We start from the raw sequence: 71,351 nt of genomic DNA, 5'->3' as shown, positions 1-71,351 counted from the left end.
ATGTGCCTTCCAGCAGGGCGTGCCCTGTAATTCTGCAGGTCCTGGTGGAGAGACGGCAGTCCCCAGCCAGAGGTCATCAGCTCCTGGCCCCTGCAACCCCATGGTGGGTCTCCTGCCTTTTCACAGGAGTAGAGTCGACCTGAGGGGAGGCTGGTGGAGGTTGATGGGTGCACTGTGAACACAGAGCAAGAGCCCATGGGGCTGCCTCCAGCCCCTGCCGCCAAGCGTTCTGTGCAAAATGTCAGCCCACTGAAGGACTCTCAAAAGACGCAACCTCTCAGAAATTGCGCAGCCGGTCTTCCCCCTAAGTTAAAGCCCTGCCTCCATCCCACCACAGCCCCCACTGGAGACAAGGCTTCGGCCCTGTCCTTCCCTGCACCTCCTCCCCCACTCCCCAGATGAGCTCGGCTGCCCCTCACCTATGTGGCCTCCTAAAAGAGCAGATCACACCGTGACTCCTGCCAGGGGCTGAAAACATTCAAATGTTCCCCCATGTGGGAGAAGACCCCCACCTGACCCCACTCCGCCCTATTTTGGGAAGTTCAGGCGAGTGTGAGAGCTGCGGGTTAGGGAGCAGTGGTTCTCAGACTTAAGAGTCACAGGGAGCTTGTAAAATGCCGACTTCTGGGCTCTGCCTCCTCCCTGGCAAGTGGGCACCTGGCGAGTGGAACCCCGACGTCCAACCGGGCTTGACGCCCCAGCCGTAGCCACTGCTCTGAGGGTCCTCAGCCCTGGTTGGGCATTGAAGTCACCTGCTCACACCCGGGTGCCACCCTCTGAGATCATGACTCTGTTGGCCAGAGGCGGGGTCCCAGACTAGAATTTTGCAAACTCCCAGGTGACCCTAACATATGACCAGGCTGAGAACCCGCTGCTCTGGGCCAGTGGTTCTCAATTCGAGCTGCAGACCCCCCGGGGGCTTGGCCCGACCACAGTTTGTGGCCCAGGGGCCTGGGTGGGCCAAGGGTCTGCACTGCTAACAAGCCCCTGTGATGCTGGGCCTCGGGCTGCACTGTGAGAGCCGCTGCCCAGACCTCGCTCTAACTTGACCTTCTCAGAAAGACCTGGCCTTGGCTGCAGCACCCTCTGCACCCCACCTCCCTCTATCGCCTGTTCTATTTCAATGGTCCTATTTTCAGTGCGTTCAAGGGCACAGGAGGGGCAGAGCCTAGAGCAGGAGGGCCGTGGGGAAAGGAGGAGACGGGGTTCCTACAGCCCTACCCAGCACAGGTGAGACCACGTGAGACAGATGAGACCAAGAAGGCACCAGCCAGGGGAGGATGACTTCCGGAGGAGAGGAGGAGTGTGCCAGGGAGAGGCACACAGACTCCCAGGGACTGGGAACTCGATTTCCTAACACGGTGCACGTGGCTTTGTGTGTGAGTGCTCCTCTTCAGGGTGGACATACATTTTATGTGCTTCAAAATCCTCTTTCGGATGCAGGAGCCAGCTTGCAGTGTGGTTCTCGGGGGCCCTGAGAGAATGGCCCCACCCCACGCCCCGTTTTTAAAGGGCTCCCATGAACCCAGCCTTGCAGATGAAGGTTCAGCCTCTGTGCCACCCTGCCCTGTCCCTCCTGGGGGGAGGGGGCACCACCAGGGGGTGTGTTTCCCACAAATGAACCGTGACTGAACAGACACGAAAATCAGGAGGGCTTCGAGTCACCCTCTCAGGAGTGTCTGCCAGCACCACACCCCTACTCTGACCACGGGGAAGCCCATGTGCCCGCAGAGACCCACCCAGGACCCCTAGCCCCCCTCCCTTGGTCTGTCTCAGCCATGTACAATGTAATGTCTTAATTGGGATCAGACCACCTCTGCCGCACTCAAAGACCATCGCACAGGCAGACCTTCCACCCAAACGCCCTTCCTGGCTCCGCCTACCGCATGCACGTGGTAAACCAGACCACCCTCATGCCCAGCTCAGGCCCCCCTCCTCTGTGCCAGCCCCAGGCAATGGCAGGCCCCTCACGGTGCTCCTGGAGCCTCTCCCGTATTGTCATAGTCTGTGAGCTCTATGTTCTCCCGTGCACCAGACTCCCAGGGCCTGATTTCCCACACCGTCTCTGAGACCTCTGTCTTAGTGCTGTGCCCCGATTGGCAAAATTGAAACCCAGCTTTTATCCAGACTCCAGGGCACAAGTCGTGCTCAGGGGTCCCAGAGCTCCTGTGCCTCTGTCAGGTCCTGAGGCCTCCCTGACACCCACCCTTCCCCCAGAGAGCCCGCTGACCTCTTAGACCTCACATCTCCCACCCCAATCCACATGGATGCCGGTAAGATTCCTGCTTCAAGACGGCAGCCGAGGGATACAGACAAGCCTGGGTCCCTGAGAAGCACCACTGCCCCCTGAATGGAGCTCAAGTGCTGGCACGTCCTCTGAGCAGGTGGAGGGGGGCCACCTGGGGCCACAGAAACAACTGGAAAGCTCGGATCCTGAACAGTTTTGACACCCTCCCCCAACCCCTGCCCTGGGGGAGGGCTGCCCAAGGCTCACAGTAGGTCCACCCGGGGGGATGCTTTCTTCTCACTGCCACTGGGGGCGGCTGTCCGGGGAGCTGGTCATCCACAGATAACAGCCATGAGCACAGATGCAAATCTGTGACCAGGCAGGATTATTCATCCGTCTCTATAATTCGCCCCGTGCAGAGTTTAACAGGAAATCTGGAAGTGACAAAGGTCAGGGATGAGCACCATTCAGCTGCATTGGCAATGGGCCTTTCCAGAAGGTTTAGATTTTCAGAACAGCAGGGTCTCGTAGTTGAGACATTTCACAAATGTGTCCTTTTAAAGCCATGTCCTTTGCTACCACTGCAGCCAGCTTTTCCCCAAACGACGGGAACTTGCCAACAAATGCTGTGGTTTTTGCCAGAAATCTTTTTATAGATTTGACTCTAAAACAAGGCTACTTTCTGGACTTTTGGCGCAGGTGTACCGGAACCGGGGTCTGCCCAGGTAGAAGGCAGGTGCCAGACCTGACCAGGTGTCCTCAGGGCTTCACCAAGGATGCAGCCCTGGCCCAATCACCCATGGGACAAGAATAACCGCGCACACCCATTCTCCGGACGGGTCCTGGGTAGCTGCAGCCTGGAACTCAGCCTGTCCCTTGTGGGACAGGTGTAACAGGCATGGTAGCCATCAGGACAACCCTGAGTGCCATCCCCCAGCCGCCCAAGCAGGGGTCTCAGGCCGGGTGCCTTACCAGCCTCATCCACTCACCATCGCGGAAGTCCCAGCATGTACACATGGCCTTTCCCCTCAGTTTTGTTTTAGCAAAGGTACACATGCCCCAGTTTCAACTGCAAAATGAGGTTTAAGCATAAAACAACGGCCTCACCAACTCCCCCATTTCCTCCTCCTCAGCAGCAACTTTGATTCTTGCAGCCAATTATGTTGGTATTTTTTTCCAGCTTCATTGAGATGTAATTGACATACAACACTGTGAAAGTTTAAGGTGCACAACATGGATGATTGGATATATGTGTATATTGCAAAATGACCCATCACCTCACATAGTTACAACTCTCTTTTTGTGATGAGAACTTTTAAGATCTATTCTCTTAGCAACTTTCAAGAATACAGTAGATATTGTTGACCATAGTCACCACGCTGTACGCTGGAGCCACAGAACTCACTCATCTTACAACCAGAAGTTTGTGCCCTTTGACCTACATCTCCCCATTTCCCCACCTCTCAGCCCCTGGTAAATGCCACTCTACTCTCTGTTTCCAGGAGTTCGGGGTTTTTTGTTTTCGTTTTTTGGTGAGGAAGATTGGCCCTGAACCAACATCTGTGCCATTCTTCCTCTATTTTGTATGAGGGTTGCTGCCACAACATGGCTTGATGAGCACTGTGTAGGTTCGCACCTGGGATCTGAACCAGAGAACCCTGGGCCACCAAAGTGGACTGCGTGAACCTAACCACTACACCACCGGGCCAGCTCAGAGTTCGGGTTTTTTAGATTTCACACATAAGTGAACTCACACAGTATTTGTCTTTCTCTGTCTGACTTATCACTTCACATGATGCTCTCCAGGTCCACCCACATTGTCACAAATGTCCTCCTTTTTTGTGGCTGACCCCACCTCCCTCTCGCTGACTACCATGCTGAGTAGCAGGCCCTGCTTCTCTTGTGGTATGTGTGCACTTGTCCCTGTAAAGGGGGAGGATTTGGCTCTGTACCACCCCCTCTGCAACCCCAACACCCCATGCCCCCGAGACCTCATTCTCCCTTGGGTCCCACCATATTTGGGTAATACTGGAAGCCAGGCCCCAACAATAACTGTGTACGTGCCATCAGAACAGAGCCACATGCACCCTGGGGCAGCCCATCTGTCCTGACCCCCTTTTTATGCTCCTGCCTTTCATTTCTCCACTACCCCCATGCTAGCGTAGTTCACCAATGGCCCCACCTACCTCCTCTGAAGAAGAGCACCTTCCGGGATCCACAGCTTCCCAAGGCCACATCTGGAGAAGGATGCCTGGGGGTCCCTCTGCCCACAGAGGGTCTCCTAGACCCTGGCCATGGTCCTGCTTCCTGATTTACTCCCTCCTACCTGCAAGCTGGATGCGCCACGTTGCTGCCTGGTGATGGAGTTGGACCTCACTCCTGTAACTTTGCCAGAGTGTGTTGCTGGATTTCAAGGTTTGTCCTTGCTGCCCTCTCGCTTCTGCAGAACAGCCTAGAAGTCGACCCTAGAGGCTTCTGCTCACCTCCCTCTAGTCTCCTTCCTCTGGGTGGGGCCCTCTGTGCCCTCCCTTCCCCACTGCTCAGGGCCTCATGCCTTCAGCCGGGCTGTGCCCTCTGCCTAGAATAACCTTCCAGTCTCCACCTGGCAAACTCCACCCCAAGCGTCAAGACCAGATTAGCATCCGCTGTGAAGCCTCCCTCAGCTCCTCAAAGGTTAATTTCTGCCATCAGCACCACCTCCAACCCCAGTGGGCTTGAGCTCTTCCCAGAGTTGCCCATTCCGTGGGTGAACACAGTCTGTCAGTTGTATCCTTTGATGTGCAGAGTTTTAAATTTGATGTAGTCCAATTTATCTGTTTTTTCCCCTTTTGTTGCCTGTGCTTTTGGTGCCATATCCAAGAAATCATCTCCAAGTCTCACGTCATGAAGCTTTTCCCTTCATGTTTTCTTCTAAGAGTTCTGTAGTTTTAGCTCTTACGTTTAGGTCTTTGATCCATTTTGAGTTAATGTTTGGACACGGTGTGAGGCAAAGGCCCAGCTTCTTCCTTGCATGTGGAGATCCAGTTTTCCCAGTACCATTTCTTGAACTTGTGCTCTATTACTGTTCCATGCAACCAAAACAACCTTGCGGGGAGAGTAGGAGGAGAAATAGAGAAAAGGTAACAGGGACCCCCATACCCTTTGAACAAAACAGACCCCTTTTTCTCCTCTGGCCAGAGAGATGGTGTGGGAGCCAGCCTCCAAGATGGCCCCCAATTATCCCACATCCCTTGTGCCCTCCCTACCCTACATTGTACCACAGTCATTGTGCGTAATCAGTAGAACATGGCAGAATTCTCCTCTGTCACTTCAGGAGAGGCTGCCTGCCATGGAGAGACCCATGTGGCGAGGAGCCAAAGTGCCACATGCATGGTGCCCCAGGTGAGGCTTCAGATGATGCAGCCCCCGCTGACAGCTTGACTGCAACCTCGGAGGGACACCCAGCCAGAACACCCAGCTGAGCTGTGACTGGGAGCCAGGCAAACAAAGGGTTATTGAGAATCTGATTAGTAACTAATATGGTCTGTCAAATGTTTTCTAGACAAGGAGAAAACCCAATGCTTTTCAGAAGTTGATGTCCCCGTTTTTGCAGATGTTGCCATCTTACAGTGAAACTTGCACAGTTGCAGCAAGACCCCTGAAAACTGCTCCAGCTCCAAGTGTCCAAAAGTCACCACAGACCCATTATGTAATGGCATGTTCCTTGAACTCATTATACAATGACACGTTACACTGAACTCACCATGTAAAGGTACCTTGAACTCGATATGTAATGGCCTGTTTGCCTGCTGCGCGTGAGCCCTGATCAAGCACAGTTGTTACACGGTTGTAACGTATCCTCCGCATTCTTGTGTGTAAAGCCTCCATCAGCACTTAGCTCAGGCAGACGCTGCGTTGGGAGCTATCCTCAGGGTTCTCCATTGCTTGTGCAAGCAATAAGCCGTTTCTTCACGCATGTCAGCCTTGGTTGTGCTTTTCAGCTCTGCACTCACCAAGAGACAAATGCACTGAGTTTGGTTACACAGCCACTCTCAGGTTCCTGACTCTCAGAAACCCTGTGAGAATATAAAGGTTTGTTATTTCACTCTGCCAAGTTGCTGGCGCAAGTTATTACGCAGCAATGGGTGACTAATGCAGATCTGTCTTCTTTAGGGGTTGAGGTGTGCCACGTAGCACTGCTCTACAAATGAGGCTGGCCTTGGGGCAGGGCTGGAAACAAAAGATGAGGAGAAGTAAAGAAAGAATAGGGACCCCCCCACATACTCTTCCAGGTGTGGGGGCCCCTTTGTCTGATCTTCTGTCAAGAAACAAGGAGTTTCTCCTGGAGCTTTGGCAGAATTCCAGGATTCAGCCAGACCTCAGGCCAAAGCCAGAGGTGAAGGATGAAAAGGAAACCACAGACCTCACTCCTGTTACGGGTGGTTTTAACTTCAGTCCCCTGTCGGCCTGCATTGTCTTCCTGGAGCCCTCAGGTTACTACTGTTGGATCTGTCCAGAGTTTGTTGCGACCCGCCGCATCTTCTGTCTTACCTCTTCCAAATTCTGCAGAGGATGCTGTGGTATGAATGCAATCCATCCCATTACTTAGTCATTCCCAAGTGAAGGACATTCATAGTGTTCCCCATCTGTGACTACTGCAAACAGCGTTGCAGGACATGCTCATCTGTGCCCCTTACACTTGAGGATATAAGTATTTCTCTGGGATTGATGCTGCGTTGGAAGGAATGCCCCTCCTTTTCCATGGAGACTGCTAAATTGTCCACCAAGAAGGATACATTTATTCACAGTCTAACAAGAACCCTTTCAACACACCTACCAATGGCTGATATTAACACTTTGTCATTTTCACAGCGGAAAAACTAATATATCATTGTTTTAATTTAATTCCCCTGAGACTTAGGTTCTTTTTCATGTCCTTACAGGCTGTTTATACATCTCTTTGTAGTTCTTTTACTATTGTTTGCTCATTTAAAAATTGGGTTATTTGTCTTTTTAAAAATTGACTTACATATGTATATAGACTGGATGTCAACAGCTGTCCTATTTGGTTTACTCCTAGATGTCTTATAGTTTTTTTTATAGATATCTTATAGTTTGGGGGCTATTATGGATAGTCTATTTCCTACAATAATTTATATTTGAAGACTACTTTTATATAAATAGATTACTGATTTTATATACAGATTTTGCTTCAAGCCACCACTAAATCTCATTGATTTTAATTATTATTTATGATTTTCCTGGATTTTCCAGATCGAGTATAATATGTCTGGAAATAATGACAGTTTTGACAATACATGTCATTTATTTTCTGATTCTCACTACATTGACTAGCGTCTCTTCCATAAGGCTCACGCCAGCTGTGAGTGTGAACATCTTTGTCTCATTCCTGAGTTTAAGAAGGATGCTGTGATGTTTCATTATGAGCCACGTGTTACAGACTCCCGGGGCTGCCCGATTTTGAGTCAAGGAAGTGCCCATCTGTGCTCACCCAGCCTTGCTCTGTTTAGTGTGGCAGACATGTGGGCTGCGTCCTCCCAATTCATTCCCACCCTCTTATCTCAGGCTTCTCCTCTAGAAGCTGAGATATGAAAGATTTTACTCCCAGCCTCTCTTACAGCTAGAGGTGGTCGTGTGACACAAGTCAGGCCAAGAGAGGGAGGGAGAAGGCTGTGGGAAAAGCTGCATTTCCTGAATAAAAGGAGGAATCTCAACAAGAAAATGCCTTGCTCCTTCACCATCCTCCTTTCTACGTCCCTGGATATGGATGGAATGCTTCGAGGTGCAGAGGCTGGGCAAGCTGGAGGAGGGAGATAGTCAGCTGAGTTCCTTCATGACATCCTTGGATCACGGCTCCAGTTTTCCTGTCTCATGAAAAAATAAACCACTGTCTGTTTTCTTTTATGAGATGGGCAGTCAGTTGAATGCGGCCATAAGAAGAGACACGAGACAGCCTCAGGAAAACAAAGGTTAATGCTCTCCCAAGTCCTAGAGACAGGAGGCACAGCACGTCACACAGGGCCACAGGGGAGCACAGGGGGTCAGGAGGCAGAAGCAGGAGCAAAGTGAGAACCGAGACTACAGCCCTGATTGAGGTTTCCATGGAAAAGGCAGGGCAGCGTGAACAGCTTAGGACTGGCCAGTTTGAATAATTCTGGAGAGGTGTAAGCTATAGGGATGGTCCCTCAACGCCTGGCACCTATCCTGGGGTGACTAAGGCAGAGGGACCTTGCCTCCTGAGGGCACAGGCCAGAGAGGGAAGGTGTGGCCCTGGATTGGTCAGTCTGTATATCACAGGCATGCTCCCGCTGGGCCCTTTGCTGTCTCTAAGGACTGGCTGCCCAGGAGGGGCAGTCTCTCCCCAGCCAGAAAGGGTGTAAGATGCTAGAACATTATTATCTACAGAAATAAAAAACATACACAATACAACCACAAACTTGTTTAAGCCACTGCTTGTTGGTCACTCTCAAGCTGGCTGCTGCCTCCAGCAGAATGAGTCCTGATAGGTCGAGGTGACACTGGCCTTGTAGGATTACTTGGAGAACTTTCCATCTTTGTCTATAATCTGGAACAGTTTATCTATAACATAGGAAGATGATGGAACCTACTCATAAACACATAGGGCCAGTTGTCACGTTTTAGAAGTTAATGTCTGAGTAACTTTCCAATTTCTTCTGTGGATTTTATTATGTTCAGGCTGTCTACCTCATCTTTGATCTCCAAAATAAACTTATCATCATATTGATCAAATCTTCTCTGGCTTTTCTCTTTCATTTCCTCTGCTTTTATCATTATTCATTTGTTCCTTCTATTCTTCTTGGGTTTTCTTTGCTATTTTTCATTAATGTATGGAGGTGAATGCTTAGTTAATTTTATTTCAATCTTTCGTATTTTCTGAAAAATACATCTAAGGTTATACTGCTATGACCATGCAGGGATTTCAGCCACACCAACAATCCCAGCGCCCTCTGCGCTTAGCCCACTGTGCTTGGCAATTGGCCACTGGTAGGAGGGGTGTCTATCTGCCCATGCTGACCGGTTAGTGCCCTTCCTCGTTCAGGTCATGCTGTGCCAGGCACTGTGCATACCCTCCCTCATTGATGGGCATAAACACATCTCATGTATTTGGGTGTATGGTTGGTGCTTTTATTGTTATTAATTTTTTAACAGTTTGTGATTTACACTTTTATTTCCTCTTGAATCTAAAACTATATAGAGAACGTTTTTGTAGTTTCCAAGTGAAAAGATTTTTTCTTTTGCCTTTTAGTCCTTGTAGCCCAATAATACGGTGAATATCACTTCAATTTTTGTCAGTTTCTCTTGGGTATTTCAAAAGAATGACTACTTCTATTTATGAAAGATAGGTAGATATCTTGATAAATATTAAATATATATTATATCAAGCTTGTTAATTATTATTCAAAATCTGTACATCCCTACTTTTGTGTGTGTTTACTTGATCTCTTGATTTCTGGAGATCTGTTCAAATCTCCCATAATGAAGATGAGCTCCTCCATTTCGCCTCATACCTCTAAAAATTCCCGCTCTGCATCCTGTGAGGCTTTGGTGCTGTGTGCAGCTGCTTCTCTGCATCTCCCTGTCTTATCCATCATTCAAGGCCTGGCTTAAACACCACTCTCCTTTGAGGCTCCCTGGGGCACTGAGCTGAGTCTGATCCAACCCTCCCCACACGTCCTCTTCCTCCCATCTCTCTGACAGACCGGCCTCACTCTGCCCCATGGGAGAGTGCTCTGTAACCAGGCCTCATCTCCAAGACTCTGACATGGGCAGCCCTTGAGAGGAAAGGTTGTGTCTTCATGGACCCACCCCTCTCAAAATGTCCAGCAGCTATTTAATTAATGCTAGGTAACTGGAAGACTATCTGTGCCTCCCAGATACCTCACTGATCATAACTAATACCTATTTGGTGCTGATCCCTTGACTGAGAACACAATCCTCCAATTGTAAAATTAAAATAGTGCTCTGATAGCAAAGCAAAGCCTTGTAACAAAGACTTCCATGAACGCACTCAGTATTGTGAGCACAGCAACTGACTGCACTGCCAGAGCAATGACATTATTGTTGTAGCCTGTCTTGATTACCCGCCCCCCTCCCTGTGAATTGGTGCCACTGTGGAACAGAGTGCCTTCCACATCTGCCATGATCTGAATGTGCGTCTCCTCCCAAAATTCTTATGTTGAAATCCTAATGCCTGATGTGATGGTATTTGTAGATGGGGCCTTTGGAGGTGATTAAGTCATGAGGGTGGGACTCTCATAAATGGGATTAGTGATGCTAGAAAAGAGACCCCAGAGAGATCCTCAGCCCTTTCCACCATGTGAGAACGCAACAAGAACGTGCCATCTGTGAACCAAGAAGCGGGCACTCGCCAGACACCTCACAGAATCTGCCAGCCCACGATCTTGGACCTCCCAGCCTCCAGAACTGTGAGAAATACATTTCCGCTGTTCATAGGCCACCCAGTCTGTGGTATTTTGTTACACTAGCCCAAATGGACTAAGACAGCATCCTTCTAAATAGCCAAAATGCTTAGAAACAAAACATGTGAAGCGTAGAACCTTAAGCCAAAGGCCCCAGCTTCTGCGGCCATGGTCTATCTTTTTCTCCAGTTGCATCCATTCAACAAGTACTAACACTTGACTTGGAGCAACCCCATGGGGTGGGGGGTGGGGGAGGGGGAGGGGAGGCGGGAGCAGGGCTGAGCATGGGAGTGGATGCAGAGTGCAACCCAACACGGTCCCTGGTTACAAGCAGCTTGATGTGAATGCCAGTTTATAAACAGATAACATGCTCATCAGTGACTGGCTCTTAGCGGGGCTTGGTAGATTTTAGTAGAAATAAAGTAGAATGGGACACTTGCTAAGGAGAACCAAACGAATGTTCTGGGCAGCTTGGAGTTGGCAGTGCCAAAAGTAAGGCACATAATTGCATCAGTATGCAAGAGCAGGCCTCAGTCCTCGGAGGAAGGACCTGCAGCCATCGTGGTCATGCCCCTCCTCAGTCATCTGTGCAGCCTTGACAAACAACCTTGTCTCCAGGCCTCAGTTCCCATCCAGGCACTGGCACGAGTGAGGGGTTCTCTCCTGCCGTTATATTCTGTGACCATGGGGTTCTAAGAATTCTGCCGACTGCTCTGTGACCTGTTGCCCTCACACAGCTGAATGGAGGACATTCATATCACACCTCCAGCCAGAAAGACGATTTTCAGAGCAGAGGGGAACAAACAGACCAGAGGCCGCCAAAGGGGCCGGCCCAGCCCTGAAGGCTCAGCCTGGCAGCGATCAGAGGGTCTCAGCAAAGGACCGACAAGAACTGGCAGTGTTGCCGGCTCCACTCTGGTCTGACTCCTACAAACAGACACTGTGCATGGTGCTTGACCACAGAGAGTTCCTTCCCTGGCTTGTCCAGTGCTCCTAACGGTCACCAACGTATAAAGGGGCAGGTCGGGTGCTGTCACAAAGTGCCACAAACTGGGCAGCTCAAAAAATAGAAATTTATTCCCTCACAGGTCTGGAGGCTGGAACTCCAAGACCAAGGTGTGGGCAGAGCTGGCTTCTCCCGAGGCCTCTCCCTGGCTTCAGACGGCTGTCTTCTCCCTGTGTCCTCACATGGTCGTCCCTCTGTGCGAGTCTGTGTCCTCATCTCCTCTTATAAAGATATCAGTTGTATGGGATCAGGGTCCAGCCATACAACCTCATTTAACCTTAATCGTCTCTTTAAGGCTCGTATCTCCAAAGAGAGACGCATTTTGAGGTCCTGGGGGTTAGTCCTTCAACAGGCGAATTTGGGGGACATGGCTCCGAACAACCACCATCCTAAAATCACATACATCTTTCCTGACTTCACACACACATGCACACTCTCACACTGACTCACACTCACACACACACAGCTATTCCCAAAAGTAACAAGACCTGCTAACAACTGACTCCTGGGCAGAGAAGACCCGCACACGAGGTGTGGGAGAGAGGAGGGCGTGAGGTAGGGATCTGACCCCGGTCCAGGGCTCAGGCTGCCTCCGGAGGAAGCAGTGTCTTGGCCGAGACCTGAAAGTGGTTGTCACTGTCCAGCAGAGCTGGGAGAGGGAGAGGTTCCTGGCGTGAGGACGGGCTGGGCGTGCAGGCCTGGAATTGAGGATCTGGTGCTGTCACGAATCCACGGCTCCCGTGGAGCTGGCACGTGCTGGGGCGGGTGGCCGGGGAGTGGGCCGGGGAGGGTCTGCGCATGCTGCTGAGAGCCAAGAGCACTGCAGTGGGCAGCAACCTGAGCTGATCTGCGCTTTAGAAAGACCCTGATTAAGTGCAGGGAGCAGATGGGAGAGCGGGAGGAGCCAGCCGTGAGAAAGGCAGACACACCAGGCCTTGGTGGTGTCTGGGACACAGGGGTGGCTAAGGGCGCGGCCTCCGCCCCCGGGGTGGGGATAACACTGGGAAAGAATCAGTCCCTTTCCTCACTTGCCCCCGGAGGAGTGACCCAGCATACTGGGGGCAAAGGAGAGGGGCCCCGTCCTCCCCTTCTCTGGGATCAGCTGCCTGCAGCTTCCACAGGCCCACCAGCCACCTCTGCCGCGGTGGGGCTGCTATGGGAAGGGGAAAGCTCCTTTCGGGGGGGCTCATTTGGGCTGGGAGCTGAACTAGACGAGGTGACCCCCACAGATGGGCTCTGGTGGCCTTGATCACTTGTGACCAGCAGAGTCAAGTCCTGCTCATACTGGGCCTCCAGGTTGGGCAGCCCTGGGCCTTTGACCTTATTGGTGGGCAGTGACTGCAACATGGGGCAGCTCTGTCCACACTGGGCGGGCTTTTCTCCAGGCAGGCTGCTCTGGGACAGCCCACACCTGTGGGCAGGTGGGCAGCCTGAGCCCACCACAGGCACCCTGGAGGCAGGTTTCTGTGAACCGCCCAGGTGCCTCCGCCTGGGCCTGGCACTGTGAGCGAGGTGGACGCAGGAGAGCATCTCTCCTAGGCACCAGGGAGGGGCTGATTCTTCTGGCTTTAACTGAGTCAGATCACTCAGATAGATCAGGGCTTCGAGCATCCCAGAGAGCAGCAAGCCTCAGAAACAGCAAAGCCGCCCCATCTCCTGCTCTGCTGAGGGAGAATCTCCATCTGAAAGGCATGGGTTGGGGGACGTTCATGCAGGAGCCCGGTCTCACAGGCCGCAGCAATTCCACAGAAAGAGGCAGCAACAGATGGCAAGCTGCCCTCAAGGTGGTGTCGGGTCCCTAACAGGAGCTTCTGGGCAACATCTGAAGGAAAATGACCTGAATAAGCAGAAGAGGGAACGGAGATGTCCCATGTGACTCCAGAGGCAGAACTAAAGGAGGGGAGGGGGAGCCCCAAGGAGACAAATTCCATGTCAACAAGCGCAAAGGAAGGTTCTAGCAGCCAGAGGTGGCTGAGGGAATGGGCGTTGCTCCTGCAGGTGGCCAGGAGGGGGTGTCCAGGTGAGGCAGGACCTCAGAGGTAGGATGGGCACTACCCACAGGACAACAGAGCCACCCAGAGGGTCCATCTGACAGCTACACGCTGGGGATCAGGAACCATGCAGTGCACCAGTCCCAAATAGCAAAGTCCCCATGCCACTTGACATTCCACAGGGAAACAGCTCACACAACGTGGCTCCAACAAAGAGACTACCCAAGGGACACTACGAGGGGTTGGGGGGGGGGGTGAGGGCACTGTGGAGGAGAGGGTGGGTGAGGACACTATGTCAGAGCACAGGTGAGGATTGTCACCTGGAGACTCAGGGATGAGGGAGCAGAGCCCACGCCTTGAAGGAGAGGCTGCCCGGCAGGAGCGCTGGTCACACGGAAGCTGTCATAGAGGCCTGGTGGAAGCAACAGCCCACCTTCCAAGCTGCTGGTGCCTTTCGTTGGCCAAACCCAACCAGACCCAGGCACGGGATCCAGGAGACGCCTGGGCAGGGGCAGCCCCCGGGGCACACTGCAGGCCCAGAATGGCCTTTGTCAGAGTCTCTCCTGGTGACACCAGGCACCAGAGGAGCAGATCCTCTGACCTGACACTTTCATCGCAATTTTGTCCAGCACCCCCTGCAACAACGCAGAGCTGAGCCTCAGGATGACGAGAGCTCTCACGGGCAGGCAGCTGTGAGTGGGGACCCTAATCCCCATGTTCTTTCTCAGAATGGTGCCCCTCCCCTCTCCCACTGCCCCTTCTAGTCCAAACTTTGCGTCTCACCCAGCAGCCCCCCAGCCTCCTCGCCTCGCCAATGCCCTGGTGACGGGTTCTGTCAGCCTTTGTGGGCTCCACTCCCTGCAGCGCCCCAGGTTCAGCGCCGACCCAGGGCCAGGCCAGGGACTTCCCTGTGGCCCCTCAGTGAATCAGGGGAGGAGCCCCGGTCCCGGACACCAGTGCAGCCCACGCACAGACTCTCTGCCTGTGACCATGGGCTGGGTGTACAGGAAGCTCCCTGCAGGGGCTCAGGCGACGGCGTCAGTCTGTCACTAGGAGAGCACCCTGCACCCAGCAATACGCAGAAATACGAGAACTGACCTTTCGAGGTTGTCTCTCCCATCTTCCTGGGAAGTTCCTGATGGACGCTGGAACCATTCAGAGGAACTTCTTCCTCCCGGGAGCCTCTTCCTCACCCCCCAGTTCTGACTTAGCCCCTCCCATTCGCTGGGTTCATTTCAGCTACATCGCAAGTTGAGCTCATCCACTTTTAACCCAACATAAATGACAGCAGCGAGAAGGTGCTCTGGACATGGGTGGACACCCTGGACATGAGTGAACACCCTGGACACAAGTGAACGCCCTGGACACGAGTGGACAACCTGGACCCGTGTGGACACCCAGGACACGTGAGGACAACCTGGACCCGTGTGGACACCCAGGACATGTGAGGACAACCTGGATACGTGTGGACACCCTGGACATATGTGGACTCCCTGGACATTCATGGACACGCTGGACACATGCAGACACCCTGGACACAAGTGAACGCCCTGGACACAAGTGAACACCCCAGACACATGGGAACGCCCTGAACATGTGTGGATACCCTGGACACGTGTGGACATCCTGGACACAAGTGAACGCCCTGGACACGTGAATGCCCTGGACTCAAGTGAATGCCCTAAACACTTGTGGACACCTTGGACACAAGTGAATGCCCTGGACATGTGTGGACACCCTGGACACAACTGAACGCCCTGGACACGTGTGGACACCCTGGACACATGTGGACACCCTGCACACCTGGCATTTTCTGGGAACAGCAGCAGCAGCACATGCTCATGGGACTTGCTCCTCTTCCTTTGTGACCCCAAAGCAGGCTGTAAAGACTCAGCCTCACCACTTTTGCTACCTGGTGACCAAGCCAGCCCCAAGGAGAAGGCTTCGGCGGGAACAGAAGTAACCCTGTGGGAAGGGCGGGGGTGATGACAGGCCATCAAACCTTTGTGGGAAAGGGGCCCATCTCCCCCTGCTGGTCTGTGTCTCCCTGTTGGGGACCCCTTCTCTCCCAAGAGGACACCTCAACTTCCCTCCACTTGAGCCGGCAGCCCGTAGGTAGAGAGTGGGTCTTCTCTGCTGAAGACTAGAACAGAGACTAAAGGGAGGCCTCTGCGTTGGCAACACAGTGGCCCCATACCTCCTTTCAGGATCCCTTGAACCTGCCCACATGAGGCTCCTTGTCACGCGGCCCTTGCCCTGTATAAAACTTTTCTGGGACCCTCTTATTGCTTTTTATAAAGTGGCATGAGCTGGTGGCCTCAGGCCTGCCTTCCTGCCTTGCTCCTCGGTGCCCCCTCCCATACCCTCAGGCTCATCCAATCCCCCGACCTCTGGCCTACTCCATCATCAGTCAGTTGTGCCCTTTCTGGAATCTTCTCTGAGGTCCTAGCAGGATCAGGGTTCCCCCTGTGAGCATCCCTGTGTAGTCAGTGCCTGCTGTCCTGGGTGGATGTCAAGAGGGCTGGGAGCACCTCTCCTTCCGCAAGGACCCAACTGAAGCCAATGAGCTTCCCACCACGGGCGACTTACTCTTGGTCCCACTGCTTCACAGGACAGAAGATTGTTCTAACAGCGGTCCGGTGACTCCCATTGGACCACATCCATGGGATTCTTCTTGGTCTCTATGAATGGGATCTCTCAGTGGCATTTTGACACCTTCCAAAAACTCTCTGGTTCTCTCTCGCACTCCCTCTCCCGCCCTGAGCCCTCCTCCCCAGTGTCACAGTCCTCGGGGGCTTTGCCCTAAGCAATCTTTGCTCCCCACTCAGCACGTTCCCTTTCTACCATCGTCCATTCCCACAGCCATTTCCACAGTGTCACCATCCACTGAGGGACACACCAGGGACTCCCCAGCCCAAACCCCATCCCAGACTGTCCCCCATGTTCAATAACAGCTGACCGTGACCACTTCTGTTAAATCTTCATGGATGAGTAAGACTGAGACAGTCTACACAGCTGACAGTGAGTACCTGAGGACGAGAGACAGGCGCGGGGCTGGACACCGCTGCCTCCACGCTGGTTTGTTGGTAGGTGGCTGGGCTCTTTCAGTGTGAGCTCTGATGTCACTGTTCAGAGCACAGCCGTGGGTTCCCACATGCTCACCCTGGGAGAGCAGGGCTGCCTTTAATGTCTGTGTGCCTGATCTCTGTGTTTATCTGTTGCCTCTGTTGGAATCACACCCGGCTGTCAGGCTGCACCGGTGACTGGTTGACTGTCCCAGGTCATTTGACAATGACCTGGGACATACATTGCTCCCCAGTCTGATCCATTTAAATTTGGGCCCCTTTGCAGGGTGGTTTTGAGGCCAGTCTATAGGGTTTGCTCTGACTCCTGTGGGGCTCATGGCAGTTGTCCCTGTCCCCACTTCTCCCTGGTGAGGAAACACCGCTGCCTATGCTTTAGCTTGTTCTCTCGTGGTGCTACCAGCCTCCTCTCATGTTCACCTCCAACACGGACTGCTGGCCTCCTCTCGTGCTCACCTCCATCACAGAGTGCCGCCTTCCTCTCATGCTCACCTCCGTCATGGGATGCCCGCCTACATTTCATTGCTCACTGCCACTCATGGGAGCAGGGACAGCAGCCCATTTCTGGAGATGACATGCTCCTTTATGAGCAGTGGGAGAGGAAGCCCCCTTGTCTGTGAGGTGGGGAGAAGCAGCCCTGTCTTCTTGGCCACTCTCACCAAGAATGGAGCTTCTGTGATTCTGACCTGCGGGCAGAGGACGCAGCGGTCATGACTCGAGTGCTGCAGACTCCATTCTTGCGGAGATGTAGTGGATTTACTTTCATAAATGTTCTCTTGCTCTGTGGCTGTGGCACAGTTTCCAGAGACTTTCCACGGCTGGGTAGTGGTTGCTGTTTATGATTTCCACCAGTTTTGGTATTTGGTCTGCGAAGCTTCTCACACAGTCATTCCAGAAGTGGACCCTGTGCACTGCTTTGTGCTTTCCCTTTTATTTCACGTATACCATAAGAAATTCCGGGGGCTTTTAAAGCCCTGCTAAGCCCCTGGGGTCAGAAAACTGCATACAGTCCCATCAGTTGAAAGAGTCGGAATTTGTTTCATCAATAATTTCCTCCCCAGGTGAGCGAGGACGTGGTCAACACCGTGCGTGAGCATCACTCACCGTTTCCTTGGGACAGCGTCAGACTGCAGGCTCAGCCTCTCCCAGGGCTCGCTGTACTCAAGCCCCCGGAAACAGGCCAGACGGTGCAGGCAATTTCCTTCACGATTCCAAACCACCGCTCTTCAGACGCAGGCTCAGTGCTCGCAGAGTCCCTTTCACGAAGCCGCCATGTGGCCCTCACCTGCTCATCATCCTCCTGGACTGCCCCAGATGCCACCAGTAGTTGCCAGGGGCTTGGGAACACTCAGACCAGCCTATCTGGGATGTCTCCCGTCCCAGCAATGTGACTTCTCCAAACCTAGGCCAGCCGCCTCCTCTGATGATGAGAACTGGCTCACAGACCTCACACAGGGCAATCTCGGGAATGAAGGTCACACGTTCCTTTATCAGCTGCTCCCCCGTTAGCCCAGCCTCCCAGTGGACGAGGTCAGCAGCTGCCACCACAGTGACCTCAGAGGCAGGACCCACAGCCCACTCTGGGAGACATCTCTGCTAGGACTCACAGACACGCATACACTCACACATACAGACATGCACATACACCACCCATATAAACACACACACATACACCACACACATACATACACACATACACTGAGAACACACACATGTAAATACAAGCCCGCACACACAATACATATAAATACACATATACACACAAGAATATACATATAGATGCACACGTGACACACATACTTTATACACACATACACACATACACGGATGCACGTGCATACACACTTACACACATGCACACGGACACACACACACTCACATACACATACACATTGCCTGTGTGGGCCTGGTACCCTGGAAAAAGCACACGAATAGGTAAAAATGTGAGGAAAGATTCAAATATGAAAGGTGAGTGGCCACTCATCTTACTTCCCAGATTCCCGGCCCTCTTGGCCATGTGAACGCTGCATGAGCGTCTATCTCCCTCCCTGGTGGGGCGAGGGGGACAGGTGCCTGGGGTCCCACCCCATCCCCTAGACCTGCACACAGCAGGCGCTGCCCCGGCACCCCCAGGCCTCCCTGCAGGGGACTCCAGACTCTCCAAACACGCGCAGCAGGAGCAGCATTGACTCAGTCAGAGGCCCGACACTTCACCCCCGGCCCCACGCGCTGATAAATGTTCCAGTAGAAATAAATGCTACAGAGGACATCCAGACTGCTGAGCGTGCAGCAGGCCCCGGAGACCCCCTCGCTCCCTGCACCCTCAGTCACTCACAGGAAGTGTCCTTTGCTGGCTCCTCGTCACCACCCACCTTCAACTTGTACCAAGCGAGAGCTCCTGTGTGTCGAGTGCAGGTGTGACATTTAGTGAGCTGAAGGAGAAGGAGATTGGCCCTCTGCCATTCCGAGACAGAGACGGACAAGATGAAGCGGAGGAGGTGTGAGCCGTCCACAGGAAAATCCAGGCAGTGGGAGAGGCAGGGTCCCTCGGGGTGAGAGGCTCCCAGATCACCCAGGGTCCCTGCCCTGGTGGACACCTACCTTCTCCAATTATTCAGTCAAATGCTAACCAGGGTGTCAGCATTTTGCAGATGAGATTAAGGTCCCAGATATGGAGGCCTTCAGGTAGGGAGATGATCCTGGTGGGCTGACCCATCACATGACCCCTTAAATCAGAATCTAGACATTAGAGGGGTCAACGTGAGGGAGTCTCCCTTGCTAGCTTTGAAGGTGGGGGGGCAGCATGTAGCTGAGAATGTGTGTAGGGCCTCTAGGAGCTGAGATCCAGCCAGGAAATGGGGCCCTCAGCCCTACCAATGGCCTTTGCCACACCCCATGAGCTTGGACGAGGACCTCGAGCTCCAGATGACACCCTGACTCCAGCCTAGAGAGACCCTGAGCTGAGAACCAGCAAACTCAGACTCCTGACTCCAGGTCTGCAGGGCTGTGCTGCTTCAAGCCACCAAGTCCACGGTATCTGTTACACAGCAGTAGACACTGACACAGCATCACTGTGTGTTCTCTGGCCACGTTCAGCGCCACTGGCACGGGCCCAAGGAGGCAAAGAGTTGGGTCAGCCCTGCCATGGTTTTGCTAATGAGCAAAGAAAGGGGAGAGAGCCAGGCGGCCAATGGAGCACACACAGGCGTGACCACACAGACATCTGTGCGGGATGCAGGCTGGGAGGGAGGGGATGAAGGCTGGGCAGGAGAGAGGCAGCATGACAGGGCTGGACAGAGCTGGACTGGGTCCCAGTGGGGCCGGGAGGTGGCTGAAGTCAGTGTCGTAGAGAAAGGGCACTGGCGAGCTAAGGGGGGTGGTGAGGAGACGGGACACCTGACCCTGAGGTTACAGGAGTCATCACCCTCAGTAAGGATGGGGTCTAGATATGACCACAGAAGCGAGCGGCTTAAGGGAGCAAGGTTGTGGAGGAGAGGTCGAAGCTCAGGCCAAGGGCGTCTAAAGTGCGGGTTCCAGACAGAACAGATGGGGCAGCAGAGCGCTGGTGGGAGAGGCAGCGAGCTGCAGCTGAATCTGCAGGCGAGGCAGTGGCCAGGCAGCGTGAGATGCAGAGCTGGGAACAGCCAGGTGAGGGGAGTGGGGCCAAATGAACCGTCACACAGGTAAGTGGAGGAAATCACAGCCTCATGTACACTGCAGGGTCTGAGCCCCACCACCCTGCGAGCAGGGAGGATGTTATCATCCGAATTTCACAGAAGAGCCTCTGGGGTGGCCGGCCTGCCCAAGGACACATACCCGCCCAGCCCGAGACAGGCCTGGGTTCTTGTGGCCGAGACGTCTGGGCCCAAATCCAGGCGTCCACTGACCACACGGCCCAGAGCCTCCTCTGAGCCTCATTCCTCATGGGTCCAGTCCTCTCGAGGGTCAGAAGGGGCCCCCACGCTGCGGTCACTGCCTCTGTCTCTATCATTGCGACAAGGAGAAAACAGTATTCCTGCCTGTGCCTGACCCAGTGGTCCTCAGCCAACAGTGGGGGGACACAGATAGCCATCTGCACCCTCTGGGGAAGAGGGAAGGTGCACGACATTGCAGGCTGTGCTCCAAGGGCGCCCCCCACCGCAGCAGCCCGGCCTCCAGGGCTGAGAAGAGGGCCAACACTTTAAGGGTTTGAGACAGTCCCACACCATGAGCACTCTGACGCCCAGGACTGCACAGGTCATCTCCTCTGGAAGACATCCTTCTCAGAGATGACCGGTGGAGGCTCGGGTGGTGGGAGATGTGCCAGAGTCACCACTGGTTCACATTCGGGTCACAGCCCTCCACTCCTCTCCTGAGCCACCTCGGGAACATGCAGGAGGCTCAGATTCTGTCCCTACACTGTGCCCCGCACCAGCAGGCTCCAGCGGCCGCCCAGACTCCCCGGCCCCACCAGGACCTGCCTGCCTGGGCAGGAAGGGGAGCGGGGCCTCTGAAGGGCACAGGGACTGCCAGGCCAGGTTCTTGCCGCCTCCACTCACAGCCCTGGCCCCACCTCCCATCCCAGCAAGGGCATGCTGGAACCAACAGCCCACATCCAAAAGCCACTGCTGCAGAAATCTGGACACAGAACAGGGGCCAGCAAGAGGCCTGTGGATGAAGCACCTCCCCCTGCAGCTCCCAGGCGTCTAGGACCACATCGGCCTCCTCCCCAGAGAACCCACCGGGCAGGGGTCCTGGCAAGCCCACCCCGAGACGCAGGCAGGACAGATCAAACCTCCTCTCCATTCTCAAAGTGCAGGTCCAAGTGGGACGTGGGGAACCTCTGTGAACTGGATGGACAGGGCCCCCACCCCACCTGCCCACATTCTCCTGGTGTGAAGGTCTGAGGCCCTGTGAGCTCTGACATTCTGGGATTCTGGCACCTCAGTCGCTCCCTATCTGTAAAATGGGCATGGGGACTTACCAGTCCCAAGAGAATGGGGTCTCTCTGAACATCCAGAAATAAGACAGGAAACCGCAGAAGCTGGATGACTCTTTACTCAGAGAAAGCACAGGCGGCGCACAGAGCCCAGCCAGCACGTGAGCACAAGGGACTCCACCAGGAAGGGCACCTTGCTCACAGGGGCGCCAGCTGGGAAGGAGGCCTGCGCCCATGCACAGCCAGCCTCGCGCTGGGCGCCCCGCGCCCCCAGAGGAGCTCTGGTCCACCCCTACTCCAGCCCCTGGTCACAGACACAGACAGCAGGTCTGCAGGCTGCGCATGGCCCGACCCTCAGTCTCCCAGGCCTCTCAACAGGACACGCCTGGAGGACTCAGGCCACGAGGGGGTCTCAGGGATGGCGTAGCAGGGACCGACAAAGCCTTCACCTCTCTCTTCCTCCACCCCCAGCTCAGGTGGCAGTGGGCTGACCAGGCCAGAGCGGGGCCAGGGTGAGGGGTGGGGTCAGGCTGGGAGACGGGGTCAGGGGTGGAGTCAGGGAAAAAGGTGGGCTCAGGGCCAGGCCTGGGCTGGGGCCAGGCAGGACTCTGTGCTAAAGAATGGCCCAGAAACCCCTGAGGGCCCAGCAGCAGCGACTTGTGCCAAGCACATAATTTCCAGCCTCGGCACATTTTCTTCCACTGGCCCAAGGAAGAGCGAAGAGGTTGGGTGAGCAGCAGCAGTGGGTGAGGTCTGCCCAGGACCGATGACATAGTGGGGGTGGCCAAAGCAGTGTCCACAGGCTCTCCCAGCCCCTGGGAACTGTCATCTCTCTCTGACTCGCCGGGCCCTCACAGCAGCTGGTCAGTGCGTTTGCTGCGCCATACCACCAGGCCCGCCATGGCGACGGTCAGCAGGACGGGCACGATGACGAGTGGGATGAGAACCTCGTCCGAGGGGTCCTCCCAGTGGGGCCTGTCCACCGTGCAGTTGGAGAAGAACTGCCTGTGGATGCCAATGATGAGGCCCTGGGCCAGGGGGTTGGGCCAGTAGCAGCCCACCTTTGTGCTCTCCTCCTCCGTGCAGTTGGTGAAGCTGTCGTAGTACCTGCAAGGGCAGAGCCCATGACTGCCCATCTCCCCGCACCCCTGCTCCCCAGAGGGAGGGGAAAGGAGCCCAGTCCTGCTTGGCCACCTGCTCTCAGTGGCCCCAGGCCACATGGGAAGAGTGCACCCTCCCGCCGTGACCCCTGTGAGGTCTGCTGGGCCAGGATCCATCCCCCAGCCTCCTTGCCCAGAGGCTCTCTGGGTGTGGGGACCCCATCCCGTGTACCCCAACCTCTGGGTCTCAGCCCCACTCTCACCTGCACCTGAGCCGCCTCTCCAATGCACACAACCATGTTCTACCCCACTTTCCAGGGCCCCTCGTGATAAATCCTCAGCTCTCCCTGTGCCCCGACTCCAGCAGACAATAACCCCTGCACAGATCCTGGTATCATCGAGCCCAACCCCTGGCCCTCCCATGTTAAGGAAGAGGAAACCGAGCCCAACAAGGAAACTCTAAGACATTGAGCTCCTCGTCTATACCTCACGCCCACATCTGGGTCACCCACACCCATGACACCCTCCCTGTGAGGCTGTGAGCTCCCAGGGGCCTGGGTCTGGACCCAGCCCCCAGACTCCCAGCGCTTATGCCCAGAGGACGCGTCGGGCCTGGCTTCTCCAAGGCCAAGGGGTGTCTGGGGTCACAGCCACCTGAACCTGCAAGACCCTCATCAACTAGGGCCACTCTCTGGGCCCCAGGAGAGGCGGTCTCTCAGAGGCCGAGGGCCAGCTACCTCCCAGTCAAGTCAGCCTGCCCTCATTGACCAAGTGGTGGAGGGGGTCCCACTGTGAGCCCAGCCCCCGCCCCCATCTGACAAGACTCTTGCAAGCCCCCACCCCCTGCACCTCAGGGTCTCCCTGTCCATGTCAGTCAAACCTGGGAAGGGCATTCAGCAAACCACCCATGAGGTACTACATCTGTCCAGCAGGTGGGCTCTGGATGGTCCTCAAAACTGACCGAGGGATGGCTGCCAGGAGCCAGAGTTCAACCCAAAGGCAGGCAGGCCCAGGATGCAACGAGCAGCCTCCAGAGGTGGTGGCCGAGGCTGGCAGTCACTGTCCAAGATGACTGAGGAGAAGGCTGGACGACACCTGCCAAGCTGCACCAGCTCGGTCCACTGCCCGCGCGTTCCCACACCTGGCGGAGTGCTGCACACAGGACAGGGGAGGAAGGCGAGGAGCTCCTGCCTCGGCTCCCCCGGGACAGGGGGCCAGACGGAGGCTCTGCGGCCCACCTCCTCCCTCCAGTGCTGTCCTGGGGAGAGTGGCGTGGCCTGAGCCCTCAACAGGAAGGAACCACTTTCTGCACAGAACACCGTCTCTGCCCCGACTGGGGCTGGGAAACAGGGCATCTGATCCACTCGGTCCACTTGGGGTGGCCCTCGCGGGACCCACCTCTCCTGGCAGTGCCAAGCAGTTTCCCAGTCCAGACACCAGGATGCAGGTCGGGCACACACCTACGCCCCCCTCCTCCACCAGGTAAGGTGGCAAGGAAGAGCCCACATGAGGCAGAAGAGAGCCAGAAGCAAAGGAACAGCCTGGAACCCATGTCCAGAGCTGTGATGTGGCCCCTGGGCCATGTCACACCCTGGGCACCTCACCAGCCAGGTCCACAAGCAAACCCACCACCCCCTCAGACCCACCCCTCATATGGGACCCTGGACTGTGACCTGCCACCCAGGAGCTGTCTAACCCGACACCCGCCAAAGCCTTCACCACAGGGAGCCCCCATCCTGGGAGTTTGGTGAAAGCCCTGTGCTCCTACTCCGCGTCTCCTGAGGCCTCTCAGTGCGCCCAGGAACGCCACTGTGACCCACACCAGGGCTCGTGAGGCTGAGGCCAAGCAGGTGGGGTGAGGGAAGCCCTGCTGTCAACAGCAAGCTTTGTGGGGGCCGGGGAGGACTGTGTGTGGCCCAGGTGACCCCCACACACAGAGGGAAGCACAGGATAGCTTAGGGCTCAGTTGTAGAGTCAACCTGGCAGGCTTCTTCCAACCCCAGCTCAGCCACTGACCATCTTCCTGACTTTAGCCATGTTACTTAGCCTCCCTGAGCCTCAGTTTCACTGCCTATAAATGGGGTTTGTAATACTTATCCAATAAGGTGGCTAAGAGGACCAAGTGAGGTGGCACGTATTCGCCCCTGGCAAGTGCCTGGCACATGGTAGGGGCTCAGGGACTCGAAGCCCCCGACTGCTAGGTGCCGGGCAGAGCTGAGCACAGCACCCATTTCTATGGATCGACTCGCAGGGGCCACGTGCAAAACGCCCACAGCTGGTGCTCCTCAAGAACGCTGGAACCAGCTCCCTATTGTAATAGCAAATGCTTTTAGGACAAAAGTAATCAAAATGTCAGGCACTTGGCACCCGACAGGAGCTGCAGGCCAACTCCCACATCTGGCATCCTGCTGTCCCCAGGGCTGGGCGGTAAACGAGGCAGAAACACAGATTTCCACACACAGCCCCCACCTGTTAACTCCCCAGCCCCAGCTCAGGCTGGAGACAAAACCAAGGTGTCCTCACAAGGAAGCTGCTGTCTACATGGCATCACAGAACCAGGGTGACAGCAGGGTCTGTTTTTCCCAAGCATCCCCAGTCACCCAGGGCTCCCCACGTCACCCCTTTGGTCTGGCTCCAAGAGCACCCTGCCTCCAGCTCCTGGGGTGCTGCACACACGCTTAAAGAAGATGCAGCCACAGTCCACATGGGAGAGGGAGGCAAAGAGCCCGGAAGCCAGACAGACCTCCCCCATCAGACTTCTTCTCCTGCAGGGCAGAAGGTTTCCCAACTCAGCTGGGGTGGTCATGGGCCCCCTGCCTTCCTTCTAGTTGCTCCACCTGCACCTGTGCTCCCAGGCGATGCAGCGCTGCATTTGGAAACCCCGCTAGCAGCCACCCCTTAACCCCAGCTGGCTGCAGGGCAGGGCCAAGAGCTACAACCTCAGATAAGCATCAGGCGCCCAGATCTTCCATCACCGATCACCCTGGGGACAGGCTGCCTTCCGCCCTGGTGCTCACGGCCATAGGGACCTCCCCCCAACTCCCACTTTGGATCCGTCCTCTGCATCTCACATTGTCCTTTTCGGTGGTTTCCTCCCTCGTTCTTAGAGCACAGCCACCACTGCTCCCTAAGAAAGGGTACCCAGGAAACAAAAGGTGGAGATGGTAGGGAAAAGCGTTCTAGAATTCTGAAGTCCCCATGCCCTGGTGTCCAGGGCTGCCGTGGGGACGCCTGAGGCTGCAGCTCCTCATCTCCCATGCAGAGCCCATTTCGGTCTCTCTGGACACGTGGACACGTTTCTCTTTGCTTCCACAGCTTGGCTACTTCCCGGCTCGCGCCAGGCGCCAGGCGAGCCCTCTCCGTCTGCAAATTGCCACCCCTGCCCAAGAAATGTCCCTGAATTTCTCCCTCCATCTCCCTGTTCCCTCTAGAACTCCTGCCACCCGGGTGTCAGACCCGTTGGCTGGCTCTGCCCTTCTGCTCCCAGCTCTGTCTTTCTGCTTCCTGGGAGGTTTCCTCAGCGTTCATCTTCCAACTCTTCCGTTCTCTGTCTCATTTCCTCACTTCTGAGGGCTCTCTCTGGGTTCTGGAGCTTCCTTCTCTGGCTTCGCGGGTATGGCACTTGCCTCTCTAAAGTATGACGATGACGTTTGGGGCTTTCCTCTTGCTGCACGGTCTCGGGTTGCCTAATTCTATCTTGGCCTTCGTGTCAGAGCTCTTCATCAGATGTCCCTTCTTGGATGCTCATGACAGGGAGGGGATCACAATGGGTAGGTGCTTGGGGCCTGGGGGAAGGGCCTGTCCCAGAGCTTTCCGGGGGGTCTGCAGGGCCCTCCTCGGGGAGCCCATGGCTGTGCCTCATCCCTCAGGAAGGACAGCTCAGGCCCCCGCCCTGGAGACCACCCTCCTGGAGCCAGTGGAAGGAGCAAGCAGGCACCCTCTGCTTTCTCCAGGCCCCCACTCTGGGTACGGGGCCCACATACACATGTGTGGGGAGGCCCTGACACTCAGTCTCAGCAGCAAATCTCGATGCTGGTCTGGCGCTTGAAGCCCCAGACCCCAGATGCTTCTCAGACGGGCCTCCGGGGCCCATGCGGCAGGCCCAGGCCTTTGGAGGCCTTTGGGATATAAATCAGCTGCTCCCGGCTCCCCTTTCAGCAGGTGTGTGAGGTCAGTGCCCACCTGCTCTCTGACTCCCAGACGCGCCCCCTGGCTGCCCCACTCCTGTCCTCAGGCCCTGGTGCTGGATGTCTGTTTGATCTCCTCAGCAAGACTGTAGCGAGTGACAGAGCACAGGGAGCTCCCAACCCATCCTCCCTGTCCCCCACGCCTGTGTGCCCACTCTGGGCCGGTGTCGGGCCACCTTCTCCAGAAGCTTCCTCACCACTCACTGAGGAGAGAAGGAGCCTGGTCAAGCCTGAGCCCCCAGCACCCATTCCTGGTAAACACAGGGACTTCGTTCCATTTGGTTCAGCAAATGGTTCCCCCACACCGACTACATGCCAGGTCAAGGCAGGGACTGTGGACATGAACACTGCCCCCAAGGAGCCATTGTCTGCTGGGGAAATGGGCATAGAAGCCCCTAGGACAGCCATCAGGGACAGAGAGGGGAAAGGGATGAAGAGGCTGAGCAGGCCCAGGGCTCCTGGGGACGGTGGGGGCTCCAGGGAAGCATGGTGGATGAGACCCACCAACAGAGTGCCAGGGTGAGACAGGAAGCGGGGGGAGGATGGCACAGCCCATCAGTGACTTCCAAGGAGGTAAAAGGACATATTGAGGCTTGATGCAAAGTGTGATCACAGGAGATAAAAACCTTGGAAGCTTCTAGAATATGGAGCCCTCTGCAGTGAGGCATTGCCAGCACCCAGTAGAAACTAGTGGGATTCACTTTCTCCGGGGTCCACTGGCCCTGACTATAGACCTAGTCCTTGCTGGTGCTGTGAGAAAGACCCCAAAATGACGATTTCCACCCAGAATGGGACCGTGAAGAAAGACAGGCACCCCAGGGCAGGACACCAACCCCGTTCAGGAAGGGGAGTGGGTGCCGGGGGCTTCCCAGAGATACAACCACACTCAGAGGAGCAGGGAGACACAGCCTGGGTCGTTCAGTATGGGAGTGCTAGAATGTTCACTGAGGGAGAAGGGGGATGTGAGGCTGGAAAAGGGCCTCAGTGCATGGGGAGCACAGACACCGTGGGCAGGGTGTGGATAGGGCATGGACACAGCGTGGACAGGCCGTGGGCAGGGTGTAGGCAGGCCTGGTGGCTGAGCAGTGGCACTCACACAACGAACTCTGACAGGTTGCACCACTTCCAGGCGTCCACCTCGTGCATCCTGTCAGCGAAGGCCTTCCCGCATCGGGGCAGCATCTCCAGCATGCGCGTCTCGTTGCAGCCCACCACTGGGGTACATCCCCCTGGAGAGAGGACAGCCATGAGCACTCCACTGCTGGGAGGGTTTGGTTTGCAAGCGTGACTCTTGAAAGCCCTCCTGCTGACGTTCTCCCACAGGCAGCTGGGGTCTTCCTCCCTCACCCTGGCCTCCACATGACCCAGGAAGTTGAAGCCAACACAGAAAGGGGGAACAACATGGGAGTGTCCCACTGAGACAGGACCCAGAGGGCCATGTCCTCCCAATGGGACATGGAAGGAAGAAGTCAAGGGGAGGGCAGCGGGCAGAGGACGCATGTCCTGGGGGTGAGAGGGCCAAGGGCAGACAGGCTGCCACGTAGGGTAGGGGAGAGGGAAGGGTCGATCAGGGACGGCAAAGGGGCTCCACTCCTACTCGAGGGTCGAGGGCGCCTGCAGTGTGTCCTGAGAAGTTTCTGAGAGTCTGGTGACAGCCCAAAGCCTCAGGGGTAGCAGTGGAGGCCCCATGGTGTTGAGGACCACCTGTCCCGTCAAAGCAGCCCCTCAGACTCCAAGAAACCCAGGGCTGAGGTGCTGCAGGGACCCGTGTTCCAGCAACAGGGGCCAGTCCCTCGGACACTCTCGACGTCTAGCAGGGTCTCTTCCCCAGGATTTCCAGTCACCCCTACTGACCTCTGCCCCCAACACATCCCATCCCCTCCATCACCAGGAACACCCACCTGTCTGTCCTCAGGACCCACCCATCCACCCTCCCTGGACACCCGATTTCCTGGGGTCAGGTCCGCCAGCTTGTAAACCCCTTCCGTGACTCTTGGCTTTGGCTCCCATCATATAATCAAGAGAAAGCCCTACTGTGAGCATCCTGGTGTGTGTCCTGGTGTAAGTGTATGTGGGTATGCATATCTATGTGTAAGTGTGCATGTGTGTGTTGCGTAAGTATGTATGTCTATGTGTGTGTATGTGTCTGTGGTGGGGAGGGAGGTGTATCTGCCCTGCCATGTGTATCCTGGTGTGTATACCTGGTATACCTATGAGTGTATGTATATCTATGTGTGCATACTTCCCTGCTGTGTGTATGTGTATGTTATATGTGTATATGTATGTGTGTATCAATGTCTATGTGTGTGTATATGTACACTGCTCTGTCGTGCGTGTCTTGGCAGATGGCACTGGGATGCAGAAGAAATCCCAGGGAAGGAAACGGGAGAAAAGCCCAAGCCCCAGAACTGGGCACCCCTAGGCTCACACCCAAGCTTCACTGTTCACCAGCTGGACCTCAGTTTACCCATCTGTGAAATGGGGGAAACAGGCCCTGCCCCACAAGGGGCTTGTGCTGACTAGAGTTAGTCATGTGCCTACAGAGGCTCCCATGACCATGGTGTTGTGACTGTAGATGGAGGCCAGAGGTCCTGTCTCTCCCCCAGAACAGCTGCTTTCCAGCCTCCCGACCACTCTCTATGGTTTCTTGCACTTGAAATGCCCTTCACCCCCATGTTCACCTGTTCCCCCAGCACACCTGCAGGCTGGCTCATCAGAAAGCCCACAAAGCCTGATTCCACCCTGGAGACAGGCTCCGTCCCACTCGGGGCCGCAGCCCCTCTGTCTGAGCCCCTGGCGCACTTGCCTCTGTCCACAGAACAGCCAGGTGCTCATTTCTGTGGCTGCAGCATGGGCCTCCCTGAAGGTGCCCACGTGGCACCACCACTGCAGCCCTCAGGAAATTGCCATAATCAACTTTCCAAGGAAGATGGGCAGCTCACAGCCAAAACCCAAGTAAGTATAACCTCGACAGAAAGCCCTTCGGGAATGGCAGAGACAGAAGCCATCAAATGGAACATCAAATGGAGACCATTATTCAAGAAAACCGACTCCATCTCATAAGAACAGTGAGAGTCTGTGACATTTGAGCCACGACCTGCAGCCATCCCCCCACCTCCAGTCATGGAGTGCTCCTCCAGGTGGATGCAACCTCAAGAGGGGATGGTCCTCTCTGCTCCAGCTCCCAGTCTAGGGCCACATTTCACCCAGTAGGGGCAGGCCTCCAGTATTTCTCATTCCCCAAGCTCTGGGTTGCAGAAGCTCTACAACTGAGGGGGCAAGAGAAGTGGGGCTCCCTTCCCCACCAAGCCCCACTTCCAAGTGGATCCTCTACCTCAGGCCAAGAATTTTGGGGCTCTGATCACCCGGCCCCAGCTCACTGATATGGCAGAGGCTCCACACCAGGAGAGGCAAGCCAAGGAGACTAGGAATTATGACCCAACAGAGCTCACTCATAAGGTAGGGGGTCACTGCTGGAAGCAGGCCACCGTCCCACCCCTCAGGCCCACTACAGTGGCATGGGGTTCCTGGCTGCAGAGAGGTGGACCATAAGGACAAACAGATATCTTCACAGCTCTGGCAGAAGGGACTGGCTTTATTTGGAACGGAGAAGGATAGACCAAGCAGAAGTTGAACAGAGAGAACCAGGAAAAGAGACAACCAAGAAGATCCCTGTTGGGGTTGCCTTTATCCCTGGAGGCCCTGAGGGCGGTGTGCAGACCCCAGCCTGCACCCACTCAGGAACACTCAGCATAGGACATGAGGACAGTGTGAAAGCACTCCCCAAGCCAAACTCACATCCACCAGCAAAGGGTAGACGGCTCCTAGCTCTAGGTACTTCAGCACCACTTGTGAACGAGCACTGACGGAGCCAGGGCTACACTGAGCCAGGGCAGAATCCTAGGAAGCTTGGCATAAAAATAAAGTGACATTTATCTCAGGCCTGTGAGACTGTGCATATGCCCGAGGCTGTGCCCCTCCAGTGGCTGAAGAGGGAATTTCTAAGCTGCCAGTCTCAGGCAAAACTTGGAGCAAAACTGTAAACTTGCTGAACTATAAGTCTCCAAACTGTATATACAACTAACTGTAAAGGGTGAAATCTAACTGGCTAAGGGGGCTTAAGCACAACCTTCGACCACTAAGTGGTTTATACCAACCCAGGAGTCAGACTAAAAGATTTTATAAAAGGGAAAAAAATCTTAACAAGGATCTCCCAGACCACACACTGTGGGAGTAACACAGTTACAGACTTAGCTGCTTAACAAACAAAACAATGACAAGCACCAGGGATGACCAGTACCCAGAGTTGCTACAATATCTTACCTAAAATGTCCAATTTCAACAAAAAAAACAATTATGAGACATGGGAAGAAACAGGAAAGTGTGACCCATATACAGGGACAAAAGCTGCCTTTGAGGAAATCCAAACGTTAGCCTTCACAGTAAAAAACTTCAGAGTACCTATTATAAATATGTTCAAAAACCAAGAGGAACTGAATTTAAAGAAGTAAGAGAAGGTATGATGACAATGCCTCATCAAATAAAGGACATCAATAAAGAGATATAAATTATTTTAAAAGAACCAAATAGAAATTCTGGAATTGAAAAGTACAATCATTGAAATTAAAAATTCACTAGAGGAACTCAAGAGTAGATCTGACTTGGCAGAAGAGAGAATCAGGAAACTTGAAGATATTATCAGTAGAGATTATGCAATTGGAAGGACAGAAAAAAAAAAAAGAATAAGGAAAAATTAACAACAGAACCTCAGAGAAATGTAGGACACCATTAAGTGTGCCAACATAGGTGTAATGAGAGTACCAGAAAGAGAAGAGAGAAAAGAGCAGAAAAAATAATCAAAAAAATAATGGCTGAAAACATCCCTAATTTGATGAAAAACTTTAATCTGCACATCCAAAGAAGCTCCACAGATCCAAGTAGGATAAACAGAAAGATAGCCATACCCACACACACCATCCTAAAAATGTCGAAAGACTAAAAAATCCTTGAAAACAGAAGAGAAAAAAGGTTCAGGAGGGAACCACAATGTGGCTGAGAGCTGACTTCTTGTAAGAAACAATGGAGGCCAGAAGGCGTGGGATGATATACTCAAAGTGCTGAAAAAAACAACTGTCAATCAAGAATCTTCTATCCAGCAAAATTATCTTTCAAAAATGAAGGTGAGATAAAGATATTCCCAGATAAACAAAGCAAAACCATTGCTAGCAGACCAACTTACAAGAAACAGTAGGGGCCAGCCCCGTGGCCAAGTGGTTAAGTTCACGCATTCTGCTTCGGCCGCCCAGGGTTTTGCTGGTTCAGATCCTGGGTGTGGACATGGCACCGCTCATCAGGCCATGCTGAGGTGGCATCCCACATGCCACAACTAGAAGGACTCACAACTAAAATATGCAACTATGAACTAGGGGGATTTGGGGAGAAAAAGCAGGAAAAAAAAAGAAGATTGGCAACAGTTGTTAGCACAGGTGCCAATATTTAAGAAAAAAAAACAGTAAAGGGAGCTCTTCAGGTTTCAAGTAAGTGATGCCAGACAGTAGTGTGAATGCACGTGAAAAATTAGTGCACTGGTCAAGGTAATTATGCAACTATGAAACACAGAATAAAGACAAACTTCTCCTCATATCTTTTCTTAACTGACTTTTCAGGTCATTTATAAAGCAATATGTAAATGATTGTATAGTCGGTACTACAACAACACACATAAATGTAATACCTTCTTTACAATAACTGCACAAAAGAAATGGATGGGAGGGAAGATGTACTGAAGCGAGACGATAACTTCGATATACAAGATGAATGAAGAAAATCAGAAATGGCAAATAACAGGGTTAATCTAACAAACGCTATAAATATATACTTGTTCTCCTTTCATCAGCTTATTTCAAAAACATAAAATTGCATAAAGTAATAACTTTAACAATGTGTTGTTGGGTTTACAACATATACAAACATGTAGATGTAATATATATAATAATGATGGCACAAAAGGAAGGAGGGGATAGATAAATATAGGAACAACATTTCTCTATCTCACAGCACTTACACTAGCATAAACAGGAAACAGATTCTGATAGGTTAATGTATACAGAAAGCTGTAGAGCAACCACTAATAAAATAAACCAGAAAACACAGTGAAAAAAAATCATTAAAGGAATGAAAGTGTTCCACTACAAGATATTCACTTAACAAAAAAGCATTATAAGAGGAATAAAAAAACAAAAAGGACATGAGACTTTTTTTAAAAGCCTTAATAGATTTAAAAGGATTTAAATTCTTGAAGTATGTCCCCTGGCCACAAGAGAATAAAATAAGAAATCAAAAACAGAAAGAATTTTGGGAAATTCACAGGTATGTAAAAACAACATATTCCTAAATAACCAATGGGTCAAAGAAGGTTTCACAAGGGAAATTAGATAGTACTTTGAGATGAATGAAAATGAAGATACAACATATCAAAAGCTAAGTGATGCAGCTAAAGCAGTGCTTAGAGACAAATTTATAACTGTAAACCTATATCAAAAAAGAAGAACTCAAATCAGTTCCCTAATCTTCCACTTTAAGACACTGGAAAAAGAAGAGCAAACCAAACCTAAATAGAACAGAAGTAAGTAAGAAATAAAGATTAGAGGAGAAGTTAATGAAATAGAGAGTAGAAAAACAATAGAGCAACAAATCCAAAGGTTGGATCTTTTAAAAGATCAACAAATTGACAAACCTTTAGCTAAACTGACCAGGGGGGAGAAAAGAAAGAAGATGCAAATTGCCAAACCAGGAATGAAAGAGAGAATATCACTACTGACCTTACAGAAACAAAAAAGATTCTAAGTGAATACTATGAACAATTGTATGCAAACCAATTAGGTCATACAGATGGACAAATTACAGGTAAGGCGCTGTTGTCCACAGCAGCAAAGGGCAAGGAATGACAGGTACCGCCAAGGCTACTTGGTTGTTTAAGCAATCAGAGTACATTGATAAAGGGAAACAGAATGAGGGGCAGGGATAAAGGGGAACAACAAATCGGTACTTACAAGATCCACACCACACTCAACCGGGGAAGTCCCAATAGTTTCTATGGCAGGTGGGAGTGCCGATTGTCCAGTCTGAGGCAAAGCATCCTTTCCTCAGTGAGACTTCCAATTGTTCTCTGCCTGTGACTCCCTTTTATCCTGAGGTTTCTCTAGGTTCTGACTCAGGGTTTCAGACATTTGGATACTTTGAGTTATTTCTTCTTGTTCCCACGGATGGGGTGCTTCTATCTTTTTTGTTCCCATGGACGGGATGTTTCTAAAGTCCAGTCAGGTGCCCGTCGGGGTGGCCAGGCCAGACAAGGAACATGACGCAGGACATATTCTTTGTAACTTGTGCCTTAGAGTCAGGGCCGAAGTGGCCCTGAGCCCAGATACATCCCTTCACGTAGGGCCCAGGCCCAGTGTCCTTGGAAGGTGAGGAGGTCAATGAACTCTGTACAAGCACTTGTTAAGGGCCGAATTGTGTTCCCTGAAAAGTGTGTACCCCAGAATATAACCTCATTTGGAAATAGTGTCTTTACAGAGGTAATCAAGTTACAATGAGGTCATTAGGATGGGCCCTAATCCAATATGCCTGGAGAAATCTGGACACACACAGACACACACAGAAGGAAGATGATTGAAGACACACGGGGAGAAGATGACCATGTGAAGATGGAGGCAGAGACTGGAATTACAGTGCCACAAGTCAAGGAATGCCTGGGGCCACTAGAAGCTAGGAAGAGGCCAGCAAAGGTACACAGCACTGCAAACACTTTGCTTTTGGACTTCTGGCCTCCAGAACAGTGAAAGAATAAATTTCTGTCATTTTAAGCTTCCCAGTTTGTGGTTCCTTGCTATAACAGCCCTAGGAAACTAGTAAAGACACAAACTACTGAGACTGATTCATGAAGAAAAAGAAAATCTAAATAGACCTATAATAAGTAAAGATATTGAATTAGCAATTTTAAAACTTCCCACAGAGAAAATCTCAGGCCCATATGGTTTCACTAGTGAATCCTACCAAATGTTTAAAGAAGAATTAACAGAAATCACTCACAAACTCTTCCAGAAAATAGAAGAGTAAGCAACACTTCCCCACTTTACAACTCATTATATGAGGCCAGTATCACACCAGTACCAAACCCTGGTACTAAAACCAGACAAAGATATCACAAGGAAAGAAAACTACAGACCAATATCTCTTATGAATATAGATGAAAAATCTTCAATAAATACTAGCAAGCTGAATCTAGCAACAAATAAAAAGGATTATACACATGACCAAGTGGGGTTTGTCCAAGTGGTTCAAGACACAAAAATCAATCAAGGTAACACACCACATGAATAGAATAAAGGAGGGAAACCACCATATCATCTCAATTGATGCAGAAAAAGCATCTGACAAAATCCAATGCCATTTTATGATTTAAAAACACTAGATAAATTAGAAATAAATGGAATTGCCTAAACATAATACGGACATTTATGATAAACCCACAGCTAACAATATACTCAATAGTGAAAGACTGAAAGGTTTTTGCCTAAGATCAGGAAAAAGACAAGGATGCCTGCCTTCATCACTTCTATTCATCATAGTACTGGAATTTCTATACAGAGAAATTAGGCAAAAAAAAGAAATAAGATGCATTCAAATTGGAAAGGAAGAAGTAAAACTATGTCTATTTATAGATAACATGATCTTATATGTAGAAAACCCTAAGGAATCCACACCAAAAAAACTATCAGAGCTAATAAACTAATTTATAAAAGTTGCAGATACAAAATTAACACATAAAAATAAGTTGTACTTCCATATACCAGCAATGAGTAATCCAAAAAAATTAAGAAAACAACTCTAATTACAATACTATCAAAAAGAATAAAATTCTTAGTAATAAATTTGACAGAAAATTATAAAACTTGTACTCTGAAAACTAAAAATCATTATTTAAAGAAATTGAAGAATATCTAAATAAATGGAAAGACATCTCACGTTGATGGACTGGAGCATTTAATATTGTTAAAATGTCAATACTACCTAAAGTGATCTACAGATGCAGCTCAATCCCTATCAAAATCACAGCTGGCCCCTTGCAGTAATTGATAAGCTGGCCCTAAAGTTTATATGGAAATACCAGGGATCCAAAATAGCAAAACAATTTGAAAAAGAAGAAAAAATTGGGGGACTCACACATTATAATTTCACAACTTACAATAAAGCTACAGCAATTAAGACAGTGTGGTACTGGTATAAGGATAGACATATAGATCAATGGAATAAAGTTGAGAGTTCAAGAATAAACCTTCATATTTAGAAAAAAATTATTTTCTACAAATGCACCAAGACAATTCATTAGGAAAAGAACAGTGTTTTCAACAAATGGTGCTGGAACAACTGGATATACACACACACACGAGAATAAAGTTAGACCTCTTCCTCACACCATACACAAAAATTACCTCAAAACATATAGTACGAGGGCTGCTGGGAAGATGGTGGTGTAGCCAGACTCTGAACTCACCTCCTCCCATGGACACAACAAATTTACAACTACCCTTGGAATAATTACCCATGAGAGAGAACCTGAAACTGGATAAAAAGAACCCCCACAACAAGGGACAGTGCTGACTGAAGTGGAAGAGACAGAAATTCCTTTCTGGAGAGGAAAAAGCCACATTCTAGCCATGGTGCTTCATGGCTGGCAGTAATCTTAAGGTACAAAGCTTTCCCTGGAGGAGCGGGGAATCTGAGCAGGAGAGCTTTGCCATTATAAGCAGCTTTTGAACTCAGCACAACCAAGACAAGTATCATAATATCTGGCTTTGGTGGCTATTAAATACAATGGGTAATACCCCCAGGAAAGCTATGGAGCATAAGAGAAAGAAAAGCCTCCTCTTAAAGGGGCTACACATAAATTCACCTGATTCAGAAGGCAACCTAAAATCACCAGAAAGAAAGGCGCACAGTCCTTTGGTAAAAAGAGACTCACTTGATAGGCTCTGGGCACATCTTGGCAAGGCAGGAGGTGGCTGGGACCACCTCCCCAGGGACTGAGACATTGGTGGCAGCCATCATTGTGATCTAGTACAGGCGTGCTGACACAGATGCTGGCAGATGCCATTGGAGTTCTTCCCCTGGCCTGTTAGCACAGCGGTCTGCCCCGCCCACTAGAATGCTGATTTAATCCAGTTCAGCCAGAGCAGACAGCCCACCCTATGGACTGGCCCCACACAACAGCAAGCCCTCGTGCAACTTGTGGGCCTGCATAGGCAGGCTGTGTGGGACCTCTGCAGTTGAGTGAGTGGGTACGCCTCTGTGGGGCAGGGCATGCACAAGGGGCAGGATTGCATTGGCAGAGTATGTGGGACTTCTGCAGCAGGGCAAGTGGGTCCACTTCAGTGGGTTAGGGCATGCACATGGGGCAACACTGCATTCATGGGGTGTGTGGGCCTCCAGGCGATGAGGTTTGTAAGCTGCAGCAGACTTGTGCTTTTCAAACAGCCACATAAAGGATAGGCCCCACTTTTCAACACCTGAAACAACTGTGTCCTGCCACACCTGGAGCTGGCCCCACTCAATTGCACTCTTGAGAGAGCTGACAACAGCTTTGCAGGCCAGAGGCCTACAGCAATTGTAAGCCCCTGTGCCTGGCAACCAGACATACAGGGGGCCTACTCATTTAACAGAAAAACTGTAACAGGAATGGGCTATTAGACAGCTGTGCTGGGGTTCTCCTCCCCCAATAAAGTGATTGAAGAGACAGTAGCAGCTGCACACAGCTGAGCATTACAACTAGCCAGCCAGGGGTACAGCCTGGCATCCACATACACCTGCACAAAGAGCAACCCTACCACAACAGAAGGACACATGTAGCCCACACGGGTACCCCTGGAACATTTGGAACTGCTGACGAGGGAAGCACACTGATGGGCCTCATAAGGCATCTCTTACATAAGGCCACCTCTCCAAGATCAGGAGACATAGCTAATCTACCTAATACATAGATGTAAGCTCAGAGAAAAGGGCAAAATGAGGAGACAAAGGAATATGTTCCAAAGAAGGGAAGAGGACAAATCCTCAGGAAAAGAACTAAATGAAACAGAGATAAACAATCTCCCTGATAAAGAATAAAAACTTATAGTCATAAGATGCTTGCTGATCTTAGGAGAAGAATGGGTGAATATAGTGAGAATTTCAAGAATTGGAAAATATAAAAAAGAACCAGTCAGAACTGAAGAATATAATAATGGAAATCAAAAATTCACTAGAGGGAATCAATAGCAGAGTAGACGATCCAGAACATATCAGCAAGCTAGATTAGAAGAAATGACCCAAGCTGAACAGAAAAAGAAAAAAGAAAAGAATGAGAACAGCCTAAGACCTCTGAGACAATATCAAGTGCACTAACATCTGTAATATAGGTGTCCCAGAAGGAGAAGAGAGAAACAAAAGGGCAGAGAATCTAACTGAAGAAATAATAACTGAAAACTTTCCTAACTTAAGAAAGGAAACAGACGTCCAGGTACAGGAAGCACAGAGAGCACCAAACAAGATGAACCAAAAGAGGCCCACACCAAGACATATTATAATTAAAATGTCAAGAATTAAAGATAAAGGGAGAATCCTAAAAGCTGCAAGAGAAAGTCAACAAGTTTACATACAAGGAAATACCATAAGGCTATCAGCTGACTTCTCAGCAGAAACCTTTCAGGCTAGAAGGGAGTGGCACAAGATATTTAAAGTGCTGAAAGGAAAAAACCTACAGCCAGGAATACTCTACCCAGCAAGGTTATCACTCAGAATGGAAGGAAAGATAAAGAGTTTCAAGGCAAGCAAAAACTAAAGGAGTTCATCACCAATAAACCAGGCTTACAAAAACTGCTAAAGGGACTTATTCAAGTGGAAAAGAAAAGAACACAAGTAAGAATAAGAAAATTATCAAAAGAAGAAAAAAAAAAAAAACAAGGGGCCAGCTCAGTGGCATAGTGGTTAAGTTCTTGTGCTCTGCTTCGGTGGCCCAGAGTTCACAGGTTCAGATCCTGGGCATGGACCTACACACAGCCCATCAAGCCATGCTGTGGTGGCATCCCACATATAACACGGAAGAAGACTGGCATAGATGTTAGCTCAGGTATGATCTTCTTCAAGCAAAATGAGGAAGATTGGCAACGCTCAGGGCTACTCTTCCTAACCAAAAAACAAAAAAACAAACAAAACAAAACAATAATATCACTGGTAAAGGGAAATATAGAGTAAAGGCAGCAGATCAACCACCTATGAAGCTAATATAAGGTCAAAAGACAAAAGTACTAAAATTATCTATTTCCATGATAAGAGGGTGACAGATACACATGCACAAAAAAGAGGTTAAATACGATATCAAAAACATAAAGTATGGGAGAAGGGAAGTAAAAGAGTAGGGCTTTTAGCAAGAGGTCAAACTTAAAAGACAATCAAGTTAATATAGATTATTATCTATGTAAGTTATTATATATGAACCTCACAGAAATCACAAACCAGACACCTATAACAAATACACAAAAAATTAAGAGAAAGAAACCCAAATATAATACTAAAGAAAGCCATCAAACCACAAGAGAAGAGTGCAAAAGAAGAACAGAAAATAACTACTAAAACTCCCAGAAAAAAAGTAACAAAATGGCAATAAGCACATACTTATCAATAGCTACTTTAAATGTCAACGGACTAAATGCTCCAATCAAAAGACATAGGGTGGCTGACTGGATAAAAAGCAAAACCCATATATATGCTGCATACAAGAGACACAATTCAGACCTAAAGACACTCACAAACTGAAAGTGAAGGGATGGAAAAAGATACTCCCTGCAAATGGCAAAGAAAAGAAAGTTGGGATAGCAATACTTGTATCAGAAAAATAGACTTTATAACAAGAGAAAAAGAAGGGCACTATAGAAAGATAAAGGGAACAATCCAACAAGAGGCTATAACACTTGTAAATATCTATGCACCCAACATAGGGGCACCTAAATATATAAAGCAATCATTGACAGACATAAAAGGAGAAATAGACAGCAACACAATAATAGTTGGTGACTTTAACACTCCACTTACACCAATGGATAGATCATCCAAACAGAAGATCAACAAGGAAGTATTGGTCTTAAATGTCACTTTAGACCAGATGGACTTAGTAGATATATACAGCACATTCTATCCAAAAACCACAGAATAAACATTCTCTACAAATGCACATGAAAAATTATCCAGGACAGATCAGATATTAGGGCACAAAACAAGTCTCAATAAATTTAAATAATACCAAGCATCTTTTCTGACCACAATGGTATAAAACTAGAAATCACCTACAGGAAGAAAATTGGAAAAGCCACAAATACGTAGAGATTAAACAAAACGCTACTGGACAGCGATTGGGTCAATGAAGAAATCAAAAAATACCTGGAGACAAATGAAAATGAAAATACAACATGGCAAAATTTATGGGATACAGCAAGATCAGTCCTAAGAGAGAAGTTTATAGCAATATAGGCCTACTTCAACAAACAAGAAAAATCTCAAATAAACAATCTAACTGTGCACCTAAAGGAACTGGAAAAAGAAGAGCAAACAAAGCCCAAAATCAGTAGAAGGAAGGAAATAATAAATATTAAAGCAGAAATAAATGAAATAGAAACTAAAAAAAGCAATAGAAAAAATCAACAAATCCAAGAGCTGGTTCTTTGAAAAAATAAACAAAATTGACAAACCTTTAGCCAGACTCACCAAGAAAAAAAAGAGAGAAGGCTCAAATAAATAAAATCAGATATGAAAGAGGAGAAATTACAACTCAGAAATACAAAAGATTATAAGAGAATACTATGAAAAGCTATATGCCAACAAATTGGATAATCTAGAAGAAGAGGATAAATTCTTAGAATCATACAACCTTCCAAAATTGAATCCAGAAGAAACAGACAATTTGAACAGACCAATCACCAGTAAGAAGGTCAAAATAGTAATCAAAAAATAAGAGTCCAGGACCAGACAGCTTCCCTGGTGAATTCTATCAAACATTCAAAGAAGACTTAATACCTATCCTCAAAGTCTTCCAAAAAATTGAAGAGGAGGGGAAGCTTCCTAACTCATTCTACAAGGCCAACATTACCCTGATACTAAAACCAAACAAGGGCAAAACAAAAAAATAAAATTACAGGCTAATATCACTGATAAACATCAATGCAAAATTCCTCAACAAAATACTAACAAATTGAATACATTACAAAGATCTTACACCATGATCAGGTGGGACTTATTCCATGGATGCAGGGATGGTTCAACATCTGCAAATCAATCAACATGATACACCACATTAAGAAAATGAAGAATAAAGATCACATGATCATCTCAATAGATGCAGAGAAAGCATTTAACAAGATACAGCATCCATTTATGATAAAAAAAAAACTCTCAATAAAATGGGTATAGAAGGAAAGTACCTCAACATAATAAAGGCCATATATGACAAACCCACAGCCAATGTCATACTCAGTGGAGAAAGACTGAAAGCCATCCCCTCTAAGAATTGGAAGAAGACAAGGATGCCCACTTTCACCACTTTTAATTGCAAGTCTTAGCCAGAGCAATCAGCCAAGAAAAACAAATAAAAGGGATCCAATTTGGAAAGGAATAAGTGAAACTGTCACTATTTGCAGATGACATGATTTTACATACAGAAAATCCTAAAGAATCCACCAAAAATTTTTTAGAAATGATAAATGAATACCGTAGAGTTGCACAATATAAAATCAACATACAAAAGTCAGTTGGTTTCTATACACTAACAATGAAGTAGCAGAAAGAGAAATTAAGAACACAACCCCATTTGTACTTGCAACAAAAAGAGTAAAATAAGTAGGAATAAATTTAACCAAAGAAGTGAAATATCTGTACACTGAAAACTATAAAACATTGTTGAAAGAAACTGAAGAAGACACAAAGAAATGGAAAGATATTCCACGCTCTTGGATTGGAAGAATTAACATAGTTAAAACGTCTATACTTCCTAAAGCAATCTACAGATTCAATGCAATCCTTATCAAAGTTCCAACAACATTTTTTACAGAAATAGAATAAAGAATCCTAAAGTTTATATGAAACAACAAAAGACTGAGCACAGCCAAGGCAATCCTGAGAAAAAAGAACAAAGCTGGAGGCATCACAACCCCTGATTTCAAAATATACTATAATGCTATAGCATCAAAACAGCATGGCACTGGCAGAAAAACAGACACACAGATCAACAGAACAGAACGGAGAGCCCAGAATTGAACCCACACATCTATGGACAGTTAATTTTTGATAAGGGAACCACGAACATAAAACAGAGAAAGGAAAGTGTCTTCAGTAAACGGCGTTGGGAAAACTAGACAGCCACAGGCAAGAGAATGAAAGTAGACCATATCTTGCACTATACACAAAAATTAACTCAAAAAGGATAAAAGACCTGAACGTAAGACCTGAAACCATAAAACTTCTAGAAGAAAACATTGGCAGTATGCTCTTTGGCTTCGGTCTTAGCAGCATTTTTTCAAATACCATGTCTGACCAGGCAAGGGAAACAATAGAAAAAATAAACAAATGGGATTACATCAGACTAAAAAGCTTCTGCAAGGAAAAGGAAACCAGGAACAAAAAGAAAAGACAACACACCAACTGGGACAAAATATTTGCAAATCATATATCTGACAAGAGGTTAATTTCCAAAACACATAAAGAACTCATACAACTCAACAACAAAAAAACAAACTCGATCAACAGGCATTTTTCCAAAGAAGATATACAGATGGCCAACAGGCACATGAAAAGACATTCAGCATTACTAACTATTAGGGAAATGTAAATCAAATCTACAATGAGACATCACCTCACACCTGTCAGCATGGCTATAATTAACAAGACAAGAAATAACAAGTGTTGGAGAGGATGTGGAGAAAAAGGAACTCTCCTACGGCTGATGGGAGTGCAAACTCGTGCAGACGCTATGGAAAACAGTGTGGAGAGTCCTCAAAAACTTGAGAATAGAACTACCATACAAGCCAGCTATTCCATTGCTGGGTTTTTATCCAAAGAAGATTAAAACATGAATGTATAAAGATATATGCACCCCAATGTTCACTGTAAGATTATTCACACTAGCCAAGACTTGATAACAACCTAAGTGCCCGTCAAGGGATGAACAGACAAGGAAAATGTGGTATATATACACAGTGGAATACTACTCAGCCATAAAGAAAGATGAAATCTTGCCATTTGTGACAAAACGGATGGACCTTGAGGGTATTATGCTAACCGAAATAAGTCAGAGGGAGAAAGTCAAATACCAAATGATCTCACTCATAAATAGAAGATAAAACCAACAAACAAACATATAGATACAGCGATTAGATTTGTGGTTGCCAGAGAGGAAGGCGGGAGGGAGGAGGGCAAAAGAGGTGACTGGGCACGTGTGTATGGCGATGGATGGTAATTAGTCTGTGGGTGGTGGACATGATGTAATCTAGACAGAAATCAAAACACAGTAAGTACACATGAAATTTATATAATGTTATAAACCAATGTTACTTCACTAAAAAACATTAAATTGAAAACAAACATATAGTAAATCTAACTGTAAAAGCTAAACTAGAAGAAAATACAGGAGCAAGTCTTTGTATCCTTGTACAAGACAAAGCCTTCTTATAGATGACACCAAAAGCAGAAGAAAAAAATACATAAATTGGACTGCATCAAGTTTTTAAACTTTTGTGCTGCAAAACATACCATCAAAAGAGTGAAAAGACAACCCACAGAATAGGAGAGAATGTATAAAAATCATACTTCTGGTAAGGAACTTGTATCTAGATTCTATAAAGAACTCTTACAACCTCATAAAAAGAAATAACTCTTTTAAAAACAGGCAAAGGATCTGAAGAGATATTTCTCCAAAGATATACACATGACCAACAAGCACATGAGAAGTAACCAACATCGTTAGCCATAAGTGAAATGCAAGTCAAATCCACAATCAGACATCACTTCACATCCACTAGAATGGCTATAATCAAACTTTAGAAGTGTTGGTGAGGATGTGGAGAAACTGGAACCCTCATACACTGCTGGTGGGAATGCAAAATGATGCAGCTATGTTGGAAAATAGCTTTGTAGTTCCTCAAAATGTTAGAGAGAATTACCATATGACCCCACAATTCCACTCCTAGATATAGACCACTTATGTTCACACAAAAACTTGCACAAGGATGTTCACAGCAGCATTATCCATAATAGCTAAAGATGGAAACAGCTCAAATGTCCATCAACTGATAAATGAATAAGCAAAATGAAGTATATCTTTTTAATAGAATATTATTTTTCCATAAAAAAATAAAGTGCTGATACAGGCTGTGACATGGATGAACCTTGTAAACACTATGTTAAGTGAAAGATGCCACTCACAGAATAACACATACTGTATGATTCCATTTACAAGAAATCTGCAGAACAGGCAAATCTATAAAGGTAGAGTACAGATTAGTGGTTGCTTAAGGCTAAGGAGATTGTGGGAATGGGGTGTGGCTGCTAATGGGTAAGGAATTTATTTTGGGGTGATGAAAATGTTCTCAAATTGATTGTGGTGATGGTTGCAAAACTGTGAGTATACTAAAAAAACATTGAACTGTGTACATTAAACGAGTGAATGTGTGGTGCATGAATTTTATTTCAAAATCCTTTATTAAAAAATAAAAACTTTTTGGGGCCGACCCAGTGGTGCAGCAGTTAAGTTCGCACGTTCCGCTTCTCAGTGGCCCAGGGTTCGCCGGTTCAGATCCCAGGTGCAGACATGGCACCACTTGGCAAAAAGCCATGCTGTGGTAGGCGTCCCACATATAAAGTAGAGGAAGATGGGCATGGATGTTAGCTCAGGGCCAGTCTTCCTCAGCAAAAAGAGGAGGATTGGCAGTAGTTAGATCAGGGCTAATCTTCCTCAAAAAAATTTAACTAATTAAACAAAATAAATAAAAACTTTTTCCAAGATTCAAAAGGTGAAAGAAAATATCATTAGTACACTCAAACTTCAAATAATATTTAAGGGTGTCCTTCAGGGAGAAAGAAAATAATATCATAAGTAAATGTGGATCTTCACAAAGGAATGAAGAGCGCTAGAAATTGTAACTACGGGAGCAAATACATAAAATTTGTTTCTCAATATTTAAATCTCTTTAAAAGATAACCAACTGTGAAAACAAAAATAATAATGTATTTATAACTTAAGTTTAAGTAAAACGTATGACAGCAATAGCATAAAGGTCAGAAATGGAAGGTTCTTGTGCTACATGAATTGTTATAATATCACTTACAGATAGACTGTGGTAAGTTAAAGATATATACTACAAACCCTAAAACAACCACTAAAGTAATAAGAGGAATTACAGCCAATTAGCAGGAAAAAAAAGAAAACACAAAGATAAAATGGAATAATAAAAAAAAAAACACTAAGTCCAAAAGAAAACAAAAAGAGAGAGAAGAGAGGAAAAAACCTGATGGTATGATGATAGATTTAAACCTAACCACATCAATCAATAATCAGATGGAAAGTAAATGGTCTGAGAACCCTAATTAAGAAGCAAAGATTGTTAGATGAGATCGAAAAGCAAAACCCAATCAGAGGCTACTTACAAGAATCCTACTTCTAAAAGACTCAAGTAGATCCAAAGTGGAAGTGTGGGAAAAGATATACCAGGCTACCACTAATCAAAAGAAGAGGGAGTGGCTATGCTAATACTGGATGAAGTATATTTCAGACAAAGGATGTACCTGAAATATAGAGGGTCTTTTCATAATGATAAAGGGCTCCATTCATCAAGAGGACACAGCAATGCTAAACACGTATGCACCTGATAACCGAACATCAAATACACAAAGCAAAAATGGATGGAACTGCAGGGAGAAAACTGCAAATCCACAGTTACAGTTGGAGAAGTCAGTACTCCTCTCTCAGTAATTTACAGAGCAATAGACAAAACAATCAGTAAGATTATAGGAAACATGAACAGTGGAGGTCTACAGGGTACAGACAGGAGGCCAGTGGAGCCAGGGTGGGCGTGAACAGTTGGCGGAAAATGGGAAGAAGTGACAGTGGAAGGTGGACCCAGAGCCAGACTGGTGCAGGTGCACAGCCCTCTGAGCCTATTTAAAGCCTGACAGAAGGCAGAGGTGCCTTCAACCTTAGCATTCCTCCACTGAACCCAAACTTGGCCGCGGAGCTTTTGAATCATGGGATCCCACACAAGCAGCAACCAAGACAGAAGCTGACACCCTCTGAGGAGAAGTCTTGCCATTTCTGCAGGAAAGATGGGCAACGTCCTTCTGAAGCTTAACCACACAAGCCACCAGACGCCTGGCCCAGCTCCCTTGCAGTCACTGATTTGCTGTGTGGCTCTGGGCAGGCCCCTTCACCTTTCTGGGCCTTTGTCTCCCATTAATAAAGAAGCGTGATTCTGATTCTGGGTGTTTTCACTGGTAGTCATGCACCTGTGAAATCTCTTTCAACTTGTCACCATGTGGCCCCAACCACCTACTTGCATCACTGCTGCCCTCAGCCCCCTGCTGCCCCACCCGCACACTGCTCTGCCAGGACCCTCTGGCTGCCCAGTCTCCTCCATGGATCAGACTGTCCGTCATCAGGACAGTCTCCTTTCCAGGCTCCAGCAGCTCCGGCTTCTGTGCTCCCCAGGCTGTCAATTCGGTTCTATTTTAATATAGCTCTCAACTTTGACGTCTCTGAAGGAAACAATAATTGTAATAAAAGGCTTTTGAAGGTAGAACAAAGCCATTCCTCTCTGAGGCTGGTGCGGAGCATGTGAACGAGCCCACCCCTCCATCTCACCCACCCAGAGGGCTCTGGGTTTAGGGGGCTCCATTCCAGCCCCAACTCAGCATGACCACGTGAGTCAGAGGAGGGGCTGACTGGGCTGCACACCACACTTGCCCAGCCCATCACATGGAAGTCCCCGAGGCGGGGACCGAGACTTCGTGTTTGTTAAACACATCCTCCTCCTCTCCCCCAGTGGGGTGATTCCAATGTGCTGCGGAGACTGAGAACAAATGGTGGAAAGCAACACTTGTCTGTGTGACGTGCACGCAAGTCACTTGGAGATCTTGTTCAATGCAGGCCTGAGGCGCCAAGATGCTACTCCCTGACAAGCTCCAGGTGATGCAAAGCCAGAGGACCACCCTCCAAAGAGGAAGAGCCAGAACCTGGAGTCCGCCTCCCTTTCCCCATCTGGAAATGGAACTGTGACCCTTGCCTGGCAGCTCCTTGCCCTACTTCCTTCCCCTTCAGTCCTGACCGGTGTCCACTGAGTGCCTTGTCCTACAGGAGACTGAGCCCCAGGACAGCCTGACAGCTCAGGGACTTAAAGACAGAACCACTGTGGCCAGGGAGGGTCATCCACCTACTCAGTAACACGGTGGGGGCCACACCCAGGACACGTGCCCGCAGAGCTGCCCCCAGTGGCACGTCACCCCAATCCCATCTCAGTTTGCACAAAGACAGCTCAGGCCCATCTCCTTGCTGTGGGCCTTCCCAGTACAAGCCTCCCCGTTCCCTTCCTTCTCACCCAGCAGGCATTTCTGTGCACCTCCAGGGCTGGGCTCTGCACCAAGTCTGGGGTATGGGCCGGCATCTATCCTGGGGGGGCCTGGAAAAGCATTATGCCTCCTGACCGCACTCCCTGTTTAAAGTGTAAAGCCCAGAGGAAAAGCGACTTTCCCACAGCCAAACAGAGGCAGCATGAGCCGGGGTATACCCGGGGCAGGCGATCCTCCCTCCACCACCCTGCCCAGCTGCACCTGCCCAGCCAGCTAGCAGGAAGGCAGCCCTGTGTCCAAGGCTGTGCTGGCCTGGCATCGGTGACTCTGTGGAGCACAGGCCCCTGGGGGCATATTGAGGCAGATGATGAGGAAGACAGCCCGTGCTCCTTTCTCCCATCACCACCCTGTCCCAAAGGCACCTTTTCCCTTTCAGCTCACCAATGGGCTCCTCACCATGGGCTCTGAAGGCCCACCTGGTGCTCTCCATGTCCAGCCCTTGTGTCCATCCTTGAGCCTGGCCTTGCCATTCCCTGACAGGATGGTCTCAGCATCCTATGTAGGTCTCCCAAGCAGCACCAGCCACATGGGCATAAGCCAAGCAAGTCCCACATTGTCACCCCCTGCTAGCTGCAGCCATGCCTCCCAGCCATGGTCACCTGGACCTGGCTTATCTAGACCACCTGAACCCCCCAGACCTGGACCTGGACCCCCAGATCCTTTCAGCCTGCCCCGATCACCACCTGTCAGATCACTAAGACCCAGCCCAGCACTTCCTCTTTCTCCTCCTCTCCATGAACCCCCTTTTTCCTCTCCCTTCCTCCTCGTTCCTCCTGGACCAGAACGTCCATGTGCCCCAGAATCTCCACCTACCCAGTGCAGCAGGGGCCTTGCCAGGGCTGGTTGAGAGTGAGCCATCAAGGACCAGGGGGATGCTGTGAGGATGCCCAGGCACTAGGCAAGCACCATGCCACACCTGTCAGACCAACTACAAGTGCCCTGGGGTGGGAGGCCCATTCCAGCACCTTTTCCAATGCACACTCGGCTTAAGAGGCCCCCAGCAAAGCCCGACAACCCACCCAGTGTCCTAACAGCAGGATAAAGACACAGATTCCTGACAACACCAAGAAAGTGGGTCGCTCCCACTCAAGCTAAGGCTGCATTAGTACAGGTCTCAGGAATTAAATCAAAATAGAAAACCATTTCAGTTGGTTCCATCAGAGAAACAAAGAAAATACAGGACTGTGTTTCTTTCGTCTCGGGGACTTCCAGACTCCGGGAGATGATAAACAGCCAAACAGATGCATTTCCAAGAGAAAGGCCTTTTCTGGCCAGTCATCTGGAAATGAAATACAGGAGCTCTCATCCTCCTTGGACGGAAATGAGCAGCAACCAGACCACAGAGTCGCCAGGCTCTGCAGCGGCGGGCCATTGCCAGTCTGGCCTCAGGACGTTGTGGTTTCTAGAACCCCCAGTCCCTGCAGTCTGGGCAGTTCCCTCCCCACTCTGGAACTCAGTTTCCATATCCATAAAAGGAGGAGGGGTGTCAGATGACCTCCAAGGCATCTCTTGGCCAACCACCTCCTTGCAGTCACTGTGACATTGAGGTACTTGATACCCAGCGCTGCACCTGGGCCCACTTGAGTCCACAGAATCCAATGTGACAGGAGGTGGCTCAGCATCGGGACAGCTTTATTCTTACCACTGATAAAAACAGTGGCAGTGCCATGTTCACACACACACACACACACACACACGGGCACTCTGGCCAGGGTGCTGTAAGTGAGCCCCCGGGGCACAGTTGCTGACAGACTCACACGCCCACGGGACGTGTGCAGGCATTGGAGGGTACCTTCCCACACACCCCTTTGTTTAAGCTTGAACCCTTTCGCTCCACACTCCCAGGCCTGGCACAGGGTTATGGAGACCGAACTGCTTGGATCAAACTGATGGTCACAGCAGCCCTTTACAGGTTACTATTCCTGCATCTCCACTGCAATTGGGGAAACTGAGGCTAGGGGCCAGTAAGTGCCTTACAATCTTGAGGTTAAGAACCTGCAAAGGGAGGTAGGTGCCCAGGATTCATGCCCAGACCCAAGGGTCCAGTCGAGAGCCAGGCACAGAGGCAGAGCCCTGGCTGAGCAGACTTTTGTTGGACCTCACCACCCCAGGGCCCTGCAGCGTGGCAACTGCTTCTGAATTAGGATTTGGAATTCTCAAAGAAGCTCTCGAGGCCAGCACCTTCCCTGCTGGGGAACCAGTCCTTGACGGGCCTCTGTGGTCAACAGCAGCCAGCCCCCATGCTGGGCCCGCTCCCCAGGTGGCCAGGCCCCCGACTCTGCACAGCCCAGAGGCAGCTCAGGGATGGCAGGGTGTCAGGATCCAGAGCAGAGACAGTTGGCAGCCGTGGGACCCTCCTTCTAGACACAGCAGCCTCGAGGCTGATGTGGCCCCAGGCCCACCTCTGACAAATCAGCGTGTGACCAGGAGCAGATTTGGCCTCTCCCGGCATCTCCCTCACTCAGTCAGCAGCCAATTCCTGAGGCCCTTGCTCTGACAGGCCGGCACTAGGCTGGGTCTGCTGAGAGGCTACCTGGCCTCACCCTGGCAGGGGAGCCTGTGCCCATGCTCCACGAGAGGGGGCAGTGGGACCAACAAGACCGGACGAGATGGCCTTCCAGTACTGCGCTGATGTGAACCCAGGATTATTAACGCAGATTTCTGCGCAGGGTCTGCCTTTGGTCCTTCTCAGTTCCATGTTGGAGGCAGGTGAAGGGAGCCTCAACCTCCCTCAGCACAAATTGAAGGATTCTCCTTCTATTATAGGGACCTAAACCTCCACCTGAGGGACCCTGTATTTGGAGCTTGCTGAAATCCAGATCAGCATGCTCCTGATTTCTGGGCACCACACAAACATCCACCCAACCCTGGGGCTCTAACCCTGGGCTGTGAAATGAAGCCACGCTTTCTCCACCCAGATGTCTCCACAGAAAGGAAACCTGGAGTTGGGGATGCCAACGGGCTGATCCAGCCTTTTCCCATCTCTATAACCAAATTCCAAGTCATCAAAGCTGACAAGGATATTGCCCAGAGGCCCAACTTTGCATCTTACAACCAGGGAAACTGGGGCCAGTGAGGGCAAGAGAGCATCCCAAAGGACCCAGGGACAGTGGCCCTCATGGACAAGCCCTGAGCCCTCTGATTCCCAGGCCAGTTTTCCCAGAGTCAGCCAGGCTCAACTCCCAGCCTCAGCAACCCCGAGCCCTCCCCAAACAGGCACACTCTCTTACTTGTTCTTGGATATTCTATTTGGTAAGATTTCTCAAAACAAGCTTTTAATTCAATCCATTCCCAATTCGTCAGCAACGTGTCCTCCCTGGAGCTGTCTGTTCTTGCTGGAGAAGAGATCTAGGAGGGGAAGCCTCAGAGAGCTGCTCCCTGCCTCCTCCCGCCAGCCACCCCAGACATATGCCTACACACGTGTGCATAGACTCACACACTCTCACACGTGTGCATGCACACACACACTCACCCACACTACAGGGATGTCCTCAGGAGGACAAAGCACAGCAGGGAAGGTCCAGCCCTACCCAGTTCTGGATTCCTCTCATCCACACCCGAGCGCGTGGTGTGCACACATGAGCCCCGGGACGGGGAGCTCACTACCTCAAAGGGAGAAGGAACCCGGACCTGGCCCGCTTCCGCCCTCTCAGAGTGTCGCGCTAGCAGGGCGTCCCCAGCCGGGGGCAGGGAGGCCGGGGACATCGCAGCTGGGAGAGGCAGGCGTGGCCCAAGCCCGCTGGCCGGGCAGCGCCGGCAGGAGACCCTGCGCCTCCCTTCCCAGCCGGGCTCCGTCGCCATCAGGTCCTCGAAGGAAAGAGCAGGTCGAACACCCTGCCGTGGAGCCTGGGGTCGGCGCCCGGGTCAGCCCTCGCCCCTCCGGAGCAGGGTGCGCCGGGCTCTCCGGAGTCAGCGCAGGGCAGGCGTCGCAGCCGGGCGCAGGTGCGGGAAAGTGAGGGTCGCGCGGGTCCCCACGGCCCCTGAGTAGCTTGGGGCGCCCCGGTGCGGGACCCCGGGTCCCCTTACCGCAGAGCAGCACCAGCAGCAGCGAGAGAAGTTGAGGGCGCCAAAGCACTACTCGCGTCTCCATGGCTGGTCGGCTGCGGCGCGGTTCGGCTGGGTCCGGGCTGGGCACGCTGGGGGCGCCCGGAGGCGGGGCCCAGACGGGGTTGGGGCCACGGAGAGCCCGCCCCCAGGACGCGCCCCCACTACGCTCCCTCGCCCAGGACAGGCTCCCCCTGAGGACGCGCCTCTCGCACTCCTCCCCAGGGCGCGCCCTCCCCGGCAGGATGCTCTCGCTCAGATGAGCCATCCCTCCCGCTGCGGGGGTGCGGCCCGCGGCGAGCGCGGCTGGGCAGGCGAGGTGCGGGCTGGGGGACGGTGGGGTGAGAGTGGGGGGCGGCCTGGCAGGGAGTGGACGGGGTTGCGGCAACGAGGGGACCTTTGAGCAGAGGCGCTTAGGGAGCGGGCCCCCGAGGGACGGGAAAGTGTCTGGAAGGAGAATGCTGTGCAGCTTCGTCAGCTCCGTGCCTGAGTGAGAGACTGGGGAAGGGAGGGGGTGTGCCGAGGCGGACAGCCTGCCTGGAGAGAGGGCTGGCCGCGGGCGGGGCGGGGGGTGGGGGGGGATGGGGGAGTGCTGTCTGTGTGCAGGGCAGGGAGGGGCTGCCAGAGTGAAGAGCAGCTTATCCCCAGTCCTTAGTGGACCCAGGCCCCCAGGACACCTTCCTGGGAGCTTCCTTGTGAGTGGAACATTTACACCCTTCTGGACCAAGGTAGGTACTGGGTAGATACTTCACACACACACACACACACACACACACACAATAGTCCTCAAGACCTGATCCCTGCCCTGTGCCCTCTGGGATGCCTTAAGGGACAAAATGAGGGCCAGGAGAAAGACCGGGTACCCCGAGGGGTTTAGAGAGGGACTCAGGTTTCTCCAACCGTGGGTCACTTGGCCAGTTTGGTCGTCTCTATCACCCTCGGGCCCCTAGCACAGACCCTAGCCCACCCCACTGCTCCCACCCTTCTGCCTCCCCCTCACTCTGTCCTGGCGCCACTGGGCACCCCAGGCCCCCTGAGTAGAGCTGTGCCCCCTTGCTGGGAGCCCACCACTGCTCCCACGCACTCTGTAGAATGCGCAGGTACCAGAGCTGACATTCCTCTGAGGGGGCTCATCCCAGCTCTGCCCCAATGGCCTGGAGCCCTTCAGAGCAAGGCCTGCTGGCCTGGCTGGTGCTGAGTGCCGGGGAAGGGGGGCCCACTCCTCACCAGCCCCCGAGACCCTGACCAAGGGACAAATGAGAACCAGCACTGCCTTTGGCCTGTCTGCAGGGAGCTACCACAGTATCTCAGAGCCAGAGGCAGGGCCAGAGTTGGGGCCCGTCACAGCAGGCTGAGGGTGGCGTTCCAGCTGGGGAGACAGAGCAGGCATCAGGGAGAAGCCAGCTTGGGGAGATCCAGCCTAGGGGAAGCAGGGCAGGTCGAGGGTCATCAGGGACCCTTCGCCGACCCCCACCCTCGGATCTAGGCTGGCATTAGTGGTCACTGTGGCCTCTGGATCACGGCAGAAGGGACGTTCTGGGAACTCCAAGGCTGAGACTTAAGAGATTGGCAGCTCTTGCTCCATGTTGGTTCAGGGTGCTTCTTCCTGGATGAGGAGCAGCCATGTGGGCAGCCCTGTGATGAGAGCTCACATCGAGGTCCCAGCAGCTCTGAGGTCCCGAATGAGTTGGTACCTGGGCACCTGGGCCTGCCTCGAGTAGGACAGCCTCCCAGCAGAACCAGTCAACCCCAGGATAGTGAGAAAGGACACATGTTTGCTGTGTAAGCCACTGGGTCTGAGTACATGGGTATGACCTTCCCAGGCAGACCAGAAGGGCCATCCAGGCCTGGCAGAAGGATGGGCTTGAGAGAGGAAGGTGAGAGGGTGGGGCTGGGCAAGGGGACACCCTGGGCGTACGGGTTAGGGTCTGTGCTCATGACTGATTACTTGGGGCTGCCCAAGGATGATGTGTGAGGAATCCGCAATCAGGGAGGCTGTAGCCTGGATCCCTCCAAGGACAGATGCCCCTCCCTCCACAAGAGAGCCCGCTCCTGGGGCCAAGCTGACTCTGTGTCCCAGGGAGGTGTCAGAGGCCAGCTGCAGCCCTTGGGCCTCAGGACAGACAAGACAGGATAGACTCAAGATACCAGCTGCTGTGACATCCAGCTCCTTCCCTGAGCTCACGAGCTTCACTCTCAGGAAATGAGTCACCCGTCCCCAGGGTCATCTCCTCCCCAAAGAGAGCATCTCGCATCTGCCCAGGCCCTGGCTTGTCCTCCAGGTCTCCTCTTCGGCCTCACCCTCCACCTCTGTCCTCCCACTCTTCCACAGCAGGTCGTCAGGTGTCATTTCTGCAGAGCTGCAGACCCCTCAGGCTCCCCTCCAGCCCACTCATTGGGAATGCCCACCACTGTTCACCCCTCCTCCTTGCCTGGTGCCTCTCCTCTCCACTACCTGAGCCGGTCACTATGGCCCCATCCCACAGGACTCAGCCCAGGCAGTCAGTGGGCATCTGCAGAAGGGCGTTGCTCTGGCTCCTGCCTGTCTCAGCTCTGGAAAGTGGCATCCCTGAGTCCCAGCCCTGCCATTGCCAAGCATGGAATCCAACAGTAGACTCTCAGATCCCGGAACCCATGCATGTGTCTCCCAGTCAGTCCTCCTCTGCTCCCTGATGCCCACCGCCCCACCCAGGAGTCTAACCCCCAATGCAGCCCAGCCCCCAAGGAGGAGAATGTCATGCCTGGGTGAGTTTTTGCCTCCCCAGTTGCCCTCCTTTCAGCCCACACACCCTTGAGAATAGATGCAATGAGGTTTTATAGAAACCCACTCCAAGCTCCCAAGATTTTCCCTGGAAACAGCACACCCACCCCTCCTCCAGGAGGCTTACACAAATCTGGTCCACATCCTGGTGTCTACTTCTCCGTTAGACCCTCCCCCCAGGCCCGGCTCCCTCTGCGCATGGCAGGCCCAGATCAGCAGCTCTGATCCAGATTTCAGAGCAGGGGATTGTGGAAGACACAGAGACTTAGCTCCAGCCAAGCTCCGCTATCTTCCTAGCAGAAAACCTTCAAGGAGCCTCACATTTTCCATCTGAAGCTAGAGAGAATAACTGCCCTGCCTCACTCCCATGTCAGAGGTGAGGACCGAGGCCTAGGGAGCCGCTCCTTGCTGAGATTCCCAGGCACAGGAGGATGGAAGTGGAGGTGGGGTGGGGTGATGGAGGTGATGGAGGTGGAGGTTGGGGGAGGGAAGTGATGGAGGTGGAGGTGGGGGAGTGGAGGTGATGGAGGTGGAGATGATTGAGGTGGGGTGGAAGTGATGGAGGTGGAGGTTATGGAGATGGGGGTAGAGGTGAAAGAGGTGGGGGTGGGGGTGGAGGTGACGGAGGTGGAGTGGAAGTGGAGATGATGGAGATGGAGGAGGATATGTTGGAGATGGAGATGGTATAGGTGGAGATGATGGAGCTGGAGGTAGAAATGAAGGAGTTGGTGGTGATAGAGGTGGGGATGGAGGTGGCGGTGGAGACAATGTAGATGGACCTGGAGATGATGGAGGTGGCGGTGGAGGTAGAAATGATGTAGGTGGAGATGGTGGAGGTGGAGATGGAGAGGACCCAGACGGCCAGCAGGCCCGGAGCAGTCATCATGCCCAGTGGTCTCGTCTGGCTCTTCCTCGCAGCCCCACCACCCTGAGCAAGCGGCTTCCATGTCAGGAAAGTGAGGTCAGACACTACCTTCTCCAGTGGGCCTGCTGGCAGCTCCCTGAGAATCCTCTCTATCCCCTCCTCACCCCTGCCTGGGCCACAGTCTGCCTGGTGGGAGAATGAGCAGATATGCTCATTGAGGAGGGGCCTCTTCAGCTCCTGGGACCCCATGCCAGGTACTCCAAGAAACACAGGCATCAAGTGAGCACGAGACCCTCAGGTAAGACCACTGCCTCTCCCGTGGCTCCTGGGTGGGCCCAGTCCCCACAGAGTAAGCCAAGCCCTCGAGGGTGAGCCCAAGTAGTCTTGCTCCCCTGTGAGTGGCCTGACAGCCAGGTGCCACCCAGAGACTAGCTCGGAGGGCATCACGGGAGGGAGGAGGGGGACAGACCCCACGCCCAAGAGGAGGGGGCAGGGACCAATGCTGGAGCCCACAGGGGCTGCTCTGCACCCTCTGTGCTGCCAGACCCCATGGTCTGAGACCCCAGAGAGGAGTGGCAGCTACCCCGGCACCTGTGACACGGGCATGCTCAGTTCCCACCCCCGTATGGCTGCATTGATAACTGATGCTCCTGTTAGCGCCTGGCCCCACAGGTCCTCCTCCTGTGGGAGTCTGCTGCCTGGGTGCCCCTGCCGTGAAGTCGGGCTCTTCGTAGGCGGTCCCGTCTCGGTGGCTGGTTCTCTATACCAAACTCCTGACTCAGCCCTGAGTGACACACTATTATCATGATATTTATTCAGCAATTTTACTTACTTTTAAAGAGTTTTCAGAAAAAGTTTTCTCAACACTAAAGGAGCCTATTTTCTAAGGGACAGGCTTGTGAGCACAGGACGTCATCTACCAGCCTCATCTCCATGGAGCAGAGAAATGGGGTTGGAGAAATACCGGTGGCATCTGGGCCCCTACCGGTGTCGTGTTGGGGAGCCCGCATGGGAGGGGCTAAGGTTGGGCAGCCGACTGGTTTGGAGGTCCCCCCCCACCCCCACCCCGCAAAGCCTTAGGAGGCTCAGGAGCGGGGCAGGTGCCTGGGATTTTGGCTCCCCCTGCCGACAGACTGTAAACCACTGTGTGTCCATCCTCCTGGGAAGTGCGGACCCGTGACACCTGCATGGGAACATGGCAGAGAGTCTATCTCCAAAGGCGGGACAGGGACATCCCCCAGGGCCCGGGAGAGGGGCTCTGACCCTCAGCTGTTTCCGGCCACACCAGGGCTCAGGACTCAACTCTCTGTGTCCTTATTATTATTATTATTATTATTATTATTATTGTAAAATACACATAACACAAAATGTACCATCTTAACCACTTTCCGGTGTCCAATTCAGTGGCATTAAGCACATTCACATTGCTTTGCAACCATTACCCCCGTCCGTCTCCAGAACTTTCTCATCCTCCCAAACCAAAACTGTGTCCCGATTACACACTAACTCCCCAGCCCCTCCCCCAGCCCCTGGTACCCCCCATTCTACTTTCGGTCTCTATGAATCTGACTACTCTGGGACCTCATATAAGTGGAGTCACACAGTATTTGTCCTTTGGTGACAGGCTCATTCTGCTGAGCATCATGTCCTCAGGGTTCATCCGTGTTGTAGTGTGTGTCAGAATTTGCTCCTTTTTCAGGCTGAATAATATTCCTCTGTATATTTAGACCACATTTTATTTATCTATTCATCATCATCCACTTCCTTTTTAAGTACTCAAAGCAGTTTACTTTCATTTGCTTTAATTTTTGTAAAATCTATCAGAAAATGTTTTGAGGAAAATATACCAATATGTTAGCCATAGTCATTTCTGGATCTGGAGGGATCTGGGTGATTTTTAATTTAAGTTCCTTTCTGCTTCCTCCTGTTTTCCCATTAGTGCTGTATGTGGCATGTGGTGGGTTTTGTGTAAAATGTGTATTGTGAGAGTTTTTGTGTACATTCACATGCGTGTGTTGTGTGCCTGTATCTGTGTGTGCGTGTGTGTGGAAGGGTATATATGCATGTCTATGTACATGAGTGTGTGCACACAGTGTGTGCGCACAGTGTGTGAATTCGCGTGATATGCATATGCTGTGAGTATACCTGTGAGTGTGGTGTGTAAAGTGTGAGTGTGCACATGTGTGTGTCAGGCAGAATTCTTTGGGCCTCAGGTGGGTACAGTGAACACTGCTATTTCCCAGACCTTGACTTGCCCTCCTTCCACGCAGCCTGAGCATAAGCCCACTGACCCAGCTCCCGCCTCTGCCCTGCTCCTGCAGGTGACTTGTACGAAGAGTGGGAGCTGGTGTCAGGGGCCAGTTTGGGGCACAGCTCTTCACTCCTTCCATCCTCTCAAGCGCAAAGGGAAATGTGACAATGAAAGCAGCTGCCCTGCCTCTCCCAGGGCTGGAGGAACAAAGGCATTTTAGAACCTGGGGAGCACAGTGCGAGCTGAAGGGATGTTTTTTGGGACCCCTTTCCATCTCCTGTAAGAGGATGTAGCACTCGTTAGACAGTCCAGTGGGGACAGAAGGGGGAGGCAGGACACTCCCTCCCACGTGACCTTTCAAAGAAAGAACAGGTTCTCTGGTGGCCACAGAGTCCCCAGATGCCTGACTCTGCTCCAGGGCTTAGGGAGGAGGGCTGCAGAGGCATTTGCCCAGGAGCCCGCAGCACTCCGCGCTCTCTGCCAGTGCATTTTATGTGATGAATCCCTGAGAAGGTGAAACTAGACTTTAAAGAGAGAGAGAAAGGGGAAGACCAGTGTGGTTAGCAGATAATGGCCCCCAAAGATGTCGTCACCCTGATCCCCAAGACCTGGGAAAATGTCGCCTTACGTGCCAGAAGGGACTTTGCAGACGTGACTAAGGCCCAGACCTTGAGATGGGGAGATCACCCAAGGTTGTCTGGGCAGGACCAACTGTCACGTGAGTCCCTCAAATCAGAGAACCCTTCCCGCTGGGTCAGGGAGATCAGACAGAGGGAGGAGAAGACACGAGGAGGCACAAGAGGGACTCGACTGCCATTGCCAACTTTGAAGATGGAGGTGGGGCCTCGAGCCAAGGAAGGGGGGCAGCCTCAGAAGCTGACAGCCAGCCAGGAAAGGGGGACCTCTGTCCTACAACTGCAAGGAAGAGAGTTCTGTCAACGATGCGAACAAGCAAGGAAACAGATGCCTGATTTCAGCCTGGGGAGCCGAGGGGCCCTCCAGTGGAGTGGGACTCGACAGTGATAAGTTCATGGTTTTCCTGCTGCATTTGTGGTAAAATGTTATGGTGGCTGGAGAAAACTAACACACCCTAAAACCGATACAACTAGTATGGCCCCTGTCTTGATCTGGGCTCCCCAGAGCAGGCCCTGACACCAAGAATAGGTGTGGAATCCACACAAGAAGTTTCTGGGGAGGCCCGGGGAAGTGGGGCGAGCTTTGGGCAAGGACGAGGTCGGGGGGCAGTGCAGGGGATGGGGAGAGAGGTCACATGGATAGAAAGAGCGTGAGGAAGGCCATGGGAAAATGCAGCAAGCCAGAGAGGCTGTGGGCTGGGCCAAAGGAGATGAAGCCCTGAGGCCAGCACAGGGCACGTTGGTTTTGTGTGATGGCAAGTAGGCCTGCTCTGCAGAGTTGACAGGGGCGGGCACTTTCCGAGGGGCCCTCTGGGAAGATGCTGACAGAACTCGAGAAAGGACTGGGCAGAGCATGAGAGAGAGAAGAGTCAAGGATGGCTGCTCAAACACCTGGGTGGATACTGGCAGCATTCACTGAGTAGGGAGAGGAAAAGTACAGCCTGCAGGAAGGGTTCCACTGAAAGCAGGTTGCACTGGGGGCCCCTGAGCCCTCCCGGGGGGGACGTCTCCAGCAGATCCATGCCCAGGCCTGGAGCCCTGGAAGCAGGTTGGGTGGAGAAACAGGCCTGCAGGTCTTTGGCAACCAGATGATTTCTGAAGCCAAAGGAAAGCATGCGATTCCCAGGGAAAGTGTAGACTGAAATGAAATGATCTGGACAGATCCCTGGATGCTCTGACGCTGAGGACCACATTGCTGACTTGTTCCTGGAACACCATTTCTGAACTGCCCAGACCCCTGTCCATGACCTCTCCCCTCACTCGTGTTCCTGAAAAAGCACAAGCTTTGGAGCCGGCAGTTTTGGCTCGAATCTTCAAGCTGAGAGTCCATGAAGTGAGCAAGTCACTGAAAATCTGAGCTTCAGGACTTTACCTAGAAGACCGAGTAAAGGGAGTCTGCGCAGAGCTTCAGTGACGCCTCCAGGAGACGGCCCATGGGCTCCGACCCTTCTTTCACGCCACACTGCACCCCACACAGCAAAGCCATAGCAGAGTGTGAGGGGACGAAGACACAGAGGGGATGGAGCAGAAGAACATGGCCGTCAACAGGCAGCGTTTCACATCAGAGGGCAAAGCGTGGCTGGGCAGTTACCTTTAGGGGAGAATAATGAAGTTTCTCCTGACCTCACATCACGTGAATTTCAGATGGGCCAAAAGAACTGAGCATAGAAAATCTATCAGAGTATTACTATAGATATAGAAGAGCGTGTTTATAATTCTGGGGTAGTTAGTTTGGATTATAGCAAGAAGCCATAAAGTAGCAGATACTTTTGACCACATAAAATTTTACATCTTTCACAGGAAAAATAACACCATAGAGTGGAAAGAAAAACTACCTGATGAGAGAAAGTATTTGTGACACACAGGATTCATATCTAAAGGTAAGAGGAATGTCCACGGATCACTAACAACCTGACAGAAAAGTGGACTCTAGAATATAGAGAAGCAAGTCACAGACGAGGCATCGAAACGGGCAGTAAACCCAAAATGTGGTCACCTCGTCAGTGGTCAGAGAGACATGGAGGTAAACAGCCCTGGGTCATGGGTCAGATAGTAAGACTTTTCAATTCTGATGATACTGATGCCTGATGTCACACGATGAATCACTGTGTCCACCTGGTTCTGGAGGGGATGCCCCTCAGAGTGTAATTGCACAATCATCCTCGAACACCCCCTCCTCAACCCTCCTGTCACAAGTCATGTGACAAGTCCAGTTCCTCCCAAGTTCCTGACTTCCCAGCCCAACTGTCAGCCACCACCCATGGGTCGTGCAGACCCACATTTGCAGCTATCTCTTGGGACAGGCAAAGCGGACAACGCAAATGCACTGCTTGAAGTTCTGCTCATTACAAGAAGGCCCCCACCCACATGCGTGGGAACCCAGGGGCAGGGGTAGTGTGCCGCTGTTAAGTTCAAATGGTGCCACTTGTACACCAGGTCCTCAGTCAGCTGATGATCAGGAGCCCTCCACAAGGCCACGGGCCTGCAATGAGGGAGAGGAGACAACGCAGCAGGAGCGGGGACCAGAGTCTGGGCCAACTGCTCGTGCACTGTGCCTGTGCCTTTCAGGTGTGCTCAAGCCTGAAGGGGTGTGTGTGTGTCCGTGTGTGTATATGTCTATATGTATGTGTGTATTGTCTAAATGTGTGTGTATATGTGTGTATGTACATGAGTATATATACACACACATGTTAATTTAATGATAGACTACTAGTGCATGCACCCAACCTCATTGATTGGTGAATCAGATAAAATGCACTTCATGAGGAGAAACTTGGGTCACTTGGTCAATCATTCGGCATTCGGTCTCCACCTGGTCCCAGTAGCAAGCTAGGCAATGCTTCTCACAAGAAGAATAGTTACTGCAGGAAAGAACAAGAGTTTATTCCAAAACTTTAGCAGTCTGAGCCGTGATTTTCCCACCAATACTTGCAAGAGGCTCCGTACAGCATCCCTGTCGCCGCAGACACATCGAGCACCATCGGATCTGTAGGGCCGGGCCCAAGTAGATGCTCAGCTTGCACCACAGCCCGTCCAGACAGCCGCAGAGCTCTTTCTCACTCTGGCTCCTCTGAAAACTGCCTTACAGATTCAGGAGGAGGCTGCTTCTGTGGAAGGAGGGTGGCCATCAGAACAGGAGCCTGAAGGGGTGCTGAGGAGGGCAGCATCCCACGGCATGGGAGTTGGCACTTGGAGGTCTGCAGAGGAGCCCCCTGGCCTCCTACCAGAGAGTCTAACAGGAAGCCAGCTGGCAACGTAGTCTGGGAAATGTGGCTCTCAGACCCCCAGCTGTATGTGGCTATTTAAATTAAGTTAACTACAGTTAAATGAAATTACAAATTCAGTTCCTCAATTGCACTAGCCACAGGCAAGTACTCAATAAGCTCATGTGGCTGCACACTGGACAGCACGCTTCACTATTGCAGAAGTTCCAGGGGACAGTGCTGGGGGCAGGCCTCAGCAATGCACAATAAGGTGCAAGTGGCACATCCAGGACCAGGCATGAGCAAGCTGCAAGCTCCCCTTTTTCCGTGGCACTCTTGTTCCCCTGATGTTTCCTGGGGGTAAGGGAGAGGGCAGGCTCCCCAAACCTCGCTTCTCAGCCTTGAGGAGCCTCTCAGCCAAGCGAGCATGTGTGTTCCTGGGACCCAAGGCAGCAGCAGCCACGTCCTTGGCCCTACTCCACCCTGCAGGAGTGCCTGGACCACTCCCTCCCTCGGTCTCCCTGGTCCGGGTATCAGAACATCCTGGTGCCTCCCGGGGCTGTCTGTCCTCACAGGCTACAGCTCTGATAGCCCCTGAGACACACTGTTCTCCCTGCGCCCTGGTAACTAGCAGAGAGGACGCCGCGCTCACCGCCTGTCTCGGCCTTCCCCGACTACTCCACCCCTACAGTCACCTCTTTCACGTCTGGTCTTTATCACTGTAAGAGAGACATTCTGAAGCCAGGGATTCACTTACTAGAACAGGCACAGAGACCCTCTTGTTGCACTGCATTCCACTCTCAGAAGGGGCGTCGCTGTTCTCAATGTCTGACCACTTCAAATACTCATGTTTTCCTCCTGAATCCCAAACGTTCTGAGTAACAGTGCACAGTATAGCTTCATCTAGTGAACAGTGAAATTGGATTGGAATGTATCTTAAAAGTGCAAAAATAGACACTCAAAAATAGAAAGAGAGTTGGAATTCTTGCCTGGACTCCCCACTGTATTCTGAACCTCATAACCCACCCATGAGGCCCAGGAGTTCCCACTGACACAGGAACAGGTGAAGAAACTGAGGCTCAGAGAGACGAGAGCTGCCCAAGGGCACTCAGTGCAGTGGTGCTGGATCTGCACGTCCTCACATGCATGTCTTCACTAGTCACATGTCACTCACACCTGAGCCCCTGACGACAGCTGCCATCCATCAGGGTCCTTCCCCAAGAACACTCGGCAGCATGCTTTTCCCACAAAGACCCCAAGTCCCCCTGAACCACATGGAAGCCTCGGGGATGGGGTGGCAGTAGGACAGTGGTGCTGGCCAGGGTCAGGGACCTGGACGCTGTGATTACCAAACCCCGAAAGTTTGTGAGGCTCAGATCGTAAGTGAAAAAACTTTCAAACCAAACAGGGGATGAAACTGAGCATGAAGGAGTTAAAATTTCCCTTAGGACTAGGGTGAAACTGTGCCTTGGACCCACAAAGTTAACATGGGAAACAAAATAACCAGTTTCTGAGCTCGCCTTGCAGAACAACAGGAGGACCACTGATCAGAGAGGAACTTGCTGACAGCCCCCTGCCTGACTAAGCATCTTGCAGGAACATTGAGAAGCTAAAATGGCTGATTGTAAACTCTAGATGTCAAAGACTAAAAAGCCACCATGTGCAACATAGAGTAGTCAGTCACGCCTGTGCAGTGGACTCTTAGAACTTCGCCTCCTAAGGCCACTCTTAGATCTTCAGCCCCTCCTAAAACCCCAAATAAAACTCTTGCTTGTAGCTTTTCAGGGAGTTCAGGATTACAGTCTTAGCTGCCCATTCTCTTTGCTCAGCACTTTGCAATAAAATTCCTACTTTCTTCCACTACACCGGGTGTCAGAGATTGGCTTGCTACACAACGGGTGAGAAAACTCACTTCAGGTTTGCTATCAAATTTGGCAACCCAGATGGGATATCGTCCCAAGTGGACATCTCTCCTGTGGCACACCAGCCTCTGGCAGAGAGCCTCTCTTGGAAGCTGTCCTGCAGCTGTCCGAGCTGCTGACCGGAAGTCATTGGCCCACTGCACTTTTACTTTTGGCCGTGGAAGAAACTAGGTTCAGGATTTGGGAAGACGTCTCTTTAAGTAGCTGGTAGTTTTTGGTTTTGTCTTTGTGCTAACCCTCTCCAATAGGACTGGCTAGAAAGAATGGTAATCAGAGCTCTATTACACCTGGCAGCCCTCTGGGCTCTATCTGTTGTGGTTTGCAATGGATGTCCTTTTGTTGAGTTTCCTTGTTAACTCACTGAAATCTTATTTTTCCTTTCATTTGTTTTCCTCTGTTCTGGGAATTTTGTTCCAGGTCACTGGAGTTTGCTTCAGTATCTGGGTGATTTCTACATAAGATAAAACATTAGAAATTGATTACTAAGCATAGGTTTGTCTGCCTTTGGTTTCTTATCTCAGAGAAACTGAAAGATGCTTAGGTTTATTGATAAATATGTTTTGTGTATGCTGGGGAATTTTCTATGAGAAAGTACATATTTCTATATACAAGGAAAGTAAAATGTATGTTTTCAGTAAAGAAGGTAGAAATAATAGAGATATCTTTGTTAGTTTTGTTAAGAAAGAAAAATCTGTCCTAAAGTACTAGGAAAGAAAAAAAGAAAAAATAGGACAAATTCTGAATGTAAAAAGTGACAGGTTTGTGGAAGCAAAACCCTGAGGAGTTTTGTGCATGGTCAAGTTGGCTGAGATTTAAATGAATTCAATTAAATGAATGAATTCCAATATACAGGGTAAGCTGGCACAAAATTAGAATTTGGCTTTCTCTCTCCTGAAAGGACGATCTTTTCGAACTTTTGGTCTTCTCTTGATAAAGAGACTACAGGTTTTTCTTTTCATTTTGAGTAAGTCTACCTAGGGGACAGAAAGTCTATGCTTTGTTAAAATAATTGCCTGTGTTCAAAAAGACTAAGATCTCTCTATTAAGGTGGGGGGGGGGTTAACTGTTTAAACTCTCTCTGTTTGCCTTTGACGTCTTCTGTTGTCACCTTGATTGAATGGATAACTAAGCATTGTTTCCTATTTGACCAAGTGTTTTAAGCCCTTTTGATTTTTTTTTTTTTTTGAGGAAGATTAGCCCTGAGCTAACATCCACTGCCAATCCTCCTCTTTTTGCTGAGGAAGCCTGGCCCTGAGCTAACATCCATGCCCATCTTCCTCTACCTTATACGTTGGACACCTGCCACAGCATGGCCTGACAAGCAGTGCATAGGTCCACACCTGGGATCTGAACTGGAGAACCCTGGGCCGCCAAATCAGAACATGCAAACTTAACCCCTGCACCACAGGCTGCCCCCACTTTTGATATTTTTTACAAACTCTCCCAAGGTTCAAATCCTGGGTAAAGTCTTTCTTTTGACTTAAAAAGGAACTTTAAAAATTTCCAATGGGCCCTGGGACTTCTCAAAGAATTTATTCTCTCTTTCTATAAAGAGAGATATTAAACTAAGTAGACTTATTTGACATGTTAAATTACATGGGAAGCATTGTTAAATAAATGATAAATCTTCCTAGGTTATATTGTGTGGGTAAATGTTATTAATATAAGTGCTTTAAAAAATTATATAATATTCCAAAAATTCTGATCTGTTTTGATTATCACTCATAATTCTGGTTATTATCTCAAAGTGCTGGATGTCACAGAATTGGTCAAATGTCTTTGTCAATTGCCATTTTTGAATGTTTTGTTATTTGCAGACAGTTGTTTCATTCTGATGTTTTTGCAGATGTGTTTCATCTTTAAAGAGACTCATGGAAAGGACTCCGACACTTAGTCTAGAATGCAGGTTTCTGATAAACTTTCAGATTATAAAACTGAGCTGGATAAGAAATTACAGAACTCTAACAGAGAAACTGATGGCCTCATAAAACTGCTAACAGAAGATCAAGATCAAGAATTAATTATATAAGACTGAATAAATTAATGAGGATGTTTATAATTTTTGTGACTTTTGTTTGAAATATTGCTGATTTTTAATGTTTTTTTCAGATTTAAGAAATTTTTTTTCTCTTTTCTCTTAAGGAACTATGACTTATAGCAATTTGTAAGCAGAATTGAAGCATTTACCTTTTTCTCCCTATCTGATCCCTCCAGAATTTGAAAACTCTTGATGAGTGAGTATTCTTATTTTCATGGCAATATAGTTATTTGCATAAGTTTAATAAGAATGTGTTCTCCTTATATCAGGACACAATTGGAAACACTGGTTATATTACCCAGGCTTTGACTGAATGTCATATTTGAGAGAAACATGCGTAAACTCATGCATAAACTTAAGGAACAAGGATTGTCTTTATAGAACAAATAAAGCCACTTGGAAATATTGTCCTGGTACCTTGCTGACAGGGTTCCCAGCAACCTTACCAGGTGAGTAGAAAAGGTCACATCCCTGGCAGGTGCAAGAACCTCGGAATATTTCAGAGACCTCAAAAAGAGAGAAATTCACCCAAATCTGTAGGTATTGCAGGCAGAGTCTGATGACAAGTCCTTGGCTTGGCTTTCCTGTCCTTGAGAGTCCCTTAAGGTTCAACCTGAGATTCCCTGTGAAAAGTTCCAGCAAAGCAGATTTAAAGGAGCCTAGATGATCAATTGCTGCACTTATGTAAATGATTAGGCCAAGTTTATTGAAAATAGATTTATTTTGTGAACCAATGAGTCTTAATTTGGCTATCTTTGGTGAAAATGAGGGTGATTTTAGAGAGAAACATTATGTTTCAATAGAAACTATAATACACATTTGGAGACATTGGATTCTGGTTCTGTTAATTGTGTTTGAGATTTTTGCTTTCTATTTGCAAACTGAAGCTGGAAAACTTGATGTAAACTTAAGAGAGAACACCATGACAGCCCATGTTTAGAAAATCTTCATGCCTGTTGCTGTATAAGCCAAGCAAAAGGTTCCCCTGGGTACCCACAGACATCATCAGAGACATTTCAAACTGCAGGGGATACTTCAATCCTGACATCTAGAAATCTTCTTGACTGGCCATCCCATGGGCTCTGGAATTGGTTTGTAATTTGCTCCAACCATTAACCTTGTTTTCTTTCTGTTTCTCTGGAAATGCTTTTTGTTAAATATATGGTTACTTGCTTACACAATATAAGCCTAACTTTGGGAGACCCTTCCTATGTTCTACAGATGATCCAAAAGACCCAGAGAGAATTCGAATTAAAGAACCAGACACTCTCAGATGTTCCTCTGCATCATCTCTATAGTGGAGACTGAATCCTATTAAAATACTGGAAACACAAGCACCCGGAACATCAATTTCATCTCTGCTGAATGGGACCATACAAGCAATGCCACAGGAAACAGGAACCATGCCATAGAAGAACATCACAACAGGATCACCCAAACCTTGGCTGGCTTCATACTCTAGACACTGACTTCTCCAAATGGACAAGTGAACCTCTAATGGATCTCAAGTTGCTGTACAGAAGACGGTCCCCTAAAAGTAAGTAATGAATGATCCCCACATTCTTACCTTACTTGTTGGGCTATTAGACAGCCGGCTATTTGTCTACATTGGATTTCACCTGAGGTTCCAGACCCTAACCTTGGTTGGTTTACAGGCTTCTTCTCCTCAGTTCCCCAAGGATTAATATCCATTATGGAGGGGATACTAAAATTTGGGCTGTGATTTTGCTAAAACGTGTGGTTGTCTATGTAATTATAAAATGTGGACTTAAGTGTTCTTCCAAAACCATTGATCAGAATACTAAAATATTAGTCACGCAGAACATACCTTGCTCTCCTCTGCCTGGTACCCAAGAATATTTTTTTTATAAAGATTTTATTTTTTTCCTTTTTCTCCCCAAAGCCCCCCCAGTACATAGTTGTATATTCTTAGTTGTGGGTCCTTCTAGTTTGGCATGTGGGACGCTGTCTCATATGATTTATATGAGCAGTGCCACGTCCGCACACAGGATTTGAACCAACGAAACACTGGGGCGCCTGCAGCAGAGCACGCGAACTTAACCACTTGGCCACGGGGCCAGCCCCCCAAGAATATTTTTAAAGTAAAGGTAGAACAATTTCATTCCTCTGACCTGGAACTTCACCCTTTCACAGCAGGAAGCAGCTGGAGCGGTCTTCATCCCCATTCCCCAAGATTGACGAATGATCAAAAGAGAAGGGGGATTGAAACTGAAGATGAAGGAGTTAAAATTTCCCTGGATTAGGGTGAAACTGTGCCTTGTACCCACAAGGTTAACATGGGAAACAAAATAACCAAAGTTTCTGAGCTTGCCTTGCAGAACAGCAGGAGGACCACTGATAAGAGAGGAACTTGCTGACAGCCCCCTGCCTGACTAAGCATCTTGGAGGAACATTGAGAAGCTAAAATGACTGATTGCAAACTTTAGATGTCAAAGACTAAAGACTAAAAAGCCACCACTTGAAACATGTAGAACAGACAGTCACACTTGTGCAGAGGACACTTAGAACTTCAGCCCAGAAGGCCACATGCCCCCCTCCCCTACCTAAAACCCCGAACAAAAACCCTTGCTTGTAGCTTTTTGGAAGTTCAAAATTACAGTGTTAGCTGCCCATTCCCCTTACTCAGTGCTTTGCAATAAAATTCCTACTTTCTTCCACTACACCCAGTGTCAGAGATTGGCTTGCTGCACAACGAGTGAGTGAAGTCACTTCAGGTTCAATATCAAGGATATAAGCCCTCTGGCTGCAAAGGATTCACACAACAAAACCCCAAGTCAAAATCCCCCCAAGAAAAAGGAGCCGTCATTCTGCCCAAAGGGGATCATGGCCAGTCAAACAACATCAGTCATCTCCCCTCAAAGTGCCATCCCCAGGGCTCTTCCTCACCTATGCCAATGTCATGTCACATTGAGGGTGCCATTAGGTCATTCTCTCAGTTAGTTAGGACTGAGGGGAAATGGGGCTTCAGTTTGTGCTCCCAACCAGGTACACACCCTGTCCCAGTGCCACACACCACGGAGGGCAAGAGGATGAGGGCTGGGGATGCCCACAGAGGTCACCAGAACCTTGGCAGGATTCAGAGTTGGCCCAGGCCCGCCCTCCCCCTGCTGAGCTTGGAGGGGAGAGCTCCGTGTTCTCTGCTCCTCTCTCAGGGCATCTTCATGCCCACTCTGTGCACTTAGCAAGACCGACTTCTTCTTGGAATCCACTAGCTCCTCCACACTTAGCCCTTGGGGCCCTCCTCCTCCGGGTCTGCTCCTCTGGCCTCTGCACCTTCTGTCTCCATCCAGCTCTGCCCCCGACTTCACCCACCAAGATCCAGCTCTTCCTCCACTCCTCCATGTCTGGCTCAGGGCCCTCCCTGGGTCCAGGCCCTCTGCTCTCACGTCTTGTGGCCCCAACTCCTCACCCCCCAGCTTGGGAACTGGAACATTGAGTCCCTGGAACAGAACTGTCTTTGCTGAAATTAGTGAAACTGCCAGGTGGTATGAGTAGCCTGTCTGCAGAGAGACAGAACCCAAATGCCAGTCCTCTCTCCTGCCTAGCTGCAGGCTGCCCCCGTCTCTGTGTGACACATCATTTCTCTTTTTGCTGCACAAACTGCTTTTTAATTTTTTAAATTAGAGTCACATAAAATAATATAACAGAGAAGATGCCTAAATTTTTTTAATTAATTTGTTACGATCATTCTACCACTTAGTAATTGTAAAACCCCTTTCTGAAGTTAAAGTAACGCTTGATGATTGCAACAAAGAAGACAGAGTCAGTGTGCCAGGCGAACACTCTCTGCAACGCAGTGAAGAAGGAAGTGCACGTTCTTTTCTGTTCTCCTTTTCAGTCGGTCCCACGCCCAAAGGTAAATTTTCTTTTTTTTGTATGGTACTAATTCTTCCATAACAAAGATACAATCTCTGATGGCTGAACAGCATTCCTCTGTGCAGCACTGGCTTTCATCAACCCCACCTTAGAGTTTCCCCATAACAAACAAGGCGTTACTGTCATCACAGTGCAGTCTTTGCACAGTCCCGTGCATTGTACACATTCCTAGGATAAAATGCAGTTACATTAATTAATAAGCATCATGTACATTCCCAGAGTAGAATGCTGCAGCCACGAAGGCAGCACACACACAGTTCGGTTGGCTGGCTTCCTGTGGAAGTGAGGCCCTGCATTCCCACATTCCTGCTACCTGCAGCCACACAGCCCACATGGCCGCACGGGCATCAAGTCCAGATGAGTGGACTCTGCCCGGGTCCTTTTCCTTCCACACACAGCCTTTCCCAAAATTCTCTCAGTCATGTGTTCCCCGTGACCACAGCAGCTCCTCAAATGGCTCAAGCGTCACCTATGTAGCAGTCAGGACAGACACAGATGGGGAGAGCAGTTATAGTCATGGAAATGAAGGACAGATGAAGGACAGCCAGCCAGGGATGTCCCAGGGTGTGCCCTCTCACCTGTGGTTCCAGGTGCGTTGGCCTTCCAGGACATGGCCGTGTCCTGGGAGCTGGATGGGGAGCCGGGGGGCAGCGGAGCTTGGCCACCTCGAGACCCTGTCTCTTGTGCGAGATGAGTAGGGGGAGCTCTGGGGAAGACTCAGGTGGAGTCAATACTCGATGTTTTATTTTATTGCTTCTTTTCCAGTCACTTCACTGGCTGTTTTCAGGGTCTTTCTCTGTTTCTGTTACCTTCAAAAAGCAGCTATTCCGTGTTGGCTGAACGACGCTTTGCCACACCAGGTTCTCTGCTTCCCCTGCAGTCCCACAGGAATGTTTCAGGGCTAGGACTGGAGCCCAGTGTCCCCAGTGTCCCCACACACACGCACAGGGCCAGGACTCTTGCCAGCCTCCCGCGCTTGTCTCTGTCTCCTCTGCACCCACTCCAAATGGGGTCACCGTCCATAGCAGGGCTGTCCATTAGACCTATAGTGTGGGCGACACAGGTCGTGGTAAATCTGGTGGCCAAATAGGAAAACGTAAAACAAACAGGTGAAATTTTATTTTTAGCAAGACATCTTATTTAACGCATTATACTTGAAATACTATTTCAACATGTAATCAATATTAAAAATCATTAATGAGATATCTTCCATTCTCTTTTGTACTAATTCTTCAAAATTTGGTGCAAATTTTACACTTACAGCACACCTCAGTTCAGATGGAGCTCCTCAAACTGTCTTTTGATTTTACAAAATTTACAGTTGAAAAAGTAGAGTCACATACCCAAGTTGCTACAAACATACTTAAAAGTCTTCTAATAAGGGAATTATCCACTTTTTAATTTAAATCACTTGAAATGCAGTACAATTAAAAGCCGGTTCCTCAGCCCCACTAGCACATTGCAGGTGCTACACAACCACGTGCAATGGCGACAGCAGTGTGGATCCTGGCAACTCTAGAGAGATCCAGCTGGTGCAACAGAGCAAGGGCCATGGTGGCCTGCCCAGCCCCAAGTTCCTCACCATGCATGAAGCCAGAGCCGCGGTGCACGCTCACACAGATGAGAGCTGGGCAGAGCCCAGAGCACAACCTGGTGAAGGTGCATCGTCTAAAGAAAGGAAGGAAAAGAAGGGGGTTATCAACGGGAAAGCAATCAACCAGGGAGCTAGAAGAAGAGGAGGAAGAGGGGGTGGAAGGAGGAGGAGGAAGAAGGGGAGAAGGAGGAAGGAGGAGAAGGAGGAAGAGGAGAGTAGGAGAAGGAAGACAGGAGGAGGAAGAAAAGGAGAAGGAGGAAGAGGAGAAGAAGGAAGAGAAGGAAGGAGGAAGGGGAGGAAGAAGCAGGAGGAGGAAGAAGAAGAGAAAGAGGAGAAGGAAGAGGAGGAGGAAGAGAAGGAGAGGGGGGAGGAAGAAGAAGATGATGATGTGCTCCCAGGAGTGTTGGCAGCATCTGTGCGAGTCTGCCAAGAGAGGGAACGTGGAGCCCACAGCCCCTCGGTCAAGCCGGTTCCTGGCCCATGCTCAG

At 50.4% G+C, this 71,351-nt stretch overlaps 1 protein-coding gene and 1 long non-coding RNA gene across 8 annotated transcripts; one reads left to right on the top strand and one right to left on the bottom strand.

Moving 5' to 3' along the window:
• Positions 1-21,767: 21,767 nt before the first annotated feature.
• On the bottom strand, positions 21,768-52,191 carry RAMP3 (receptor activity modifying protein 3). 2 transcript variants are annotated; one of them, XM_070615530.1, is made up of 4 exons: positions 51,680-52,187; positions 28,050-28,182; positions 23,728-23,918; positions 21,768-22,773 (listed from the first exon to the last, which is right to left on the bottom strand). In XM_070615530.1, the coding sequence occupies exons 1-4, from the start codon at positions 51,963-51,965 to the stop codon at positions 22,577-22,579; spliced, it is 807 nt and encodes a 268-aa protein (XP_070471631.1). In that variant the 5' UTR covers positions 51,966-52,187; the 3' UTR covers positions 21,768-22,576. The 2 variants fall into 2 exon arrangements, with proteins under 2 accessions (XP_070471631.1, XP_008525948.2); XM_008527726.2 differs by lacking the exon at positions 23,728-23,918 and having other exon boundaries at positions 51,680-52,191.
• On the top strand, positions 51,869-68,053 carry LOC139082768 (uncharacterized). Of its 6 annotated transcripts, none has more exons than XR_011538984.1 (7): positions 52,312-52,425; positions 54,759-54,834; positions 55,377-55,621; positions 60,010-60,089; positions 65,477-65,568; positions 66,594-66,909; positions 67,527-68,053. It is a non-coding gene; the product is annotated as an uncharacterized lncRNA (long non-coding RNA). The 6 variants fall into 6 exon arrangements; XR_011538987.1 differs by having other exon boundaries at positions 52,320-52,425; positions 55,505-55,621; XR_011538982.1 differs by lacking the exon at positions 52,312-52,425 and having other exon boundaries at positions 54,632-54,834.
• Positions 68,054-71,351: the final 3,298 nt, after the last annotated feature.

This window comes from Equus przewalskii, chromosome 4 (genome assembly GCF_037783145.1).
Source record: "Equus przewalskii isolate Varuska chromosome 4, EquPr2, whole genome shotgun sequence".
NCBI classification, from domain to species: domain Eukaryota; kingdom Metazoa; phylum Chordata; class Mammalia; order Perissodactyla; family Equidae; genus Equus; species Equus przewalskii.
This window is presented reverse-complemented; position numbering and strand designations above follow the sequence as displayed.

What these genes read in the sequence shown, in the direction of transcription:
- RAMP3 (XM_070615530.1), bottom strand. Translation starts at nt 51,965, where the DNA reads ATGGCTCATCTGAGCGAGAGCATCCTGCCGGGGAGGGCGCGCCCTGGG. An exon ending in GCTGCTGGTGCTGCTCTGCG is followed by an intron (nt 28,183 to 51,679) that starts GTAAGGGGACCC and finishes TCCTCTCTCCAG; the next exon opens with GGGGATGTACCCCAGTGGTG. An exon ending in AACCTGTCAGAGTTCGTTGT is followed by an intron (nt 23,919 to 28,049) that starts GTGAGTGCCACT and finishes TCCTGTGTGCAG; the next exon opens with CACTCCGCCAGGTGTGGGAA.